Source organism: Salminus brasiliensis, chromosome 6 (assembly GCF_030463535.1).
Source record: "Salminus brasiliensis chromosome 6, fSalBra1.hap2, whole genome shotgun sequence".
In the NCBI taxonomy this organism is placed as follows: Eukaryota; Metazoa; Chordata; class Actinopteri; order Characiformes; family Bryconidae; genus Salminus; species Salminus brasiliensis.
Window position 1 is genome coordinate 38,166,094 of NC_132883.1, and position 58,719 is coordinate 38,224,812.

Sequence of the window (58,719 nt, forward strand, 5' to 3'; positions counted from 1 at the left end):
CCAGAATATATAGTCAGCTAATTTCCGGTTTAAGACAAAGAATAACAAAGTGCTGTTATTCTTATTATTAATACACTTTCTCTTTTTTTTTTTTGCGTTTCTGTGCTGCTTTGGGAACTTGTAAGGCTGTTGGTGGCTGAGGATGTGTGGTCCCCTGGTGAGAGAGTCGTGTTTCCCGCTCGTGTGAGCCCAAACGGCGGCTAACGCCTCCTCCTATCCCCCCTGTCTCCCCCAACCCAACCCATCCCAGCACGCAGGAAAAAACTATTTACCCTAACCTGCATAATCAGCTCATACGGACACCTTCCACGGCTTTTGTTTCACTTGACCCTCTTTGTACAGACTCGACCAAAGAGCTGTTAAATCCTGTGAGGTGAGTGTTATTGACGCCTCACTCCATAAGCGGACCGAGTCATTTCCTCAGCGCTAAAGAGTTGTGAGGGTCAGTTCCACTTGAAGGAAAATGATCGTGGGAATCAAGAAATTCTAGTCTGCTGTGGATATTTCTCGTTTGGAGCAGGAATTTGACTTTGGATTTAGGTAAGTGAGCGCGAATAGCTGTTTGTGTGGCCGTTTGTTTTATTACCCTGAAGGAGCTTGTTACTGTACCCGTGTGATTAATGCATGCATGACTTTAGTGTTTTTATTTTTATTTTCTCAGAATCGTAAAAGAGCTTCATTTTACTAAGATTAGAGAGTGAAGTAATCTGCGCGTACAGGCTAAATAAAAAAAACATAAATAATAATAATTAATAAATAAATAAATAATAATAATAATAACTAAATAAGTAAATAGACATTATATATATATAAATGATGTAGCTACTGTCTAATTGTCAGTTTACCAGTATCATATTCATCATAGTATAATCATATTACCTGTATTTTTAGTGTTTAAAGTTAAATGCAGTTGGCTGTTGCGTGTTAAGTGTGTGTTATTGTTAAGCAGGCTCCACTGTCAGCGACTTGAACGCTGAAATAATTTGCGTTATAGATTTTGTGTGTGTGTGTGTGTGTGTGTGTGTGTGTTTGTTGGTTGGGAAGTCGATAGATAAGTGTGTCTGAGAAGGTGATCAGAGTGGTCAGAGTTCAGCTTTGATTGTTTGCTCTCGGTGAGTACAGTAACGTGGAAGAAAAATAGCCTTTCTGAGCCAAAAGGACAGATATAATAACACATACTACAGTCATACATTACAACATATAAAATATTATTATTATTGGTTTTTATAATTTTGTTGTTGTTGTTTTGCTTATGCACATATATTAATAATAATAATAATAATAATAATAATAATAATAAGGCAGAAATAATCATAATCAGTATATATTCAGTAATAATAAAATAATAATAATAACAATAGCCAAGGTGAAATTATACAGCCACATATCTGCATTTTAACATTTCTAAAAATAGTCTTAGTAATCATTCTGCTTCCAGTCTCCTGAAATGTTGGAAATGTTGTCTCCTTAAGGATTTTAAGCACTTTTGAGCCTCGCGCGTCCCTAAAGCTTTATCCTCCCAGGAGCTGAGTGTGTGTGTGTGTGTGTGTGTCTGTGCAAGTGTGTGTGTGTGTCTGTGCAAGTGTGTGTGTGTGCAAGTGTGTATTGTATGTAACTCGTCGTCAAGGCTGCTTTGGCTAACTTGGGCGCAGGGCAGCGTTAAGCTGTGGACGTTGGCAGTATCGCGTATTTATGGCACTCTGCGGACCACGGTAGTGTAGCTCGCGCTCCCAGTGCAGCTCCTGCAGGGCTTTTGCGATGAAAGGTAACTGATCTGCGCGCGGCGCGGTGTCTGAGCTGCTCCTCTGTTTGGACTGTTCGTTTTCGCATCTTTATTCATCATATGATCAAAGACTGACTGTGGCTCCCTGTGTGCGGAGAGGGATAATTCAATTCTCCGGGCTGGTCCCACTGGTCTGCGTGTAATTGCTGAGGAACAAGCACTTGCGTCTCAGGGCGATGGCCATCATGGGAATAAGGTTCTTTCTCATTTAGCCGAGCCCTTAGACACCTTCCTCAGGAAGACCTTTCAGGATCAGCTCCTGCTCACTTTAGCAGCTCAGGTGCGCGGCGTGTGTCCATTCACTACAGCCTGCGCCTGGGTGTCTGCCTGGGTGTCCGCCGGGCAGGTCAGATAGGTCCAGTTCGACCTTCTGATAGTAGTTTTATAAAACTGTGTGAATGTGGAGAGCTGGGAGCCAGATCTGTTATCTTCTCATATTTTCACGCATTACAGTGAAATGGAACATTTATACAGGTGCACCGGGTTTTCACCGAAGCAGAAATAGAAAAAGTGCATTACTGTAATGTGTGTGTGTGTGTGTCTGTGTGTGTTTGTGTGTGTGTGCGCGCGCGCGTGTGTCGCACTTTCCCTTTCTGAGCTTCGCTGGCGTTTGCCGTTGTCGAGACAACAGGACGCGCGCGCTGAGCCTCACTTAGCGCGCCTTCTGACGCAATGACGTCACCCGCAATAGCAGCGCGGACGTTCAGGGACTTTAATAATATCCCTTAAAAATATGCAAATGATTTAGAAGCGATTATAACTGTTCAAATAAAAAAAGAAAGAAATTAAATAAAATGAAAAAGGGGAGGCTTATAGAGGAATGCGTCTTCTTTGCTATGTTGGGCCATTTTTTGCATTTCAAAATCATTTACTTTAGATTTTGATTATTTTATTTTGTATATATACTTACTTATTTTAGTATTTTTTTTTTTTCTTAGCTATATAACAGTTCCTGTTAGGTCTGGGCGAAATGTTATAATGTCATAAAAAGTTATAGCACAATATGCTTTTCTGAGATATCGTCAGCACTTAAAGAACACTGACCAACTACATGTGCTATTACTGAGAGTGTAGAATCTGTAAAAATTCTACAAGTTGATTTTGCTAGCATTTGCTTGTAACATATGCCATCACCGGTCCTTTATTCCCATTAAAGATTGCAAAATTAATGTTACAAATGTGGCAAAGATGGTGATTGCTCACCCCTCATTATTGGCATTGGACTGATGTTTAGATTTGACTGATATTCTGAGGTGATTTTTAATTATATATTTATTGCACTTTAAGAGCGATCATTATACTAAAATTGAATAAATGTTACTGTAATACTTATCCAGGTACACTTAAGACCAGTTTCTACAATTTACAAATGTTTGTGTATCAACATTGGCAAACAATGTATATGAAAATACATGAAAGTATGTGAAAAAAGCTGGATCTCGACACTGGCATAGAATGCCCATATTGGTGCATTGTAAACATTAAAAAATAAATTCTTATAAAACATCTATGCAAATCCATTAGACTTATTACATATCTTATCATGTCACATTTCTCATTTACATTTGATGGATAACTTTACAGGGATCGGAAATAAATATCCAAATGGAGATTAATGTAAAAAGATTTTGTCACATTTCTATTGGTCCATTCATTGTTAAATATTGACACAATAAAAATGATTGGCTGATTCAAATTATGTAAAAAATTGGAAAATGGAAATACAATGGAGATTTAAGGTTTTTGCATGACAAAACAAATACAGTAAAGGTATATGTGGAGACTACAGATGTAGGTAGTCTACATTCCAGTGAATTTCGGTTGGCTTCTTTAGGGTTTGTGGAAGTTGCTGATCTCTGTCCATTTTTTTTTTTGTTGTTCTCATTATATTTCATTTCTAAAAACATGGCAACCGGCAGACCATATTCCACCACTTGGAAGGCACTTTCTGTTAGACACCTCTTTGTGCACTTGTCTTCATCTCTTTTGGGTAGAGGATGATGCCTTGCCATTGTTTACTGGGGTGGGGAAAAGGAAGTCAAGCCTGTACCACGTGGTGTGCAAGCCCATCGGGACGGTGCCAGGCAGGTTCAGGCCTGCCAAACCCAGCACCTTGATTCTGAATCTGCACACCCAGCCCAAAAGCCTGCTGGGATTTAGACTGGAGAAGCAGCATTGGGAGACAGGGTGGAAATGATTTTCAAATAAAATCTTTGGTGTGCTTAGGGCTCTCTGGCCTGTTCAATTCAAACACTGGCTCCTATTCATGGGGTGTAATTGACCAGCTTTGAGAAAGGGACAGTTCTGAGCTCATGTTAGCATCGTTTGAGGTGTGGAAAACCATGGTGTAATAAGCATCACCTCATAGTTACCTCTTGATTGTTGCTGTGTTTTTATTCGGTCAACACTCTGACAGTATCTGCTGGTTATTAAGAGACTGATAACACTTGTCTTCTGTGCACTTTTCAGAGTAATTTACCCCTCGGTGGAGCACCCCATGTCCAAGATGTCCCAGTCCTCCACCAATGACGAGGGTACAACCTTTGAGCACCTTTGGAGCAGCCTGTAAGTTCCCTGCAAAGTCTCACGTACATTGATGGTTATAGTTACATTTAGAAAAATCCTGAACCATTACTATAGGATTCATTGGTTTGCTATTAAGGGCATTAAAGGCAAGATTCTATATGAAACCATGACGATTCAAAAAAGTATTTGAATACTTAAATTTACATGTATGGCATTCGGCTGGCACACTTACATTTTAACCATGTTACACAGGTAGGTGAATATAGCTTTAGGAGTCTTGCTTAAAGGACCCATATTGGTATAATGCGGTGTGATTGCCCAGCCAGGCAACTGAACCCTAGTCTGCCATGGGGACGGCAGTGCTGGTACACACTCTGCTAAGCCAACAGCTAACCTTTTAACTTCTTTTTTGTTTGATTAGATGGTTCTTCATATTCAAGGAAAACCTACTGTAGATTTGCTTTAACCCATTGAGCCCTTAGATTATTATATAGCTCTTAATCCTAATGCAGAAACCGCTGTAAATTATTATAATGAAATAATACAAATAATCTTTGTTGATGTATCTCTATTTATTTTTACACATTTATTTTTTTCTAAATAATACATGCATCCACTTCCCATTCCATTTATAATGAATGAGCCAATAAAAATGCTCCAAACTGACTTAAAATAAAAGTTACCATTTTGGAGATTTTGTTCAGGCAGCAACAATATGTACTAAATGAAAATAATGAGACTAAAAACAAAGCACATACATGGGGCAATTTATGGCCATTATATCTATATTTTAATGGAAGTAATTCAGCACCACAACCTAATTGTGTGTCATCTAATGAAAAAATGGCCTCAACAAAACAAAATAAGCTCCTTCCAGTCATTCACCGAGTGTCTGCTGTTGCCTTTCAGGGAGCCGGACAGCACGTACTTCGAGCTCCCTCAGACCAGTCATCCAGGGGACAGGGGACCGTCCAGCAGCCTTCCCAACAACCGGGCCGAAGTGTGCATGGACGTCTACCAAATGAGGGACCTGAATGACAATGTCATGGTGAGAAAACATCTGCAGGATCATCGGTTAGGGAGCTTCCTGAGCAAACTGTGACCAAGAAGCTGATGAGGAACGTGTGTTCAGTTTAGACGAATGTGGTTTCTTGGTAGTTACAGGTTACAGGAGTTGTGTTAGGAGTGTGCTAGAAGTGGAAATCCGTGGCCTAATGGCAATTCACTCCTCTTAGTGATGCAGTGGCTTAAGAATCAGATATAGATTTGCGTTACTTGTTATTGATGGACAATATTAATAAGCTTGTTTGTGTGGAAGTGGGCTTTAAAAAGGCAGGAGTAAAAAAGTAAAGATGCTACAAAGCCTTCTATGAGATTTGCTGTAGAAGAACCGTTTTGGTTTCATGAAATACCATTTTCATAAAAGAGATTGTGTGTGTGTGTGAAGAACCTTTAAATAGGCAATAGTCAGCTTTCCCATCATTCTTTATAGAACCAAAATGGTTCTTCTATGGCATCATTCATCATCATTTTTAAAAGCCTACATTTAAAGGGAGATTACGGGAGATACATTTGATCTGTAGACAAAAAAAAAAAAACTACCAGATAAGACTTTTTAACTTTTTTTACAAGCTCACTTTTACCAGGCCTTTTTCATAGACCATGAAGAGCCTTGTCTCAAAGGCAGCATATAGCACCTTTGTTTCTACGGCTGTCCCAAGCCAGGGCTGCTTTTCCCTCCGTATGGGTGAAGATTCCCTCCTCGCTGGCTGGTTTCCCTCTCCTCCACTCTGTTTTCCCTCTCCTCGGGCTCCACAGCAGGCCAGGCTACGGCCTGGGATTTAAAGAGGGAGGTTATAATGGCTTAATTAGAGGGAAAAGCCAAGCCAGGAATATGACACCTGCTGCTCCCTTCCATCTGGGGCACACGTGCTGAGAGAGAAGGATGGGGGGGGTGGGGGGTGGCGGTGACTGGGGGGTGGTATTAATATGTAGATGGACGGATGGATGCCTTAGAGGGCCCAACTGTTTTGTATTTTGTGCGCTATGACTTATTGTATACACTGTTAAAAACAAAGGTGCTACAAAGGGTTTAGTTGAGCGATGGCATAGATGAACCATGTTTGATCCCAGAAAGAAAAAGATGCACGTGTGAAGAACCTTTTAAAGAATTAACGGCGTGTATGTAATGGATCTTTACCAATTTAAAGGTTCTTCACACTCGCATCTCTTCTGTAACAATAGTTCTAAGGCCATATGTGTAGACCTTATTTCTTGTTAACATGTTTTACCATCCAAACTAGGCTTTTTTGGAGTGCCACATGGTTCAGTTATGGGTCCAGTTACCTTTTTTAAATTGTCAAAATTTACCCACATTTTACCCACAAGAGTCTCTTTTAGAAGTTGTCGTGTGTGCTATTAGCAGTGCTGATTATGTATGGGTATACGTAGCAGTGCAGGTATTAGGGTTTAGTTTAGATTAGAGTGCTTAACTGCAGCACGGAGAAACAGTAGCCGATCCAGAGGTCTGTGGATGTATATATCAAGTATATCAAAACTATATACTGTACACTTTTCTCCATCTGTTGCGCAAGGTGTCATTGGTTTGATGATTGTACACTCTTAAAGGTGAGGGTGTACAAAGGGTTCTTTGAGCCATGTTTGTTTTAGAGATCTGTGAGCGTGAGCGAGAACATTTAGAAGGTCTAATGAACCTTCATCTGACTTAAAAGATCTTCACCAATTTACAGGTTCACACTTTATTGGCTGTTTATAAAACCATAAGTGGTTCTCTTACGGTATCGCTCAAAGACGCCTTTATTTTTAACCCTTCATGCTCTGTGACTTTTATTACACCCTAAGGATTACGACTCGGTCACTACTTGCAAAGCAGTGGTGAGAGAAGCCAGGAACCATCGTAGGTTCCGAAGAGTTTAGAAGGTTAAGCGTGTGGAGCAGATGTTTTTCTGGGGTTTTTCGGCTTAGGCCTGCAGTATTCTGCAAGAAGAAATTGCTTTCATGCTTTTGCGAGGGCTTGTCATTTTCATAATACGACATGGCATCATGTTTTTTTTTGAGGCTGGCGAAAATGAATGTTTGATGTTCTTTTACGTGAGCCACGCTTCAGTTCAGCTCTTGTCAAGAACACTCAATTTGCTTTCAGATAAGTGCTATTATACCTGCCCCCTTGCAGCTAAATTGGTATCGTCCAATCCATAGCGCAGGCAAGTCCAGGCCTGCCCTTTTTGTTAATAAATAGTCATGAGGCCAAAAAGTGGGAGGTCCAAGATTTGTTGTTAGCTGCTGCTGGAAGTTGACAGGGCCGGCACAGGAACATCAGAAAAAAACAAATCCTCCCACTGTCCTATAACAGTCAACCCTGCTCAGAGCAAGAGGGCTAAAGGCAGACTGGTCCAGGATTTAGTTGGTTATTATTTTTTTTGTTATTTTTTATTTGGTCTTGCCACGCTCACCTGTGCTCCCTGCAAGGTCACATGACCAGCCAGGTGGGAGAGTGCCTACTGTCAGCTGCCCGCCCTGCGGGATCGCTACAATGCTGTGCATCGGTGACCCGACTCATCGTTACGGCACGGTAGGTGAGCTTCTTCCACGAATGGCGTGTTTATTCAGTACAGGAGGGAGAAAGTAATGGGAAGGTAGCCAAAGCTGAATATTGAATTAATAGTAGAGAAATGCAGCACATGTGATCATCTGCTGTCATTTATCCTGTCAAAAAAAGTATCCTTTAAGCCAGGATATTTGTCTTCATTATCAGTGAACAACATGCCATTTCTTTGCTGTTAATTAAAAAAAGTTAATTAAACCATGCAGAGCTAACTTTATCCTGATGGTCTTTCAAGGCACAAGGTTTATGCAGCACTAGCTGATTTGTGCTGTAAGTGGTGCAGGTGTTCACTGTCAAATTTCCTGAAGTTACAGTTGGCATTGGGGGACTAAACTGAGAGGCATGTGTCGCCTTCAAGCAGAGTAAATGTTTTCTAAACTAACAAACTAACCAAAGGTGCCTTTTGATGACCATCATGTAGCGTGTCACTCTGACCGATACCTGTTGATGCAGACAGGGTTGTCTGTTAATGTGCCTTCTAAATGAGCGGTTGTGCTCTGGTTGTGTTCTGTAAAAGACAGGGAGTCGTTAGGGAGTCACTTAGGGCCCACTTATTGCTCAGGGGTCCTAAGCGACTGCTTATACTGCCTATGAGCAGCTTTATTATTAGGGGTCCGAGCACTGAGTGTTACTTTGTTTTTGTTGTTGTTGTTCTTCTTCTTCTTATTATTATTATTAGTTGTATTATTATTATTATTATTATTATTATTACTACTACTACTATTAGTACAAATCACATAACACAATATGTATTTAATAAGGTTCAATATTTCTTTATTAATTTAATTTAATTTTTTTTATTATTTAGTTTTTCAACCTTTTACATTTAAATGTTCAGGTCTAGTCTGTCATTGCCCACTACTAAACCTTAAGAATAACCATAATAATAAGGAAACACAATTTTCCTATTATATAATATTATATATTGATATATAATATAAATAAATATATAATAATATGGTAAAATATAATAATATATATGTAACATTACTTTAGCATTTGTTAACATTTTCCCTGATTCAAGTTTTACTTTTTATTTTTTTTCATTCACACACGCAATAACAAATTGGATGACGTTTGAGATTTGGGCCCCTAATTTTGGAAATGGCATATCATTTTAGAATTATTATTAAGTAAGTTTGTAGCAAATATTTATTTGAATTGCACTCAGATCTATTTAGAATGTAAAAGTAGTTTAATTATGTGGTTTAGTTTAAGTTTTATAGGTTTTAGTTTTTGTTGTGCTGTGCTTTATGAAACATGCAGTGAACGTTTGGAGGTGCGAAGTTTCAGGCCTGCTCAATTTTAACACAAAGATTGGATCATTTTGCATGGTTTGTTTACCATAGCTTACTGCACATGCCCAGACACACACAGCTGATTCACATACAAAGACCACTGTAGTAAACACATCAGACCTATAACAACATGAGAACTACAGCCTTGCACCGCACCACCTGTGCAGTAGAGGGCGGTGTTTTTGCACTTAATAGACACTGTTGAGTTCAGCTGTCATTCCTGTGCACTGTAGTTCACCCAGCAGAATGTGTCTGAGCACGCTTTTAAGATTTACAGCATTATGTCATGCCATCCCTCCACAAGCTGCCTTTTCATCATCTTTGTCTGAGATATCATCAGTGTGATAGGATGTTGTACCCGCTGTAGATGTGTATATATGGCTGGGAGCCCAACACCTTCTTTACTTCTCAGCTGGCAGTGACTGGTCGTCCATCTGTGAGTGTGAAGAACCTTCACCTGATGCAAAAGATTCTTCATAGAACCAAAAGTGGTTCATCTATGGTATCCTTCAAAGAACCCTGTGTAGAACCTCTATTTTTAAGAGCGTAGTGCGATATTACACAGCTTAATATATTCAGCCTAGTCTGCAGCGTACAGTCCCTTACAAGATGATAGATATGATGTCTTTCCCTGGAAGGTTAGAAGGCAAAGGGCAGGGGCTGAAATAAGTCCATACACCATATGGACAAAAGTATTGGGACACCTGCTCATTCTTTATTTCTTCCAAAATCAAGGGTATATCTGTCTCTACTGTCCTGGGAAGGCTTTGTACTAGATTTTGGAGGAGCATTGCTGTAAGGATTTGATTGGACTGAGCAACGAGAGCGTTTAGTGAGGTCAGGATGTTGGATGATCACCACCCCGCCTCATCATTCCCAACTCCCCAACTCATCCCAGAAGTACTGGGTGGAGCATTAACCATCATTCCAGACAAAACACAGTTCCACTGCTCCACAGCTTAATGTTAGGGGGCTTTGTACCCCTCCCACCCACACCTGGCATTAGGCATAGTGCCAATAGGTTCCTGTTAATCTGCTCCAGAAATTTCTATTATATTGCCAGTACTTCTCTACAGGGACTAGGCAAGCTGTGTGTGTGTGTTTGCATTTGCACATTTGTGTGAGCAATGGGTGCAATGTAAAGTTGCTAAACGCATTCATTAGGGGTTCTGATAAGGTTCTGATAAGGTTCTGATATTATGGACTGTTTTCTAGTTTCTATTGTAAAAATGCTCCACACTGCAGACTTTACACTCTATTATTTACCTTCTGAGAACATCTGCACTGTTGTCGACTGAGAATAATGTCCGTTAAGGGCGCCTTCAGGCAAGCAAATGGCGCTCTGAACACATGACAGATCCACAACTGGATTGGGGTTAAAATAGCTGATTCTAGGGCTGGGCGATGTGGTAAAAAGCAATCTTATATCACAATTTTTAAAGATATTCATGATACACAATATTTATCACGATACATGTAATCACAGATAATATACATCAGTAGCGACAGATTCTTAAAAACTACTATTCAGGGACTCTTCTGTACTGAATACAGTGGTTTGTCTGCAGCTGATCAGTGTTCTTTAAACACTAATAATATCCTCAATATGCTTAGAAAAGCTGTTGTGTATCTCGATAACAAAATTCATCACGATATGTCAAAATATTGTTATTGCCCAGGTCTAGCTGATACCCAATCCATTAAAATATCATAAATAAATAAAAATATGCATGGATAGGACCAAGACATCAATAAATTGGTTGAAATGTTTAATGAAAGTAAAATAGACTGTTTTTAAATTCTGTTTTTTAGTCACTCCACTCATTCTAAAGATTCATGAACTGGCTGTAGACCTATATTTTTCCACTTTTTTTACAGCTGTTTACAGCTGCCATGTTGGTCATGTAATTTTATTGCATTTTATATGTGATGTTGATTAATGTTAATAAAATATTGGAAAAATAAGTTTTCCTTGGTGCCTAGTTTTCCCATACAACATCTTGCATGTATCTCTACACCTTGATCATGTTTCAAAAAATGTTTTATCCAAAACCTAATATTAGAACTGTTGTAAAACATAGTCTCAGACTTCAGCCTTTGTGTTCGTACCATTTTACGTGTTAACTTTATGTATAGGAATTCTTAAACTCTGCACACATCTGGTTTATTCACTACCACTGCGCAAAATTCTGACTGATGAATTGTTCCAGAACAGATCATTTTCACACTAAACCCATCTAGTTGACTTTTCTTTTTTACATTGTAGCCATATAATCATACACAAATTTTGAGCAATTGGTGGAATTCCCTTTTAACCTCATGAAGGCCAGACTGACCACAGCTGTCAGTCATAACAGCAAAAGAGGTTGTCGAACAGGGGGAAGTGTTCATACGCTCTTAGGCCAGAAAGTGAAAGTTAGCATTAACGTTGCGGGGCTTTCTTTGAGTCTATGACACACTGCTTTCACTGCTGATGACAAGCAGATTGTACGAGACTTAGTCTACGGACTGACACAGTAAGCTGTGACTGACAGTCAGTGGGAGACTGAGGTGGATTAAGCTGCTGTTTGGGTGTGCATGTGCTACTCCTCTGCTTAATCTGTTCGGCCTGAAAGAATGCTTAGATGGTGTATGTTCACACACGAAGCCGCGGCTTTGATTCGGTCCTGTTTCGACTTGCCGTGCTACATGTTTCAGCATTGTAATGAGGTACAACTGAGTGCCTGTGTGTGTGTGAGCAAGTGAGCAAGTGTGTTCCTCATATTGAACATTATTTTAGTTGACAGTGAGGGTTTGGTTTTCCCCACCTGTGTGGAAAGCCCCCTATCAAACTTTTCAAAGCTCTAGTTTGGGAAGGTAAACCATGTAAGCTGAACAAAATGCTGACAGAGACGTAGGAGCGCTTCAAGTTTTATAGATAATGAAAACAATTACCTTTTTTTCCGGCAACAATTATGTGTGTCCTCAGAGTGCCCTCAATCTTTACAGTGTTGAGAGACAACACTGGCTTATCTCTGTAGTCTTGTCAACAGGGAAGAACTCTTTAAAATAGTGACTTTATCTCTAAGCTCTATAGCAAGCCGTTTTAGCAAGCCTAGAAATGCCACTAACAATACAAGCCCTAACTCCTTTCTTACTTAGTAAATACCTAAATTTGAGGTCTGAGTAATGCAGTTTTCCCATAGAGACACTCTAATGTCAGATATCAACTATGTTGATACCTTATTAAAAAATTCACTGTTTTAATATACTTTCGTGCTAATATCAAATATGAAACGACTAAAGATGTGCAAAGTAGCAGCAATAAAATATAACAAAACAAAACCAGTTAAGGCAGTAATTTTAGCTTTCAGTCTGAAAGTATTTTGTGTCCTTGCTTCATTTGTATTAGTGACTTTTATTTTAACATGGTCTGTTTGTTATTTTGTATTAGAGACTTTTATTTTAACACAGTCTGTACATTCTCTTTTATTAGTGACTTTTATTTTGATGTGGTCTTTTTGTGCGTTTGTATTAGTGACTTTCATTTTGAAGCAGTCTGTTTGTGACTTTTATTTTGACATGGTCGGTTAGCAGCTGAGTGGAGCGTTTGCCTCTCTTGTTTTTTTGTTACACAGGCTGCGTCCCAATTGCCTGTTGCACACTTATACTCTGAGATTAGACTATATACTAATCTTAAGAGTGAGGGCTTCACATGTTAGTAACATATTATCCCATTTTGTACTAACAGGAAGTTTTATCGTCACTGCTGCTGCACTTGCATCGCTCCTCCCTTTATGTCTCAGATTGCATGCTGGGATAATAGTGTCCATCATAACCATAAACATACTGCATACTCAAAAACGAGTTAGTATTACTAATTAGTACGCAACTGGGACACACTCAAAAAGGTACTTCTCCTTACACTCTACTTAGACTCCCACACCTCACACTAATATAACTCTGCTCTCCTCGCACACACCAGAGTGATGGAGCTGCAGATGTCATTAGTATTGGGACACCTGCTCATTCTTTGTTTCTTCCAAATTTAAGGGTATAAAAGGTGGAATTCTTCATGCAACTCTTCACCCTTTTCTTGTGTAGCTTGTGTAGATGTTCCCCTGAAAACTTTGGACACTTATAGCCTTCTGCTTCCTGCTTTGTGGGCGTCCGTTATTACAATGTTCAGAGTGCTAGGTAGCTGCTAAGAGGACCACCCGGCTGCTGATTGTTGGAACAAGGTTTGAGGAGTCATTTGCATGACTGTGAAACAGGCCATAGCCCAAACAAGCTAACCCTCTGCTTTCCCTTAACCATCTATGCCTTTCATTCTTATTCTCCACCCCACCCTCACCCCCTGTCTTTTTGTACTGGGAGCATGTCTGACAGGTAGACATTGACACGGTCTGGACCTGTGGAAGGTGTTTTCCTGCAAGTGCGTACTTGTGCCAGTGTTGTCGTCTAGGTAAGGGCATGCCATAATTAGGACAATGTGCACTTCGCTGTCCTCCGTCCCCTGCCTGCACTGTTCAGTCTGCTGCTGCTATCCACAAGGGTCACAGTTCAGAAGACAGGCTCAGAAGCAGGGCTATCTCAGAAGAACGAGTGAGAGAGGCGCGAGAAAGGACGGGGCGTGCTGGGACGAGACGTTAGGGCTGTAAGGACAGACATCGCCGTGCATGTGATACTCAAGCGCTCTGCATTTATGTACTGTGGGGCTTTGCTGGATGTAGTTAGAGCTTACTGAGGAGTCACAGTTCAGGCCATTGGGACGATGTACTATGTGAAAAAGAAGGTAAAGGCGTCTGTGAACACGTTCTATGCAAAACTTCTGATTGCTGATTCTGATTTCTCTGAATGTCAGTGAGTGAATGCCTCTGTGAGGAACTGTCTTAGTGATATCATCATGACTTCTGATGGCTGCTAACATGCTTTGCAAAAAATGGATTCATTTAGTGTTAACTGCTGCTCCCTGGAAAAGGGGTTCTGCAGGGGCAGCAGCTCTATACGTAGATTTGTGATGCCTCCTTGTGAGCACCCTTTAAATGTTGAAGGGCCTTTTCACGCCTGTAGTTCGTTTGCTCTGGTCTGATTTAGATAACAATTTTGAAAACTCTGCGCTACCATTTTCTACCATTTCACTGTCTCTACTATCCTCGGAAGGCTTTCTACGAGATTTTGGAGCATTGCTGTGAGAGGAGCATTAGTGAGGTTAGGATGTTGGATGATCGCCACCCCACCTCATCATCCTCAACTCCCCAACTCATCCCAACATGACTGGACAGAGCACAGTTCCACTGCTTCACAGCTCAATGCTGGGGGGCTTTGTACCCCTCTACCCCATGCCTGGCATTAGTCATGGTGCCAGTAGGTTTACGTCTATCTGCTCCAGAGAGTCCTATTCTATTTGCAATACTTTTCTACAGGGACTGGACAAGCTGTGTGTGTGTGTGTGTGCAATGGGTGCAACTTAAAGTAGCTGAATGCATTCTTTAGAAAGGTGTCCACAAACATTTGGACATATATGGAACATTACCCCACCTAATCAGCTATGTATCTGCAGATCAGTGAGTCAATTGTAGCCTATGTGTGAGTATCTCCTGCAGTGTAGTGAATATTCCAGAGGGTTGATGTTTGTTGCAAAGCCTGAGGACTTTGAGCTCGGATCTGCTGCCATTTGTCTGAAAGCTTGAGGAATGTTCCCACTTCAGGAGTGATCTGTAACCTGTTACGGGCTCATTACGAGCAGCCTTTCAGGTTAGTTACAGCTAACTTTTCCTAAAAGTCGCCTGCTAAGAGGCTCAGCCAAGAACAAAGATCCTCTGGAGTTGGTAATTTATTAGGGGTTGGTCTGCGGGGTGTGTCAGCATGTGTGTGTGTGAGTGAGTGTCTCCTCATCGATGATGGAGGGGTATGGCAGGCAATTAGACGTCTGACAGATTACGCTTGTGTTTTACAACCCCCGCGCCTGGGGGGGGGCATAGCTGCTGCGGCTTAAAACCCCAGTGTAACTGGAGCCCAGTGGATGTCTTCCAAACTCCTCAACCCCCCCCCCTCCCGCTCCCTCTCCCTGACACCTCTTACCTGTTGCCGTTTCACCTCCCTCCTTCGTTTACCTGTGGCTCCACTTCTTTTCCCTCCTTCCTGGCCGTTTACCTGTCTCTCCCTCTTTTTTTTCACTCCCTCTCCCTCTCTCTCTTTCTCTCTCTCTCTCTCTGTCTCTCTCTCTCTTTCTACTCAGTCTCAGTATAGCTTGCTGAGCAGCAGTATGGAGCAGGGATTGGGGAACCGTGCAGCGTCCACCAGCCCCTACAGCTCCGAGACTGCTTCCAACGTCCCTACGCCGTCGCCCTACTCGCAGCCCAACTCCACCTTCGAGGCCATGTCTCCGGCCCCGGCCATCCCCTCCAACACGGACTACCCCGGGCCGCACAGCTTCGAGGTGACCTTCCAGCAGTCCAGCACGGCCAAGTCCGCCACATGGACGGTGAGTGCAGCAGCTCGCTTGGAAAGTTTTATTTTTTTGGGTGGGGAGGAGGGAAGGGGGGTTGCTGTGGTATCACGTGAGGGGCAGAGTGTGTTGTTTTGAGCTTGCACTGCCATGCTGTTGCTTGCCCACAAATGTAAAACTCACTTATTCGTCTTCTGTTTGGAGGTTTGGGGTTTGGAGCCGTTCACTCTTGAGTCTTCTGAGAGCTCACTCACACAAGCTCTGACTTTCTCAGGTCTACATTTAGGTTAATTCATCTCGTATAAGAATAGAGTGATATATGGGCCTCTTCATATTTAATCAGGCATCTTAATCTGTCCGGTGTCGCTGTCAATGCTAGTGTATCATCTGTTAAACGTGAGGGCGGGTGTGTTGCCCAAGGCGAGCTACCATATTGATAAATATATGCAGATTTCCAGAACAATAATATTTTGAACAACTGTGCTTCTAAGATCTTGAAGACTTTGGGTCTGTCATACATAAAACTCAACTATTTTGAGTGAATATTGTTGAGATTGTTGGATTTAACCATTTCTCTTAAGTCCTGTAACTGAGACAGCAGTGCTGGGTCAAAATGTACAGGGGGTTTAAGTAAAACTCACCTCTTCTCTATTGACTCCAGGCACCACTGGGCAATCTTGAAGAGCCTTCAGCTTAAATTAATTAAATTTATTTAAGTGTTTACGTTAGGTAAGCTCAACCAGTTTGACAGTGGTATAAGAACCTATATCTTTATACACTTCTGATGGTGTGAAAACCTCAGTCAGAAAAGCTAACATTTCTCATTCTGAGATTGTCTTCATAGAAATATTATACACATGTAGCATTATCCGTCTCTTTTACAGATGTTTGTGACTAGTTTTAAGTCATTTTGTGTATAGAATCTGTCCACTGGCATGTTATTTGAGGGTGTTCAGGGTGTTTAATGCAGATGGAATGAGTTCACTTCACAAAGTGATGTAAAATAAATAAAAATGTCTTGAAAAACATTGAATATGTTTAAGATAACAACAATTAATCAACTATTTCATAATGAGAAATATGGCATATGTAAATTTCAGGTGATAATATTTTTGCAGTGTCATAGCAGCCTGCAGTTTTCCATGTTCTCCATTTCAGATAAAACCTGCTACACTTTCCTTATTGTTCCACACATACAAACTCTTAAAAACAGAATGCTATACACTTGTAAAAAAGGGGTACTTTGTGGGTTCTTTAGTAAAGACAGTGGTTCTACAGTACATACAGTACACCATGAAGACTCAAAGAACCATTTGCATGTTTAAGTGGTTCTTCAAATACAAGGAAAACCTCTTGTAGATGGTTCTTTATAGCACCTTTAAAAAAAAAAAGAGTTCTCCCAAATGAGTTCCTCTCTTGTTAAGAGTACTCCAACATGTAACCCGGGATGTGTTGGGCTTCTGCTCAAAGTCAGGATTCCGCTTAGAAGGACCTTAAACTGAGAAGCTTGAAAGCGGAGTCTTCTCTGTTTTGCCCAGCGTCACTGCAAAAAAGGATGTCACCTCCGTCTGTCATGAAGTTGACCCCCGAACAACAGAAGCCCGGGGGTCGCCTCTTTCGGCTTGGCTTTTAAGCTGTTTGTCGGATCAACTCAAGCGTGAGCCTCGCTCATTCTCTGCATGCGTGGAGTTGTAAGGTGATAGCAGCATCGCCGAGGTGATCACCCCGACCATCGCTCATCCTGTTGCCACTCCAGAGCATTGCCTCTGGCGCCTTGCGTTTCACCTCACTCTCAGAGGTTGCATATGTGGGAAATCACACTATTCTAAATCATCTGGTGGTTGTGGGTTAGTAATCTCACACCCATGGACAGCCACACATGAAGACGTAGGACTGAATGTGGGTCGAATAACCTGAGGACCTGAGCTCTTGGAACACAAAAAAAGATATACATCTTGGTTAAAAGGTTGTGATTCTTGACGGAAAGGAAGAGGAACCTCAAAGAAACAGCTGGATTTCAACAGCTGGCCTTCTCAATCATTCTTAAAGGGCCAATATCATGCAAAATATCATTTTCCTTGCATTAGTGCTGGATGACACAGTACCAAAAGCAGCCTGTTGAATTGTATGGGATACAAGGAGGTCAGAAAAAGGATATGGGGCCTTTCTTTCTTATTTATTTTTTTTTTATTATATTAGGATTGAAGTTAAATTGTGTTTGTATGTTGTTTGCAGAGAATGGTTGCCCTAAGAAAGACACCTCTCTTAAATGGAAGATGTTTCCCCATTGTCTAAACCCAGCATGTGTTCTTGGGTGTGGGCGAACAATCCCAAATCTTTTCAGCGGTTGTAGGTTAGTAACCTCAGTTGGAGGTAATAGAGCAGTGGATGTGAGATGTGATACTGTATGTTAACCTGAGTAAACAAGTTCCAGGAACACAGAAGCTGTGGTCCAAAGTCCAAACTTGAGGTACCTTAGCACCTTACCTCATTTTTCACCCCCAGACTGTTTCTATTGTCTTGAGAAAAAAGTAGGCATGTTTAACCCCTTAACACTCCAAGGAATATTACACATGAAGGTGTATTACTCAGTAACTACAGGGACTTCTGTACAAACGGATGGGGCTCTCTGGTAATAGCCAGAGTTTGTATTAACACTTTTGGCCCACTGGTAACATGGTAAGCTGGTAGTCTGAAAATGATAAACTCCTGTTTAGATCATCTTCACTTTATCTTGTCCTAAAGAATCATTGGTAGATCAAAAGCATTCCCTAAGCCAGTACCAATAATTCTAGTAATGTACTATAGCTGAGTAAGGGTGTGACAAGGCATATTGTCGCGGTGGGACAAAAAAAAATATTACAAAAATTTATATTACTGTAATTTTTGACTTTTTAAATATGATTTTAATGTGGCTGCTGTTCTTCACTTTGGCTGTCTGAAATGCTGCCTACTCAGGCAGGAAGGTACTGGGTCAAGCCTGTAAAAAATGATTCCTGCTAAAGTCATCTTTATCTTTCATCTTGCCTAATGTTTGCAAAGGCAGCGTAGATGTATCCTTTCAGAAAGTTGATGAATGGACCAATAGAAATGCTCCCAAATCGACTGAAATAAAATCATTTAAAAACCTTGATTAAGCCCTTATATACATTTGACACCTTTTTGATTCTAGAGTTTGATATTTTATGCATTGAAGATGTCAATGATTCTGCAGAGTTTTAATGATGCACTCAGGTTCTCAAATAAAACCTTCATCACTCGCCATGCCAGGTCTCCAAATGAAAAAAGCCCCCAAAATCACAACCGTTAGAACTTAGAGGCTCTTCAGAAAAAAACAGACCAGTTTTTTGAGCGTTGGTGTGTGTGCAGAGCATAAACTCCACCCCCCTCTTGCTCAACTTTACTTCTTTAAACTCTGAGCTAAAGGCGTTCTGTATAGTACTGAGAGGGGATAGTAAGGGGACAGTGGAACTCACTTTTTAGTGCTATTTTGAACCAATTTTTGAAAGGCCTACACTTTTTAACCAGTCCAAGAACCTTTTAATCACACAGATGGCTGTTTGAGTTCATTCTAATTCTGTGTAGAACTATTACTTTTCCTTAAGAACCCCTAAAAAATCCCCTCAATTTAAAACTGTAGGATGCACCCAGATGCCTAGTTCGGTTTCCTTCTACCGAAGACCATAAACAAGAGATCTTCTGAAGAATCCAAGGGGTCTAATAGTATTACACCTATAAAATGTGATATGCTGTTTTGTTTTGATGCTGTGTTGAAAACATTACACCCCAGAGCTTCTCAGTGTCTCTTCATTACTTTGAAAGAAGGCAGCTGTGTTTTCTACATCATAGGAAGCATCAAACTGAAGATTCAGGCATTTGCCTGGCTTCTCAAAAGCGTCATAGTATTTCTATTGGTTACATTCGGTATTCTAAAAACTGCCATTCTCTCCATTAGCGAGCTTAGTGAGCGTGGTCTTCTTGATAGTGAGACAACCCCAACAGAGTGATGAAGAGGAGTCTGTTGACGGTGAAACATGACGACGGCATCTTATTCTCAGATGTGGTTTATAAGATATCTCTCATTTTGAAGGGAACACGTTTGATGCATACAAATTAAGTGTCTGCTTATCTCATCTATCCTAGACAGGCATGACTGAGCAGTTTGCTACACACACACACACACAGACACACACACAGTAGAGTGGGGAATATACCTTTCATGTTTAAAATGAGCCTGCATACCTGTTCTAACTGAAGGGGGGGAAAAGTGTGCCTAAAGCTGCCGTGTTTGGCTTTGTTAGCTGCAGGCAGTACTTAAGGAGGGAACAATGTAAAGTGTGTGCTGTGGAAAGATGAACTAGTATTACTTTGTTGTTTTACATGGCTTAGAGGAAAGATGAGCCACGTTCTAATTTTGGAAAGTTTTTTTTTTTTTTATGTAGCACAGATAGTGAAAAGTTACTCATTCCTGAAGCATTCAAGCCTTTAAAATGATTTAATTACTGTCAAGTGCACTGGCAATATTTTTTTATAATAATATAATATAATATAATATAATAAAAACCTAAAAAATAAAATGGTTTGTGATCTAGCATAGTAGTCCATTTCTACCATTTCAAACTTCTAAGTTTCAGATAATCAAATAAAATAAAACTTTAGATGTTCCTAAATTGACTTTATAATTAATATGGCTTATGAATTATATTGTGAGTTTATAAGATAAAATGAGTTTAGATTGTGTAATTTATCAAAACTGAAAACCTAACGAAAAATAACTGTAAACAAAGAACCACAGTTTATTACTAGTTTAGAATGCCTGTTTGGCCCCAAAATATTTGACATCTAAAATATAATATTTTGTTGTTATTATATATAATATTGAAATCTTCACTGTACGTGTTCTTATGGTATACAGTATGTATGTGTAGATAAAATAGGGACTTTACAGGAGAAGAAAGAAACCTTCTTACCTTTCTTCTTACCTAGTCAGTGTAAAAATATTTTAGTCCAAAGCATTCTGGAGCATTTCTATTGGTCCATTCATCATGAAATTCTGACCTGATAAAAAGAACAACTGCCAGATTTACATTATTTATAAGGGAAAAACTGCATGACAGTGACAATATATATTATGTATATATGTTGGAACTGTAGCGTAGTTGATTCTCATATTCCAGTTAGTTAATTAAGGAAGATTTTTCTAAAGACGATTCTCAAATATTTTGCATCACTGTTCAGTTATTTTCATTAGGATTTCATAAGCTAGCAAGAATCTAACCATGCAGGTTTTGGCAAGTCTGCACCATAAATTGTTGCTTCATTCATTCTGCATTTGAACATCCCGGATGTATTTATTCTGGTTATGTATTCTGGATTTGTTGTGGCTCATTTATATGTTGAATCCAGGCTGCTGGGATGCTGCTGGAGCAGTGATTTTCTTGGCTCCCAGCTTTACCAGTAGCTTCCCAATGACAGATTCACTACAGGGAAAACAATGTTGGTTTCCACTGACAGAAGCTGAAACTGTGTTTTGTATCAGATAGAGCCTAAACACCGCTGATGTGTCAGCAAAGTTGTTATTGAATCTGATACTGATCTCTTGCAGAAACGGTGGGTCCAATCGTCACAAAGTAATTACCTAATGTAAATGCATTTTTCAGAGTAATGTCATACAGAAATGTAACAAAAGAAAATGGAGACAGAGTTTTATTAAGACAATGAAAAGACAAAGATTGTAATGCATAAGAAAGATTCTCCCCTTTAGCTACAAGAAGGACCCTGCACAACCAATAATACAAAAAAGGGGGATTCAAAAAATATATATATACAATTCTGGATGTGTGTTACTTGAAAAGTTCTTGTGGGGAAAAAAGTTACTGCTTTGGTTTACAAAAGCAATGTGAGACCGCCTGGAGGTGTCATGAACTTGCTAGACCCATCACAGTTGTTTCTGCTATTAGCCTAGACACAAGCAAGCTGACCAACCGACTTTGTTACACAAACATTTTTTAACATTTCACCATCAAAAGGATTCTCTTGTCTTAGGCATGCGTGGTTCTGCATCTCCAAAGGCTTGAGACAATGATCACTGAAGCTCTCTGCGAAAGTGCTTTGTTGAATGAGAAAAATATCTATGCTCCTTAAAATGCTTAAAATGAGCAAAAATGCAAAAATGTATTAGCATTTGAAGTCAATTTGCCTCATCTAACAGACGTTCTTAAGAAGAAAGTTCAGTTTTTACAAAGATTCTGACATCCGCAAGTGTTTTTTTATTTGGGGATTCATCATTAGTGCAGAGCTGTGAACGTTTCTGACGCTTAAAACACACCGTGATTCTGACATAGACTTTTTTAAGACTTTCTCAACAAGTTCTTAGAGATATTTCGGTCAATGTGGCCTATGGTTGAAATTTCCCCTGCCCAAAAATGTTGTGCATAGATATAATAATAATAAATAAAAAAAAGTGGTTTATTTGCGGCCTTTAAACTCAACCAAATTGATTGGATCCTCAAGCTGCCTGCCAGCGAGCAGCGGACCTAGAGGACACAACCCACAACCCTGTGATCAATACCCCAAGTGCTCAAACCACTGAGCCACAAACCAGTAGCTCATTGGTGAGCTATTGGCAGAGCTGACTAGCATTTGGATCTATATGGTGACAAGATAAGACAAAAATCAAGGCAAGCAGAGACAGGACCGGGATTTGTTCAACTATTAGGACACAGCCCTCCTTTGGCTTTTTTCAGATGGGAAGTAGTCTACCTGTGTTACCATTTTATGAGAAGCAAAGGATATCTTTTTACACTTGAAGACATTCTTTATATTGAGGACAATATTTTATGCTGTTGCCCGACACTATCCATAATGGCTCTACCACTATATACATGTGCCTTAATGATAGAGTGGCCTATATCCAAACCCACAGGCTGTAAATTCTGTGTATTCTCCGTTACTTTTTTTTGCCTTGCCCTAAAGCCCACGCAGTATTTGCTCGATGATATGTACATGTATAGGTCTGGTCCTTTTAGTATCCATTGAAAATCCAGCAGGGCAATGGAGAGCTGCCCTAACATCTCTGAGGACTACACAAACCTTCACTTTAGCTCCTGAAAGAAAGGAGATCAAAACTATGAAGGATTACTGCCAAGCCGTGTGGAATGCAAAGTGTCGAATCTCTAATTCAGGGAAGTCCCAGGTTTGAGACAGAGGTTTTGCAGGCTGTTGTTATGTGGGATTACTATAGGAGAAGTGAGTGACTCACTGGGAGACAAGCTGAGGGGCTACAGAAAGCAGCACGGTTCGGGTTTGTGTAGCCGCGGGCTGCAGGAGGAGATGTATAGGGGCACATTGACTGTAATCTGCCTGATCTGCTATGTGCCATGCTCTGCTACTTGAGACGCCAGTCATCCCTTTCATATTGAGGGCATTAAAAGGCCTGTTATACATTATATATTTATGTTTAAATAAATTATATTTATTTTTATTTTCATTTAATTAATTTTCATTTAATCTCAGAATTAGAACAGGGATTGGCTAGGGATGTCCCCTACTGATCCAGGCATATTTGAATGGATTGGGTATTAGCTATTTTAATTCAAACCCAGTTCCTAGTCTTTGTTTTAATCACAGTGTTCAGAGCGCCATCTGATGTCCTTAAGGCACTATTACCAGACATTATTCCCTGTCGGCAGCAGTAAACAGACCATAATATCTGAAACTTTATAAAACTATCACTAAGAGGCTCTGTTTTACCAGCACTAAAGAGCGTCATCCTTACTGTTTCTATTACTATATTTACTACTATTCATGAAACATTTGTAGACTATTTTAGTCGTATATTTATTATGAATTATTAAAACATGGCTCTGATGCTCTGATTTGAGCTGTTTACTATTGTCCCTGTTTAAAAACAGTCCAGCCATTTCAGTCCTAGAATCCTCCTTAGAATCATAATTATGGGCAGGGCTAAACATACTGCTGTAGACTGAATAGGAAGCTCTATGCAATATATGTGGTGTTTGTGACAAAAACAGTCCATTTTCGAGGTTTAGTTTCCATGTGTGGATGTTTGATTTGGCATGAACCATGAACCTGAACCATGATTGAAAAAATGGTTTTACAGATTCAATCAGGAGTTCTCAAGACAGTTCTCAGATGGTCTGCAGTTTGGCTCGCATTTATTAAGTTATTAAATTAGGTTGAAGCAAAAATCTACCTTCTGGAAATTTTTGAGGACCAACTTGGAAACTTCTGCTCTAAAGAGACCATGCATTAAAAGTTGTGATTTTTCCTAGTTAGGGCTGCCTAAAATGTGGCCTGCAGATCAAAGCTGACCTGTTAAGATGTTTGATTTGGCCTGCAAGAAGGTTACCATGAACCATTTCTGTAAAAGGCAGAAAGACTAAGAAAGATGTGGGAGTTTAAATAAGCTTTCAAAGGTTTAAAGAAGCTCGACAATGTGTAAATGTTCTATTCCACTTTAAGGATTCTTCTCAGACCCTTTAGATCAGTGGTTTTTAAACCAGTCCTTAAATAGTCCACATCTTTGGTCTTGTTTGGTTGGAGCAAGAATCTGGACCATCTTAAGGAAATCTAGACCTTCTGAGGATTTTTGAAGACCAGTTTGAGAACCACTGCATTACATTGTGTGAAGGTTTAAACCCACATCTCATTTGCAAACACAATTCCCTAAAGCGACCATGCATTATAGATTTCCGAGCGTGGTCAGGGATACCTAAAAAGTGACCAGCAGGTGAAAGCCCATAAGGATGTTTGATTTGGTCTGCCAGAGGGTTACCTTAAAAAGGCAAAAACATGGGAGTGTGAAGAACTTTTCAAAAGTTTAAAGACGCTTGACATGTAAAGGTTCTACACCTATTTACCGATTCTTCTCAGGAGCCTTACATCAGTGTAACTGTCTGATGGTCCTTGAAGAAATCTAGACCAGCAGATTTTTTGAGAACCAGCTTGAGAACTACTGCTTCACAAATAGTAGTCTGCACACCTAGTTTGCAAACGTAGTTCTCTAAAGGACCTCCTGTTGACTGCATGCACTCAGGAGTGAACAGTGCATCTGACGTCCAACAATTTTATGAGCCCTTTTTGAGCCCTTTAATATTCAATATTCCTCTGCCATCTTCTTGTTTTAACAGTTCTTGATGCCTTGCTTCTGTACGCACAGTGTGCATATACATACATATTGACATACTGAAAAAGCTGTCCTTGCCTGTGCCGAGGTCTTGTCAGGCCTTTCATATGATTAAGCCATAAACTTTTATTGCCGCATCACGTCTGTCGCTCCCATAACCCCCTCATAAAGACCTCTAATGACGAGGTTGCCCTGAAATGAACGATATTTAGCCTTTTCCTCATCTTTGAACTCATGTTGTTCCCCTCGAACTGTGCCCAACTTTTAATCCGTCCTTGGAATCAGATCGGATTCTATTCATCGGCTCCAGCATGCCGTGATATCGCCGGTCGAATCATAAACACAAATTATGTATCAGGGTAAGTGATGAGGATGAGGAGGCTCAAATAAGAGCTTTGCTTCGAGCAGACATTCCAGAAGCTCAAAAGGAACGAGGTGTCATAAGGGATGAAAATGAGTTCTAACACCCTAGCTTTTCCAGTAAAGACCCCAACACTTTTTTCTGATTATTATTGTTGGCGTGTACACGGGGCAAGTCCAAGCATGCCTCGGATTTCGGCGTGTTCCTAGCCGCCATTCCCAGCTATTACCCTCCTAGTCAGACAGCGGGTCTCAACACGCCCCACACCCGGCGCATCCTTCCGCCCAACAGCACACACACACACATCACATCATAAGGGCTTCACATATGGAGAATATAGAAGTGAATATGCACACACGCCACTATGGTTAAGTGCGGTTGTTGTAGTTGTAGTCTGTTTGTTCTACATGCCTAAAGCTAGATGTTCTATTAAAATTGAGGAATAGAACCAATAATAGTTCTATAGTTGCACTGACCATTTTTGGTCTCCTAAAGACACCATGTTTAAGATGTGGGAACCTTAAAAGTTTAAAGAACCTGATGTAAAGGTCACAGATTTCAAGTCCTTAGGCGGCCCACATTTCACATTTTGCAGTCACAGTTTTGCCTTGCCTTTGTGTTGCAAGTTGGGTTGGAGTAACAGTCAAAAACATTGGAGAACCACTGTTTTACAGTATGTGGAGCTTCTTTAAACTTGGCTCATCTCATTTGCAAACATAGTTTCTCCATAGAAACGGCCATTAAAAGTTAAGAGGAAAAAAAGAAGTTTTAGATTCTTCCTAGAACCTTTACATTACCGGTTCTCAAACCAATCCTCAGATGGTCCACATTTTGCATGTCTTGCATTTGTGCTGCAAGTTGGGTTGGAGCAAAAAGTCAGACCATCTGGGGGTCTTTGAAGACAAGATGAGAACCACTCCTGAGTTCTTTAAACTCAGCACATCTTGTCTGCAACAAGTTCTCTAAAGAACCGTCCTTTTTTTGTTAACCTCTAGTGGTTCTTTGTCCAAAGGTGGACGTGAGGGCGTTTTATTTGTCCTGCCAGAAGGTAATCCTGAAGCATGCTTGAAAAAGATGATTGTGAAGAACTTTTTAAAAGTTTAAAGAACTTTGACATAATGTAAACGTTCTACGCTGATTAAAGGATTCTTCCTAGAACCTGTACATCCGTGGTTCTCAAACCAATCCTCAGATAGGCCACATTTTTGCTTTTACATTTATGTCTTGCATTTGTTTTGCAAGTTGGGTTGGAGTAAAAATCTGGACCATCTGGAAATCTTTTAGAGGACCCGTTTGAGAACCACTGCTACATTATATTGAGGTTCTTAAAACTCAGCACGTCTCGTTCGCAAACGTAGTTGTCTAAAAAAAAACATTGAAAGATTTTAGAGAACCATCACTGGTTCTTCTAAGGCAGGGTTGCCTAATGTGTGGCTCGTGAGCCAAAACTGGCGCCTTAAATTCTGATGTAAGGATTCTTATTAGAACCTTTCCATAGTGCTTCTGAAACCTTGGACCTTGGATACGGTTTGTCTTTGCCTATATGTTGCAAGTTGGGTTGAAGTCTGGACCATATGGAGCTCCTTGAGGACCATGTAAAGAAACTATTGCTTTACATTACGTGGAGGTTCTTCACATCTCACATATCTTAAGGAACCATCCGAGTGTGGTTCAGGGCCCAAAGTTGGTCTGATAGGAATCACATTTATTATCTACTATTTATTATCTACTACAAACTAGTCAGTAACTAATGTAAAACTAATATAGACTTATATTGCCATGTAGACACGCTCAATCCTTCAGAGTTTAAATAGTTGTATCAGATCAAGTGACCAGCAGTGAAATATCGGTGTGCTAGAAACTCTTAACATACACTTTTAGGACAAAAGTATTGAGACTGCCTAATTCATTGTTTCTTCTGAAATCAAGGCAATTCAAAAAAGAGTTTATCCTGCTTTTGTTGGAGTAACTTTCTTTACTGTCCAGGGATGGCTTTCTAATAGATATTGGGGCATTGCTGTGAGGATTTGATTGCATTTAGCGACAGGTGCATCAGTTAGGTCAGGATGTTGGATTATCACCACCTCACCTCATCCCTAACTCCCCCAGCTCATCCCAAAAATATTGTATGGGGCACTAACCATCAGTCCTGACAACACAGTACCACCGCTCCACAGGTCATTGCTGGGGGGCTTTAGACCCCTCTAGCCCACACCTGACAGCAAGCATGGTGCCCATAGGTTCTTGTTTATCTGCTTCAGACAGTCCTATTCTATTGTCAGTGCTTTTCTACAATTTGTGCATCTGTGTCAACAATGGGCCGAGTTTAGGTGCACGTATTTGTCACTGTACAGTGTACAGCGAAATGTGTCCTCCGCATTTAACCCATCTGGTAGTAACACACACGTGTTAGGGGCAGTGAGTACACACACACCCAGAGCGGTGGGCAGCCAACTCCAGCGCCCGGGGAGCAGAGAGGGTAAAGGGCCTTGCTCAAGGGCCCAACAGTGGCAGCTTGCCGAGCCCGGGAATCGAACCCACAACCCTGTTATCGACAGCCCGGAGCTCTAACCGCTGAGCCACCACTGCCACACCACTGTTAAGGGGTGTCCACAAATATTTGGACATATAGTGTACTTTTAAGATGCACAGAACAGAACACATGCAGCATGTTTAAATTGTGACACAATGAATAAATGAATCTGGCAGTTGTTCTTTACATTGTGTCAAAACTTCATGATGAATGGACCAATAGAAACACTCCAAAATTACACAGACTATAATCTTTTTACATTGACTTCCTTTGAAAGCTGCTATATTGGAGATTTTTCTTTTTTTTCCACGAGAGGGATGATATGAAGATTCTTCATCCTTGTGTCAGTTTTGAGAAGCCCTTGTTGCATGAGCCACTTGGTCATAAGTTCAATATTCAAACTTTTCAGTGGAAAACAACTGTTACTTGCCCCAACGCATGTTTCAGCATGCCTCCTATCCATGGGATCCAAAACAATCAGCATCCTGAAAAATATGGAAATCTGCTCCACAGCCCTGAGCCTTCTAGCCTTGCCAGTCAGCAAAGGAGCATCAGATGGGTTTGGACTTGTAGATTCTCTCATCTTTGTACGAGCGAATCTGAAGGATGACTGAGAGTCCGTGCAGCTTTACACCATGCAAAATAATGCGAAAAAGCTCATATGACAGATTCTCAGTCAGATTTGAGCTTCACTATTGGCCAGACTTTAGACGGCGTACCCAGCTGTGTATTCGTCTGGATATGAACAGCTTGTAAGTGCATGCTAAAATTGGCTATGCAGTGTAGGATTCGTATATGATACTACATGCCTGGCTGTAGGCAGGGTTTAAACGGCCTGTACTTTTCTTTTTCATCCACGCTCTCTTGAACACTATGTCTTTCCCTTTGGGAAAACGAAATGATCCGTCAATCCAGTTGTCTGTGCTGTTGGGAGGCACCCTGAATTTTCCCACGGTGTTCCTGAGGTGAGAAAGCAATGGTGAAATGCCAGAGATGCATAGCTGTACTAGGAGTGTTACAGCACATGAGTTTTAAAGACTTTGTGATTCTATAGATCTAGTGTTGTTTAAGCTTACTCAGTAGCTACTGACGCCTCATTTCTGTATGCCTGTATCAGAGAATGTTCTGGGAAAGAGGAAAAACATAATTCTTGGTCAGAACTATACTCTTACAAATAAAGGTGGTTCTGTGTTTGTAATAGAGATTTGTTAGTGTGAAGAACCTTTAAAAGGTCTAAAGAATTGCATCGCTCAAAGAACCATTCGAAACTGATGTGACTAATACTGATATAACAATGGAAATGTATGTAGTCTTTGTTGGGTCAAGCTATATTTGGGGGTAAACAGAACCTTGTGTAGTCAAAGAACCATTTCTGGATGTCTAAACTGAACTTAATAGAAAGATGTTTCCATCCAGCAACAAAAGAGGTTCACTAATATGATGAGAAGGACCCATATTTCAGTACCATAAAGAACCCTTTTAGCTACACCTGTAACAGTTGCTTCACAGTCTTCAGTATGAACAGTGTGTGTATATGTGTGTGTGTGTGTGTGTGTGTGTGTGTGTGTGTGTGTGTGTGTGTGAAGCTCCGGGCAGCTCCGGCAAGCTCTCTGGGATTGCAAGTGACGTGCTACAACACGCCCGGCGGCCTGGCACACACACCATTATCGCCCAGGCCCAAGAGCCTGCCTCAACCTGCACTGGTCCAACGCTCGCTTTCTCCTTCTTCATACTCCATCATTTTCTGAAATGCACATCCATTTTTTTCTTCCATCGTCTTTATTTGCTTACTTTTTTTTATCCAATCTGTTCTGTAATTTACTATAGATAGTTTCTTCAGCTTCTTATCCTGGATTTACTTGGTAAAGGTTTTAAGCATCCCTTAGGCTGTGTTCACACTGCAGGGCAACTCAGATTCCTTGAATCTGATTTGTAGACTGAGCGTTCAGATATAGCAGCCAAACCTGATTTGTATGCTCTGGCTTAAGGGAACAGCACTCATGAATATGCTGACTAAGAAAGGGCATGCTAAACTTAGCAGACAGGCTGCATCATTGTGGCCGCCTGGATGCTGATGTGTACGGTTACTTAGTGTCTTTATCTAGCTAATGGATTGATCAGGCTATAAAAGTAGACCACTTTACTTCACTCAACTAACTACAGCAGCAGAACATGATATATGTTTAACATAGAACATTAGCTAACATGCTAACAGGCTTTTTATTGAAATAACACTGAATAACTGCTTAACTACATTTTTCTTGAGGCAAATTCTGATGCCAAGAAGCACTAAATGACAAAAAAAAATCAAATCTAACTAGAAATCTACATCTCATGTCCAGAAATCCACACGTTTGGAATTTTATGTAGCTTTTTGTCGTTCAGACTACAGAAAAACAGGCTGGAAAAACGGATTTGTGCTGCTAGACAAAGCCACATCCAATAAACCAGTAGAGCCTCAAAAACATTAGTAAATTGAGCTGCAGCTGAAATTGCTTATATAAGATGTTTAGTCTGTGACCGTCCCCCTCAATTTGTTTACTGTTTATTCCCTTCTGCAGGTTAGAACTCCCCCATTACATGACGTCCACAGACTGGGTGATTTTTAGCAGTTAGACTGTAAGGCCACTCGAAGCTCTGAAATTACACTCCATAAAAACATAATTCTGAGTAAATTACCTTTCCATTCTTTCTTGGACACAGATATGTACATGATTTTACAGCTCTGGAGTGGTGCAACTGTCTAACTGCCTGCTTGTCAAGAGACAGGAGATCATTAGTTCAAATCCCATCAAAACCACGGTTCTCAATGGTGAGGAGCCTTGAGATTAGGAAGACATCCCCCAACATGGGAAGACTGAACTTTTTAGTGTAGTTGAGACTACACTAAACTAATGCAACGCTCTGAAATGAATTACTTTAGCATTTTAAGTAGGCCTGACTTTTTTTTTTGTTTTACAGCAATTTGATTGATTGTTGCCCTTTTACCTTTTTTACCAAAAGCTCCATCAGCACTGTACATTCTCAAAGACAGACAGATTAATACTTACTAAGACAATTGCAAATGGTGGGAATAAAGGAGGGTGTGTCACAGTTGGGCGTGCTCAGACTCCTCTCACTGCACACAGCTGCACAGAATGATTTATGCTTGTCTATGTGTGTGTGTATTCTGAATGTCCATAATTAACCCTCAAGCAGCTTCGGTGTACAGCAGTTGTGTGTTGTGCTACTGAATTTGGAATGGGCTATATTATGGTGTGCTTGGGGGTGCAGCAGCCCATGTCAGTCTCTCCCAAAATGGAAGGTACACACACAATCCATCTGCTAACCAACCATATCACTTTCACTTCTGTACCATGACACGTTTACAAGAGAAACGCCAAATCAGGGAGGATAGGTGGGGTGGCGGGGCGTATTATTATTGGTTTGGGCCGTCTGACAACACTGAGGGTGATCTATATTAAATGTAAGTCATTCACACCCTGTCCAGTAGATGGCAAGGGTGCATATCAAGAAGGAATTGTCTGGTCTTGTCTTTGATCCTTTGTGCATAACCTCACTGTCTAATAATATTGCTAGGTGACATTGCGGTCCAATGCACTGCAACTATGGCCTAGGACTCATGAGTTGGAATCCTGAACCATGCCACTTTGCCATCAGCAGCAGGAGTCAGAGAGAGAGCCCAACTGGCCATGGGTAGATGCTGCTCTTTCCCCTCATCACTTTTGTGCAATGTTGGCCAGCACAGGCGTCTGTTAGCTGGTGTGGTGGAGCTGGAGACCCAGCACTCTCCTCCAAGCCTGTCAGCTGCCTGGCTATGCCGCATCAGCGGCGGTTTGAAAAGAGGCGGTGGCTGCCTTCACGGGTGTTATGTCCTTACCCTCCTAGTGTTGTAGTGTTGGGAGCATTGCTAGTCCTAGGGGAAGCTACGAAAGGGTGGCTCAATTTGCAGTACCATATTGGAAGAAAAAGGGAAAAAATAGATAAACAAATGACCACTGTTCTGATTGGCTGCATGCAAAGCAAGTAATTGATTAAAACTATATATAAATATATATATTCTTCAATGGTTCTTCAGTGAAGGCTATGGTTCTATACAGAACTGAACCATTTGTATAAAAGAGGTGTGTGTGTGGGAAGAACCTTTAAATTCTTTACCTTTTTTTTTAAAAGTGTATACAGTACAACATACAGTAGGAAAGCCTATTGTAGATGGATGCTTCTTTATAGTACACTTAGAAATGGTTCTTTATTTGTATAATGTTAATAAGCTGAATCTGTGGATATATACAAATGTTGCTCTCTTTTGTTGGACATCGCAACAATCAAAGCTAATCTTCAATTATTCAAATTAAATTAAAACACTGTCAAAGCACCGGCCTCCTGGACATTGCTTAAGCCTACACGCTTAAGGCGTAATTACAATGCCGATGACGAATCAGAATAGGAAGTTGCTTTACTCTAGGCTTAGCCTTAATCTGGGTCTGGAGAACTGGCTCCAAGTGTTTTTTGGACTGAGAAAACTCATGTGTAAACAAAGACTTGCCATACTGAAACAGTATGGACCTTTCAATGCATTGGGCAAATTCAGTTCGTTTTCTATTAGAGCAGATTACTTATACAATACTGATTCTCCCTACCTGATGGCACTTGGTGATATGGCCACAACTCAGAAAATAACACTCTTCCCCCGGCCTGAATACAGATCAATATATATATATATATATATATATATATATATATATATATATATATATATATATAAATAGAGTTATGGAGTCATAATAGCCCCGGTCGGGTATCATAAGAGTTGTTTCAGAGGAAGTAGGTATGTAAATGAGTGCTAAATGAGCAAGCTGAAGAAACTGAAGCTGTAATCTACCTGCAGGCCATGAGAATTGTAAAAACTAAACTACTGAGTCAATTAAGGGCTGTAAAGGTACGGGATATGTATAAGAGGCATGTATGCTTGTGCAAAAGCATTGAACTGAACTCAAACAAGATTCAAAAGCTTAAACTTGACGCAAATGCAAAAGGCTGAAGGACAGATCTGCTCTTGTGTCTGCCAAAGGGAAAGTCAGGTGAAGTATTGTGTATAAAGGGCAAAGACAAAGAGCATTAGTTCACTTTTTTGGAAGCGCAGTTGGCCCGACACCAGAGTTGGAGTCACCCGTCATGTTTTTTCAGGTTTAGTGTGCTGACGCACATAGCATTACAGAATCTGAATCATATTAATTCAAGTCCACACAAAGTCAGTTTGTTCCCGGAAGGTTAGATTTTGGTTTCCTCCGGTGAATATTTGGGATGTCTTTATAGCGTTAGACAAGTTCTAACATGCTGTACGTATGTGTGTGTGTTTGTGTGTGTGTGTGTGTGTGTGTGTGTGTGTGTGTGTGTGTGTGTGTGTGTGTGTCATCACCAAAGATCACAATTTAATTCTGATATACACTATATTACTATATTACATATACTTTTGGGGAAAGTTGGGGGGTTTGGGACAAGGTGGGTGGGTGATCATTCATCCTGACCTCACTAACGCTCTTGTTGCTGAAAGCATTCAAATCCTCACAGCAGTGTCCCTCCAAAATCTAGTAGAAAGTCTTCCCTGGTCATGAAGTAGCTGTTGCCTCCAGCCTCGAAAGGCTTTTGCTAATGGGCTAAGTTCTTGGTGGTTGGTGTGGCGCAACAGATAACACCACTACCTACCACTGAGCTACCACACCATGTGGGAGACTGGGGTTCGACTCCCGGTCTGGGTGACTTTGCTGCACTACATTAATAAGAGTCCTTGGGCAAGACTCCTAACACTACATTGGCCCACCTCTGTAATACAAGTAACCTGGATAAGAGCGTCTGCTAAATGTGATAAATGTTCTTGTACATTTTGTGGGCACACATATTATCAAGAGTCAAGACTGTCACATAATAGATTTAAGGTTCTGGACTTGGCCGTTTTACTTATGTGCTTTAAAAAGAGGACACAACAGTGTTGAAGGTTCACAATATGCCAATATGAAAGCTACCATTAATAGTTTATGTTATGCAATATTTTTGCCATATTGATCACTGCTGCCATGTTGCCATTTTTCTGCATATATCAATGATTCCTGTTAAATTCAAACCCTGCGCTTGCCTTGCAGTACTCTCCATTGCTGAAGAAGCTGTACTGTCAGATCGCTAAGACCTGCCCCATTCAGGTCAAGCTGGCCTCTGCTCCTCCACATGGCAGCGTGGTACGAGCCATGCCCATCTACAAGAAGGCCGAACACGTGACTGAAGTTGTCAAGCGCTGCCCCAACCACGAGCTTGGGCGTGAATTCAACGAGAGTAATTATAGAAGTTTTTACCTTATATCTGATCTTTAGCTAGTCAATACTGAACGTTTTTCTATTTGCTCTAAAATTACTACAGATTTGCTAATAGGGAAGTAGAGTAAACACTAAACCTCTCTCGCTCTGTCCAGGTCAGTCGGCTCCAGCCAGCCATTTGATCAGAGTGGAGGGGAACAACTTGTGTCAGTATGTGGACGATCCAGTAACGGGCAGACAGAGTGTGCTTGTACCTTATGAATCCCCACAGGTTTGTTTACATGAAAAACACACACACACACACACACACACACACACACACACACTCATAAATACACATATATCAGTTAATGGATTAAACAGTCCCTCACAGCACAGAACTATAGATATCCACTACATATATATACATAACCAGGTTCCTCATTAAATTGAAGTGTTAAATACCAAGAAGGCACTTTATTCTAATGAGATGTTTATGCAAATGTCAAAGAGTGATACTTTTACATGGGTTTGCAGACGTGCTTTGACTGGCCTTAAACAAGCCCAGTAATTACAGTTTCAGTAACAGCACCAGTTGCAGTTCAAACCAGTCATAAGAGCCTCTTTTCACCTGGTGAGGCCTTCATGGCTTTGTGCATGCAGGTCCACTAATGTGCTGCCACCTAGAGGTGAGAATAAGAAAATATTTCTTATAGCCTCCATGGAGTCCAGATCGATTTATGGAATGCGATTTCTCAACCAGGCCTCTATCAGTATGTGTTAGGAGCTGAAATAGAGCTCAAATGTGAGACCTGACCTGAGAACCAGACCAGGTTGAGAACCACAGGCTTAAACTACCTGCTAAAAAGTCCAAAATAAAGATTAAGCAAAATAGCACTGGTTAATCTCTCGCTGTCTGTGTGTGTGTGTCTCTCTCTCTCCTGATAGGTGGGAACAGAGTTCACAACAATTTTGTATAATTTCATGTGCAACAGTAGTTGTGTTGGTGGAATGAACCGCAGACCCATCCTCATCATCATTACCCTGGAGACAAGAGAGTTAGTATTCTTCTTTTTGTCCTTACTGTGGTGTTTATGACTGTCTAGCCTCCAAATGAGCATCATTCTGAACTTCTCCGGTTCTTCTTACAAGCTTGTTATGATCTCCAGTCAATAGAAGTTACTGTACTTATCTAGCACTTGAGGGACTACAACAATATGGTGCATAACCCTGTTTGGTAGCTCCTCAACTGAAGAAGAAATCGGGCTACAGAAAGAAACTTTGATTACGTAAAGGTGCTACAACGGGGTCACTAAGCGACAACGTAAAAGAACCATTTTTGGGTCCATAAAGAACCATGTTTGTAATAGAGATGTGTGTGAAGAACCTTTAAATTGGTTAAAAAAGGAGCTGGGAATGTGAAAAAAACATATACATTGGTAAAGAACCTTTACATTGATTTCTTTAAACCTTTAAATCGTGCCTGACACATACTTCACTTGTACAGAAATGGTTCTTTACAGCACCAAAAATGTATCTTCTAAGGCATCGCTCAAAAGAACCTTTTGTAACACCTTTATTTTTAAGAATGTAGCATAGAAATGAAAGGGGTCTCATTTCCAGCTAAATCCACTGGCCTTCGCTGAAAAGGAGAACACACCCATGATAGACACTCTAGCTTCGTACCAGTAATCCCCTGTACTTTTATGCACCTCACGCTTTTCATCCAGAATGCAGTTCTCTGTGCTCTAAACTCACTGAATAGAAGTCATTAGGAAGCTTTGAAATGATCAACGTTGTTGTCCACGGTAATTCTCTGGACACAACAGATACAGAAAGTCTGAACATCACATGGTTTTCCACGTCTTTTCCAGCGGTCAGGTGTTGGGTCGTCGTTCTTTCGAAGGCCGGATATGTGCATGCCCAGGCCGAGACCGCAAAGCAGACGAAGATCACTTCAGAGAGCAGCAGGCACTTAACGAGAGTGTGGCCAAGAATGGCAATGCCAACAAACGCAGTGAGTCAAGCACCATCTTTAACTTGGTATTTCAGCCTTGTTTACCCCCTTGTTTAAATTCTGACATTATTATTCAGATATTAATCATAAGATTTACAATTCAATAACTACTACTAATTATTTGGCAACTAATATGAATACCTTATGAACACTTGCCTACACATGTTCAGACATGTAATGATGAGAGTAAGGAATTGAAGAGTTAACATCAGGTCCATTATTCTCAAATAAATACCTGCATTACAAAACTTAATTTTGTTTATTATAAGAGAGGGTTGCTTTAAAATATAAGTATAATATATATATATATATATATATATATATATATATATATATATATATATATATATATATATATATAGCATAATTTTATTTTACACAGAATTTTAAATAAGACAATTGTTTTTTTTGTTCATTATTCTGAATTGAAAACTATTCTTAACACCATAGGACACTACTTCTAGGACTTTTTTGACATTGCTTTTTCAGTTACAACCAGTCTGTTTCTCAACCTCTTTCTCAACATTTTTCAGGCCTTTAAAAGCCCTTATCTTAAAGCAGAATTATATGAGAATTGGTATTTTTTTTATTCTATTACGATGTTTGTGTAGGTTATGTCTCACAAACAGTCATTACTCATTTTTACATGACCATTTTCCAAACTCTCTCCATAAATTACATTAACCCAGAATGTTTCTGTTACTATGCCTTTAAGACTGGTGCATGGAAACAAGCTCTGCCCTGTGCCCTGTGCCTGGGCCTCATTCAAAAAGCAGTACAGGCTGAAATTCTCGTTAAAAAAAATTTAATGAATAACATGACTGAGCTTCTGAATTCTTTCTATTACACAGATTTCAGACAGACCCCACCCAACATTCCAGGCCCTCCCATCAACATCAAGAAGAGGAGACATGGAGAAGAGGAGATGTACTACATCCCGGTGAGTGCAGAGGGCCACTCGTTACAAAGCTCATATATTCATAGTTTGGATAAAACTTGTCGGCCCATTGTATTAGTATCAGTTCCACTCTGCATTGCGCTGGTATGAGTGGATCAGAATAGAACAGAAGTGCTGCTGGAGTTTTTAAACTGTCCACTCCATTAGACACTCCTGCCTATTGGATCCACCGTCTAGATGTAAAGTCAGGGACTGAATACCTGCATGATACCTGCTCTTTGGTGGTCCTGTCTTTGCCATATTCATATAATGGTTTGGGGGTGTTTTGCAGGTGCGAGGGCGGGAGAACTTTGACCTCCTCATGAAGATCAAGGACAGTTTAGAATTAGTGGAACTGGTGCCACAGCAGTTGGTAGACTCCTACAGGCAACAGCAACAGCAGCTACTGCACAGACAGTGAGTATACACATGCACACACACAAGCACAAACCTATCTAAAGGTCATTATGTAGGGCAGATGCATGTTACTTAATGAGTTAACTCAAATGATTATTTATTCAATTAAGTTACTGTAATGGAAAGTATCTAAGCTAGCAAACTACACACAGGCCCGAATCTGCATGTATCCATTTGTTCCCCTGACACATTCATTTTCTTCCCATTGTGTGATTCACAGGGGCCACGTGACTTCTCCGTCTTCCTATGGGACACCGCTGAGCAACATGAACAAAGTCCATGGAAACATCAGCAAGCTTCCCTCAGTCAACCAAATAGTGGCTCACCAGACACAGCAGGGCGCAGGGCCCTCCAGCATGGCACACATGGGTAAGGGGCTTCCTCAATACTCCCAATCCTCTCAATTAATATATAGCCTTTCGCTATATACTCCTGTATGATTCTGAGGAAGCATTAACTGTAAAATAAAGCAGCGCTGGTCCCAAGATTTTGACACTGGCTTGTATTCACTCTTAAACATCTCCTATTCATTTACTGTTACAATCCCAGGTAAAAGGGGGCTTGTGCGTGTCTTTCATGTGTACATGTTGTGTATATGCTATATCTACATCTATGTTCCCTGTAGGTGCAAACATGCTGGGAAGCCACCACATGCAGTCAAATGGTGACGTGAATGGAGCGCACTCCCAATCGATGGTTTCTGCATCTCACTGCACCCCTCCTCCTCCCTACAACCCAGACCCCAGCCTCGTCAGGTACTTCACCCTGCAGTAGCACGGCCACAAAAACACACATACAACTGACTTATATTCAAGCGAACCAATCAGAGCAAATGATTCATTTTATTCATGCTGTAAAGGCTCTAACTGTTACTCTGCAGATGCAGAAAGCTTAAGCTGTAATCAGTTATTCAGTCTACTGGGCCAAAACATGCCTGTTTCCATTCATGGTTACAAAGCACTGTCTTGTCCTTTTTTTATTTGTTTACGGATATTTGTGAATTGTCATTTTTGATAGCGAGACTTGGGTATTTTAGAGAGCTGCGCTACAGATGACCTGAAAGAAGGAAAGATTGACTGTCTTTAACATCCATCCTTTCTGTTTACCTTTTTTTTGTACATAATAAGATTTGATATTTTTTCTGCTGGTCAGAAAAAAATGTGTTTTTCAGTGAGAAAAAATATTCTCACGCTCTGAGAGGTTTCTACTAAAATTTTAAATGGAAACAAATGGACTGTTCCAAAGCTGTAGAAATGCCTCCCAGTACAGCAAGTCAATAGAGTATGATCATTATTTAGTGACACGTTATACTTATTTACATGCATGACATAAAATGCTGTTGTGTGATATACTTCTACAGTCTTGTGCAAAATTGTGGGCACCCCTGGTTAAATTACATGTAGGGTTGGGCGGTATGCACTTTTTTCACACCATCTCAAACTATTACGGCGGTATATGATATTACTGGGGCCAGGGAGTAGCCTAAGCTGTGCAGGTAGTGCAGATGGTCCTTGTTGGAGTTTATGTGGCTTCTGTACAATATTTAAAAACCGAAAAATGAATAAATCAGACCAGAGATTGGGTGAACACTGTGCATACTTTTATATCAGTCATTCAATAAATGTTAGACTGCCAGTCTGATAGTTATACATATACTGATAGTTATACATTTCTACATTTTCTGTGAATCAGGAGAGAGAAGCCGATTAGCATTAGTTTAGTTAGTAATACAATAACGACTCAAATTGAGCGACTGTTGTTGGAAGGCAGAAGCTAAAAGACTGACGTTTTTTACTCTGATGTTGGTTCTGTTGCTTACTCGCTATGCCAGCCTTTACTTAGCAGCATGACTACAGATCTGCTGAGTATTAGACAGCTCTGCACAGCTGCTGTTGACCAACCAAATGGAAATGAGAGCGGACAAGCGAAATTTGCGAACGATGCCCGATATTGGGGACGGCCGTTGTTAGGGGACTAACTGAATAGTAAACACGCAAAACACCACAGCACAGAAAGTGTTCCAGCTAATTGAGGCTGAAATCACACCTGTTTAGAGGATAAAGCCTCATATCTGAGGGCAACAAGTTGAATGAATGGTCTAAGGAGTGCTTTGAGGCACATCTTTCAGACCTTCATTCTGGTTTGCTTGCTCTGCCTTTTATTCAAACTCAGCACGTCGCTAAACTCGCAACTAAGGTGAGCTTGGATTTTTCCCACACCTGTTTTCAGAATGTGACATCACCAATCAGTGAGCTCCCACAGCGCTCCCATCCTGTGGCTCTCTTAAATGCACATGCATGAATGAGCTTATTTGGCCATGTACTAGATAAACACAGAATTATATAAATGATAATATGCACAAAATTAAATAAATAGGAATACAGCTTTTTTTTATTTAGGAAACCAACAAAATGTGTCATTTAAACAGGGATGCCTAAACCTAAAGACTGCAAGTCTTATGCAAAGTGAATGCACTGCAAAAAAATATCTTAGCTAGTAAAATGAACCAAAATCCAGTCTAAATGTCTAATATATTTCATTTCTGGAACTGTTTGTACTTGTTTTACATCATTTTATCTAGTGAAATTTGTATATCAGAATCTATATGCATTTATCTAGTCTTTTTTATTAACTAAAAAAAAAACTGATAATAATTTAATTAACAAAGAAATAATCTAGATAATGTTGCTTTTTAAAGAAGCTTGCTAATGCCAAAAAAAATTCACCAGATAAGATTACTTAAAAGAAATTAAATAATCTTTCTACCATTATAATATTTTGTAATATTTATAATATTATATTAAACAAAATACAACAATCTCAAAATGAGAAATATTAGATCATGATTATGGTTAAATTTAAGATTTATTTGCCAAGATATGCTTTTTTTGCAGTGTCCACTTGTTTATGTAAGTCACGCCTTATATATACACCCCATAATATAAACAAAAACATTTTTTAGGAAATATATTGTATTCTCATGTCTACTTGTTTTGCAATTAATTTGTTACTCCGGCAAGATTATTTTCCATTCTTTTGCCATTACACTTTGTATACCTGTACAGTCGACAAATTAAAGGTAAAGTCCGCAAACATGGCAAAGCATCCACTTTTAATAGTCTTGTTGACAGTAGATGAATCATGTCAATTACGGCACTTGCTCAAGTTGTGATGGACTGTTATATAAAATTCTGTACAGTTACAAAACAAGAAAAAAGTCTAGAACTAATTATTACATTTAAAGCATTTATTCATTAAAAGAGATGCACAAAGCAGATGTAGCGTCACAGGTGCGGAGTCTACCTTTAAATTCCTCATGTTACATTTTTCATGTCCCATACCTGTTCCTGCAATACCAAAACATTTCAGTGTTTTTTGAATGTATGTAGCATTTCCATGCTTTTGTATTTATAATAAAAGTGTCAATGCTTTAAAAAAGTTGTTATGAATCGTTAATGGAACAGCACGCATGTGATTAGATGTGTTTAATAAATGCACATTCACAGTTTTACACTTAGAAACAAGACATTGTGCATGATATATAGGTTTTTTTTTTTTTTTGCTGTTCTTAACTGTTTGTGTGTTAGTATTAAAGGAATAGTTTAATGAACAGTTGAATTCACATCAACATGTATTACTTACCACAGCTGCATTTAATCAGCCAAGATATTGAAAGTGACCTATGTGATTCTTTAGTTTAGAACAGAGGGTGCCAGGCTAATGTTGCTAATAAACATTGGACTATCAACAGGTCAATACATGCCACAGTCTAAATTTGTTTGCTTCTAAAAATTATTCAAAATAGTTATGATGATTTATTAAAACAGCATGGATGAACCTTATTTATGCATTAAGCTAAATGTTTCTCAAAATGGCTGTCCCACCATTCAAGTTTCTTTTTGTGTTTATAGACTAAAATACGTCATACGTCATTATGTATGGAGATGAAATTGGTGACAGCCAAAGTCCAGCGCTTCTTATAAATGTTAGCCTAGCATTTCCTGTTCTAAACGAAATAAGCAAACTTCAGACGTTTTGGCTGGATGCATCTGGGGTCAGAGATAAATCATGTTCATATGATTTTTCATCAAACTATTGCTTTAAGATTAGGACTACACATACTGCCACTTTATTTAATGAATATTATTATTATATGCAACATGTTGTTTCAGTAATTCATCATCTCTGTGTTATACTGTAGGATATAATACTGCCTTTGTCTGGTACAATGTTCTCCATGGTCAAAATCTGTAATTCCCAGGATGCAGCCCCTTGGTCTTAGTGGGATTCCTTTTTTCTCTGAACAGCTTCTTAACCAGCCTGGGCTGCCAAAACTGCATCGACTACTTCACCTCTCAGGGCCTCCAGAGCATCTACCACCTGCAGACCCTCTCAATGGAGGTAAATAAAGGGAATCTGAGTTTTTACCACCTAGGGTGGTTCATCATTAGATCTTGCTTCCATTGGCAAGCCCAGCATTGCTAAACATCCACACCTAAATCTCAGTGTTTTGGAAGCTAACTCATTTACCTCCCTCCCTTCCTTCCCCCTTCCCCAGGATCTTGGGGCTCTTAAGATCCCAGAGCAGTTCCGCTTGGCCATCTGGAGAGGCCTGCAGGACATGAAGCAAAGTCATGACTACGGGCAGCAGCTCATTCGCTCCAGCAGCAACATGGCAACCATGGCCATCGGCCCCAGCGGGGAACTGCAACGGCAGCGGGTCATGGAGGCCGTGCACTTCCGCGTGCGCCACACCATCACAATCCCCAACCGCGGCGGCCCCACGGGGGGTGAGGAGTGGGCGGACTTTGGTTTCGACATGCCAGACTGTAAGACACGCAAGCACTCCATCAAGGAGGAGTTTGCTGAGGGAGATGTTCACTGAGAGGGAGACATCGCTCACTCGTTTTATGCTTTCTTTGTCATAATCTGTTGATTTTTTTTCCCTGCCAAGACTGAAATGGACAGTTTCAACAGTTTTAATGTCAATATAGTTTTTTTTTTCATGATCTCACTTTTACAGGGTACTGAAACATGCACAATGCAACAGAAACACCTCCCAGATCTCAGATCCCAGAGTACTATCAGAGAAAGTTGAGATAAGCTTTGCTAACACTTTACTGAAGGGCAGCATTTTGACCCCTTAAACTCTGTATCTATGTAAGCCCAAAACCCATGTATGCAAAACCCACTAAACAAATTAATTACTAAATAATTCTTTGTTTATTAATAATTGTCTTTGCATTAGGAATAATAACTGAATAGTAAGCCAGCGTTTCAAGGGATTGGGGCTACATGACACCTACATAAGCTTTTCATGATGAGATAATCTCGTCAGATTCATTCGTCAGTGTCAGTGGTCATAAAGGCTGCTTTTGTCAATTTTGATGTCATTTGACCTCAGCAAGTGTTATGACAACTGGTGCTAGCTGGAATAAGGCTTTATAAATGCCTGAATATGTTACTATGTCAGTTGTCCTGAACATTTTATGTAGGTGTTGTGTAACATTGTGAATACTGCCCTTCAGTCAAGAGTTACAGAGCATAAGAAATTTGGAAGAACCTATCCATGAGTTACCAGTTTATTACACTGAATGGTGCTCTGAATGTACATGGTTCAAAAAAGCCTCCCAGAAAAAAACTGGTCACATGCCGCATTTCTTCTCTAGTACTTGGTGATACATCCTCTTGCCTTAATGCCGATACCAATCTTGTCAGGAAAGGACTACACTAAGGTCTCCTGAGATTCTGACTGGCCAGCAAAATCAGACAAAACACAGACAGACAGATGAAACAGGCACACTGTGTGCACTCAGGTTGGGGATCAGTGGACTAAAATGCACTGGATCTCTCTCAACGGACCAGGGTAACCTATACCTGACAGGATTTATGTGGTCACTGAGACAAGATGATGCATTTCCAAGTCATAAGAAATAATAATAATAATTATCTAGTGGGCTTTTTAATCACATACAACATGAATGAAGCTTGTTATAGCAACACAATCTCCGCCAAAACTAAACCAATCAAACAGAAATGTAGCAAGTGTGTGTTGATGTAACGAATTGGTAACACTTTAGTAAAACAAGTCCCAACATCTAGCAACTCAAGCCTTATCTAATAGCTTGTTAATATCTGTTAATTACGAATTTCAGTTATTTACTGTTTATTTAGTGACATATTTTAAATGAATATTTTTAAATGATCAAAACTTTCATAATAGTTTGACTTAGTTATTTAATACTCATAATGCATCGCTCATTACTGAGTAGTTAATAATTAGGAAATGCTGGTATGAAACTGTTTAAACACTTAAACTTGACTTAATAATTCTAAACATAATATTATTGATAATTTCTGTGTTCAAAGTAAATATACATTTAAGTAGGTCACTAAAAAAGGGTAAACAATTGAAATAGAAGCCTTTTATTAATGCATATCATCACTGTCATGCAAAAACCTAATATCTGCATATTTGTCCTTTTTCCATTTTGACATAATGTAAATCTAGCAGTGGTTCTTTACATGCTGTCAAAAAGTTCATGATTGGACCAATAGAAATGGAAAAGTGACCAGGATTAAAATCTTATTACACTGACTTCCACTGAAAGTTAAGTTAAAAAGTTTTTTTGGAGATACAAGGTGTTTGCATGACAGCGATGATATGTAATTATAAACAGTCACTTATAGTTTTTTTAGTGTTTCTTTTTTTATTGGGATCTGTTATTATAAAGTGTTCCCACCATCTTGACACGCTTGGCACATTTGAATCAGTGTAGGTATATTTACCTTGCATGCACGCTCACTCAGTTACGCCTACCAAATGGTTGCATTTAGCAGGTTTACAATTAGTGACTATAGCAAATATGCACAATTTGTAAGCCTGTTTTACTAAAACCACTCTAGGAGCAGCACAGAATCACCACCAGAGCAAAGCTGCCAAGGGCCCAACTAGTAGCATCCAGTCAGCCTTGGGAATTGAACCAACAACCTTCCAGTTGCGGGCTCACCGCTCTAACCAATGGGCCACAAATAATCGCATAGCTGCGAATTGTACCTGTTTGGCAGGCAGACCTAATAAAGTGACCGAAGAGTGTAGATTCAGAGTAAATGTACTCCATAAACTGTCAATTCAGCATAAAAACACGTTCAAAATATGACACGGCATATATAATCACTCAGATTAAGGCATATGGAAAATAAGGAGTGGCCAGTGTATAATAACAGAGGGTTGCTTCATATGTGTAACTCAGAAATACATTATTTTGACCAATGGGAGAGTTGTTCATAGTCCATTTCATTTTACACATGGAGACATGTCCAACAATCAAATGATTCCTATCAGATTGTGTCTGGATCAGTTTAACAGGCCTCATCACGGATACCAAAACTCTGGTGTGGGAAGACGTTCTGAGCTGAGCTCTGAGGGATCTTAGAGTACAGTGTCTTTAGGTACAATCCTGTGACGATGTCATACAGAGGTTTATTCATATAAGTATTTGTAGAAATACATGGTGATGATCACAAATGCGCAGCGGTACGGCACCACAGGAAGGAAACCAACGGTACAAGAATTGAGTTTGCACCTCGTATTGGAACCCGCCACCCTTGTATGAGTCCTAGTATTAAGTGTCATGTTGTTTACTTAGCGCTAAATGTATAATGTAAGATATTGGGTTTAGAAAAAGGTTTTAAAAGGCATTTGGAAACAGTACGACTCGAAAAAAAAAACACCCCCCAGCTCTGTTGTATTAGCCTTGCAGGACAAGGTTTTATTTAACATGCCAAACAGTTGTATACAGTTGTTTTCTGTTCCAATTTGTGTAGATTGTCATTGTTTTTAATAGGCTGTATAATACTGGTACAATACTGATAATGTAGACGGAGTCCCACAAATATTGACCACAGCCCAGGTATTAATGTCTTTGGGGGAATAGTGCTACAGACCTGACTTCCCATGTTTTACACTGGACTAAATATAAAACTTTGGTACATTGTTCTTCAGTGGACCTAAATCTCAGTAGAGAAAAGTCATGTAGGCACGTTTGGTCACACAAGCAAGCATTTCAGCTGCCGAGTTACCCTGCCGAGGGATGCCATAGAAGAACCACTTCTGTTCAACACAGAACCATGTTTGATTTTTCTCTTTTTGTCTCCTCAATTAGGAACTGCCATTTAACCCATCCGTTTAACCCAGCCTAGCACTAGCAATGCTCTGCTCCGGGGGGGTGGATTTACACGTTTCTCCCCCAGACATTGCAGGGCAGCCGACGTGCTCGGAAGAAAGCCTCACCGGTTAACAGACGCCTGTGCCGGCCAACATCACTTAAAAGTGATGAGGGACCAGAGCGCCATCTCCCGACCTGGAGATAGCACAGCCAATTGTGCTCTCTTGGACTCTGACCTCTGATGGCAAGGCGGCATGGCTCAGGGTTCAAACGTGCAACCCCCCTCGGGCAATAGTGGCAGTGCATAGCAGACCTCTGTGGCCCTCGGAGCCCCAGTACCATGTTTGTGATAGAGTAGAGATGTGTGTGAGTTAGTGTGAAGAACCTTTACACTGGTAAAGTAGCTTTACATCCAGGTTCATCACAGTCTAATCTCTATTACAGACATGTGATCTTCTGTATGGAACCAAAAGTGGTTCTTCTGTGGCACTGCCCCAAGAACCATTTGAAGTACCTTTATTTTAAAAGGGTACTAAAAAAACGAGGCATTTTCAAATCCCATACATCGATCAGCCACAACATTAACACCACCTGCTTGTTTCTACGCTCACTCTCCATGTTATCAATTTTATCAAACTTCCAATCTAGGAGCAGTTTGTAGCTCTATAATTCCAGAGAATTATAATTAGCCTCCTTTCACCCTATTTTTCAGTGGTCAGGACCCCACAGGACCACCACAGAGCAGGTGTGTTTTGAGTGGTGGGTCATTATTAGCACTGCAGTGACTCCACTGACATGGTGCTGGCGTGCACAGCAGTGCTGCTGGAGTGTTTAAACACCTCAGTTTCACTGCTGGACTCAGAATAGTTAGTCCTGTCCTGTGGCCACAGATGGATGACCATCACAACAGATGAGCTTCTGTATCTGTTAGTGTCTAATAGGGTGGACAGTGAGTGGACACTGTGTTTAAAAGCTCGTCTTGTCTACTCCAACTATAAGCGCAACACACCAATTTCAGTGTCACTGCAGTGCTGAGAAAGACCCACCACCCAAATACTATCTGGCTCTGTGGTGGTCCTGTAGGGTCCTGACCACTGAAGAACAGAAAGGTAAAAGTAAAGTATGCAGAGAAACAGATTGCAGGACTACAGTCTGGAATTATAGAACTACACAGTGCTCTTATATGGTTAGTGGAGCTGATATCATGGAGAGTATTGTTAATGTTATGGCTGATCAGTGTTATTTCTGAAATCGTCTGATTTAGGTTGTGATAACAGACAGATCTTTGTCCCTTGATGACCAGATATTCCTTGGCTAGCCTGTTTGGCTAATGGGTGTAATAAGTGCAGCAGTTCACAGTGGTCAGTGGGTTTTGGAATTGGCAATGGCTAAAATCCATATACCAAAGCACTTTATTGCTTTTGTATATTGTAAACAATGTAATATTGATTGTGATCAGTATTATGTCATGTCGGTCATAACAGATTTTATAAATGTTTTAAACTTGATATGTGTTTTCTTAAACAGTGATGTCATTTTTTTGCTGGTTTTGTTGTTTATATCCACATTTATGGAACATAATGTTTCTGTTTGATTTCTGTAAGGTGTTTTTTTTTATAAAAATTAAAGTGTGTACTACAGCCGTTGTAGCTGTTTTCTGTCAGATACCTGTGATCACCAGTATCACAAGGCAAAGCATAAATGATGCCACTCCAGCGTAAATGGGGTGAGGGTGGTAAGCTAGTAGGGGTGTAACAGTACACAAAAGTCACAGTTCGGTTTGGCCCTAAAGGTACGGTTTAGACATCACGCTTCGGTAGAGGAACGGTAGAAGTTAGCTGGCTACGTTAATTCAGCAGAAAAGTATAAACGTTAGCTAGCTAGCTGGCACGTTCAGTGCTTCCACATACACCCAACACAGCGTCAGTGTCCAGTCCACCGTGAGAAATAAAGAATAAAGAGAGAGGAGTCTCTCTCTCAACATGCCAGGCATGCCAGAGAAAAGGAGGTGGAGGGGCGGACTACAAACAAAACTGCAGTTACCATATCAATACTCCTAAAGCACTACACTTCCCACAATTCTGTGCAAATTCAACTGCTTACAGCTTGAGGTTTGCGGGTGGCACCTGAACACGTAAAATGATCGTATTTACCCCAATTGTAATTACCATGTATTCTCCATGAAACTACATCTACCGAACCGGGATGGTTTGGTATGAATGCACACTCCATCACATTCATAGTAATTAGGTTTTTAGAGTGCTGGGTTGTTGATCGCAGGGTTGTGAGTTTAATACCCTGGTCTGCTAAGCTGCCACTGTTGGGCCCTTGAGCAACTCAATAGTATGGCTGACCCTGGCTTTCTAAGCTGGGATGTGCAAAGAGATACATTTGAAGGGCATCAGTAACTCAGTGATTATGTTAATGATCATACGACACGCAAAGTCATTGTACAGCTGAACGCTAACAGCAAGTCTGTTACTTCAGCTAACAGACGTCCACACTGAATAGCCTCAAAATTGTGCCGTCAGTGACTCCCAGCCACGGATGGCTGTGGCATCACTGGGAATCAAACTGGTGCTTTCCCATAGGGCCAACACTGCAGACTTTAAGTAAGATATTTATAAGTTTGGTCATAAATCATCATAAATCTTATGAATCATAAATCTTGAAACAGTACCAATACAGCTACTTTAAAAAAACATTAATTTAAATTGTGTTGGGAAATCAAAGTGGAACTAATTACTCCAGTGAAAGCATTATCATGCTTAATGTTTCATTTCCCATTGATGCATAATCTGCGCACCATTATTTTATGGTATTATTTGGGATCTAAGCTAAAGAAAGGTCAGTGGTATCGGCCATGCCTGCTGTGAATTAGTCCAAAGGTCTCTGCACTCCATTGCTTTAGTCTTTACCCCAGTGCCGCTCGCCCCCCACGGAAGCACTGACGTGTTCGCAGTAGAGCAGCCGGAGAGGCGGACAGGCAGCCGAGAGTGACACAGCGGCAGCACCGGGTAAGAAAAGGTATTCCTATCATTGCGCTTCTCTTCTGTTACAGCTGTGAATCTTCTCAAGCTCCTCGCGTTTTAACGTGGCGCGGCGATGCGGATATTCCCAACCTGAACAGAGAGATTTGGAAGCTTCTGGTTATTCACAAACGTTTTTCTTAGCAATTTCAACCGGAAGTGAGTTGTCCAGTTTCGTTGGCTCTCTGGTCTTTGTAGTTCTCACGTAGCATCGCCTACCACTTACGGTCGCTTTATAAACTACAGCCAGAGTGTTTCGGTCTGAGCGAATCGATCGGTTGTGGTCTGTGGTGTACAGTGGGATATGTAGTTCAATTGAGACCGTTTCGCAGCCTTAGAAAATGAAGACGTTTGACCAGCGAACTACATTTCCCAACCTGGACTGATTTTACCTCAGCAAGCAGAAAGGCACTGGCTAATGCGATGTAGAATAGCTGGAGTATTTCACATAGCTCTCCTTTTACTTCTTTAGACCATACACGTAAAATGAAAACGGGAAGATGCCACAAGGAGTGTTGCTCTCTTTAGCAGATAAATAACCTGGTCAGTTCAGAGTCAAACATCGTTAAAACGGCGAAGTAGCCAACCAGCAACGTAGCCAGCGTAGCCTAGCCATTGCTAACACCCTCAATCTAATGCTAGTTAGCCACCGGTATACACTGCAATGTCCTCGGCTTGCGTTCCTACATAAGCACAGTATCCTCGTCAGAAATAAGTAACAGACTTGACTGCTGGTCTCTATCTGTTTTGACGAGAAACTGGAGAACATTTTCCACAAACCCAGCCCGTGCTAGCTGAACTAGTTACAGATTAGACATGGCTAACGTTAGTCAACGTAGCTAACTAAATTGGCTATGTGGCGAAATCGATAAACCACATCACTGACTGAATGGAGGAGCCGACCAAGATGAATCCTGATATTTTCTTTTTTGTTTCGAGATATGGATCAGGAGGTTGACCCCTTAAACCCTTCAACTCTGTAGTTAGATCAGAACAGACTTCATTACTGTCTTGATTTACATCAAGTTTCATAGGCCCTAAGATAAAACCCTGTGGGACTCCACAAAATATGTTTACAAAAATGACTATAAAACAGTTTTAGCTTTAGGATTAATAACTGAATCATTCACATAGATTTAAGGGGCTGATCATTTAGGGCTATCTCTGTGTTTTAAATTTCAACAACCCATTCATTTGCTTTTATTGTAGCTAGGTTGACAGGGCTGATACACCAGCATGGAATTTGTGTGTATTACTGGTAACAGACAACAACAGTTGGCTCCTTGTTGTTATTATAGGATCGCAGAAGAAAGTTGCAGCCTAAATAGAACAACACTGTGCCATTTGGGACGTTGGCTCATTTTAGGCTTCCTAGACATTCTTATGGAAGGACTTCTCATAGTAATCTTGCATCGAATGTCTTCAACCTGTATATTAACTGTGATTATTGTAGTTGAAGTGGACCTGGATACTGAATGGCCTGGCAGAGGAAGTGTTTTAGGACCTTGGCATGCAGCGTTGTGTTTAGGTGTTTCTAAGAGACTGAATGTTTTCCTGAGCGTTTCACTCATTCTCTACCATTCTTAACTGTTTGGTGTATTAATGTGTGTGTTTGTGTGTGTGTCTGATTTGCTTATGTTCAGGCAGTATGTCAGAAGGAGACAGTTCTGGTGAATCCATCCATGGGAAGCCATCGGTCATTGGAGGTTTCTTTACACGTCTTGGGCAGGTGAGACATACCATGATACTGTACTGAAACTAAATGGTTCACTTGATTGCTTGAATGGTCTGGATAGTATTGTCGATCATACATGGATGCATGGATGGAGTTCTGTCCTGATACAGGAGTATACTAAGTCACAGTTCTTCAGTCCTCCCGCATCCCATTTGTGAACCGAAGGTCTTTTGTATTTGTTGTAGATCTATCAGTCATGGTTGGACAAGTCTACTCCATTTTCAGCAGTCCGATGGGCAGTCACTCTTCTCCTTACAGCCATATACATGATCAGAGTGTATATACTACAGGTAAAAAGGAAATGACAATGTATTTCTTCTTGGATTTTGTCAGTTCTATTTTGTTGTCTTGCCATAGATTCACTTTGCATGCTTTTGAGGTGCTCATCTCCTGTCTGTTTTCTGTTTTCTTCATATGTTTTGTATGCTTTGTTTTGGGGAAGGTATGGTATCGGTCCTGTGTGCATAGATAGAACATAAACTGTAGTTTAGTGCCTGCTTAACACTTTCAAGCAATTATGTATCATACCAAGATAGTTCTCTATGCTGATCTGTATTTGAGAGCAACAGAACATGATGTTTTTTTGTTGTTGTTTTTTTTTTAAACAAACGTGTTAAATAAATAATGCTGACAATTTGGTCCTTTCCCTCTTGGTTTAGGGATGGTACATAGTCACATATGCTCTTGGAATCTACCATCTCAATTTGTTCATCGCTTTTCTCTCGCCAAAAGTGGACCCTTCACTGCTTGATGATCCAGGTTAGTTCAACATGTGCTCTGTCTGACTGGGTTTGTTAGTAACCTGACGTGTTTAAACAGCAGAAAGTGGTAAAAGGACAGTTTGTCAAGGTTCTTAAGTGGTGCAGTTGGAATAAGCTTTGACCCTCTCATTGGAAGATACCAAGTTTGATCCCCGCAATGCCACAGCGGTCTGCAACAGCATAATTGACCATGCCTACTCTGGAGGGGTAGGACTCCACACGATACCAGTCAACATGAGCATCTGTTAGCTGATGTAATACAATTTGCAGTTAAGGTTCTCCTCCAAGCATATTGAATACTGCATTAGCAGCAGTTTAAAAAAATGGGGTGGCTGGCTCCATATATTGCTTAGAAAGCACATGATTGACCTCACCCTTCCAGTGTTGGCCTTGTGTGGTGGGTGGAGACCTAACTAATGGGTGGGATTTGGAAGTGACTAGATTGGATTTAAAAATAGAGGGGGGAAACTACAGTTGTTTAATGAATGCTTCAGTGTCAGCTATGTGGTGTGGTCAGCTATTATGTTGTGAATTTCGTGACTAAATTAAATGCAAGTTCGAGCTGACTGTGAGTCATGTTGTGCATGAGCCATCTACTAAACAGGATGATCGTAGTAGTGGGACCAATGTATTTGTACAGATCACAGATGTTTCAGATTGTTCAGGATCAACTTTATCATTTATATTTTTAAATCAAAGTTTTATTCTTGTCTCACAAATGTGGAGAAACAAAATGTAAGTATATCACCTTGTACGCCCTTGTGTGTGTTGGTTGTTGATGGATGGCAAGGAATGGCAGATTTTTTTTATATAGCGCCTGTTTTACGCTGCTGTCAGTCAAAGTGCTTTAAAAATAAGAAACTACAGAGAACTCAAAAAATGAAAAACAAAAACTAAATAAAAAACATGTAACGAGGATAGAAAAAATATATATAGAAAACCGAGGATATAAAAGAGAAGCATGTAAACAATAATTTAAGTTAAAAAAAATACAATAAAGGGCTTAGTCTTAAACTTAGGCAAGACTAAATGACTAGTCTCGAATGATCTGGGAGTGCTGCTCGGATCATATATCAGATCACACCATCAAGTGATTTTATAGACAGTTTTATACTTACAGTACCATAAAGTCTATTGTGTAACATGGAGCCAGTAAAAATGGAGGTGATATTTTCTCATCTTCTGATCCTAGTATGAACTGCTCCTGGTGAGAGTTGCATTTTGAGGATTGTAACAAATCCTTCTTTGCTCTAAAATGTGTTTATAATATTCTTATGGTGGTAAAATCCTGCTTTCATTACTGCTTCATCATGACTGCTAAAACTGAGATCAGAGTACATTAGTTATCCATGGTTTTGTGGTAGTTCTTTGGATTGAAGGGCTCTGGAATCCAAAAAGGCAGCTACCCTGAGCCTCTCATTGCAATTTCCCAACAAACTAATCTGTCCCATCTAGTAAGGGATGTGCTCAGGGCATTTGCAAAGGGATTTAAAGGTACTGTTGTTGTTTGGAATATCATCTGTTTAGCTGTGATAAGAGAACCTATAGTATTGTAGGATCTTGCCAACAGAAAGCATGTATGAAATAATTGAAGAAGCTTACAACATGATCAGGCTTTTGATTGGGGCTGAGATAGAAAAGAATAAAAAAAAAGTGGGGAAAAAACAGCGTTTAACAATCCTAATATGATGAGGGCTAAATAAAACATTGGTTTATCACCACCGGGGACACTAATGCATCAAACTATTGTGTGTGGTATGCAGTAGAAGCGAATGAGGCTATGATTATCATTTATTGGCTCCATTACTGGTCTGTCAGAACCGCAGTGGAATGCGGTTTAGTCCACAAAACTATAGATATGGATATCCTGCTTTAGTAATGCAAAAACTAAAGGTTTTAAAATAACAATATGTGGCCACAATCAATTACAGCATACAAAGTTACTTGGCTTTGTGGAGAACGTGTCCTGAATGGGCCTTTAAATTAACTCCAGATTGCACTAGGGGTGTGAGAAATTTTGATATATTGAAATATTATGTTTTGCAGTGTTTGTTTTCTCAAACACAGTATTGATTTATTCAAATGTTTTTTCTTAAAATTTGATTAAAAAAATATATCTCGTTTTGCCTACAGTATCACAATATATTGAGTCGTAACCCCTGTATCATGATGCATATTGTATCGTCAGGTTCTTGCCGATCCACAGCCCTAGATTGCAAAGTGTAATGGACATCCTTCACAGACAAAGCTCCCTAAAATGCCATTTGCTGACTGAAGCTGATATTTGTTAGCAGTGGTTGGAAGCACCCAGGCTGGCTATGTGAGCTGCACTATTTCTGGACAATTATTGCCTCCCACAAAACAAGGAGCAGTATTGTAAAATTCTGGGCAGTGCTAAACCTACTGGTTGAATGGTTATGCCCGTTAGAAGCATGCATGGTATTCAAACAATGTGTTTTCCACTGAAATACTAATAAATTCATTTTATTATTAGCTGTGGTGTTAAACACTTTTTATGGCATGTCACTTTTTGGCATGTAAACCAATGAGCAGTGAGGGTTGCAAACCCTTAAGGCCAGTGAATGCAGTTAAGATATTAAATAAACTCTGCCTTAAGATTCATTACTGGTAACCCCTACAACACCAATCACTGATTACAGATCCACTGATTGTGAAAAAGTTTATGTCTCCTCTCTTGCTGTGCGTCGAGAGGCCTAAAAACACTGACCAACTGCACACTTAATTGTGGAGAGTATAATTAAATGAAGTGCAGCCGATTTTGAATATACTGTACTCACTGTATTTGAATAGCATTTTTTTAATCTATTGCGGCTGATGTATTCTATCTCTGTCAAAATACTGCGATAAATATCATGAAACTCTCTACGTTTTGTGAGATTATATTTTTACCATATTTCCCACCCCAGTGCCTGCTGGCCATATTCCACTGTACAGTACAACATTGCTTAATGACAAACGCAACTTACCAGACTCGTTCCAGTAATTACAGATGCTTGAGTTTTTCTGAACTAGGAAAATCTGCCTTTAGCTATAGTGCAACACTGAGCTGGAATTAAATACTGGAAAATCAAGCTTCGCTTACTGGTGTCACTCAAACATTTGAACCATCTCCATTTAGTCTGAGATGATTAATTGATTAGAGTTAACATTTACTAGGAGTTTTTTTTATTATTGTTGTTTTATTTATTTATTACTATTTTGTTTTACATTTCGACATTTAAAAAAAAAATATTTTATGAAATATACCTCTGACTTTATTTTTGATATTTGCAATTTTTTAAAACTAGTATATGGTTTATGATTTGTTTTTGTTTTTTTGCGTCTGTTTTTTTTTTATTTATTTTTTAGATTATATGAATGCTTTTTTTCAAATTCTTGATATGCTCAGCTTCATTATAAATAAGGGTCACCTGCAATGTACAATAAGTCTAAATTAAAGGTAGCAAAAAACAAAAATGTACTCTTTACAACTATGAGGGTGCTTTTTCTCCCTGTTCTTAATTCTGATCTTGAAAGAAGTGATCTTCTCAGAGTAGGGATGTTCTGCCCTCAGTGTATGCATGCTTGTTTATTTGTATGAAGCGTTATGCAGTATCATCAGAGTTAAAATAACTGTACTTGCTCCAGTCTGTTGAATATAATACTTGATAGCAGTGTGTACAGAATTGAGTGTCTTCTTGAATGATACATGACTGTGTTTCACTTCTAGCGCACTGGTATGTTATTACCAGCATGCAGACAGCTGGTGGTGGATCTAATTCTCTCATTTTCTTTCATTTTTTTTACAAAAGATGAGGGTCCATCACTACCTACAAAACAGAACGAGGAGTTCCGGCCATTCATTAGAAGGTTGCCAGAGTTTAAGTTCTGGTAGGTTTTTCAGCCATTTGGTTCTTGATCTATTAGAAAACAATTGCTAATGCTAAATGCTTTCTCTCATTTGTCTAAACACTACCATAAAGGATATGAAATATGACTTTACTCCTGGGTTTTAATGAAAAATATTGCATTAAATATTTAAATTAATTAAGTGTTGAATTTGCATTTGGTAGTCATTCATGGGAACTCTCAGTATGCAACCCAAAGAGGTGTTGATGCAAATAAAGGAGGCCATTATTAGGCTATAATTGTTAAATAGACCTATCTTAGAGAGAACGAACACACTACGACTGAGGACTTTTTTAAAGGAAAGAAGCCCCCTTAAATCTGCAACAAGATTTTTTGGACCGAGTGAAACCAAGAGTAGCTTAAATATGAAGGAGAGAACAAAATACTTCATTATGTGAAGCATACCACATCTGTCAAACATGGTGGAGGCACTGTTAGGGCATGGATATGTATGACTGCCAGTGGAACTGGGTCAGTAGTGTTTGTGGAATCGTACAGATCTCTACTTTCTATTCACATTCAGTCAAAGGCTGCAAAACAAAGAGGATGGCTCTTCGCAGTACAGATAGATAATGACCGATCTTAAACACCTTACCTCAACTGAGCATGACTTTCACTTACTTCTAATTGTTCGTCTAATTTTGAGTGGTAATGGAGGCACGGTGTATAAGAGTGGCTGTATTTCAGTTAATCGGTTAATGCAATATTATTGTTAAGATGAAAGTCTACACTTCAATCACATCTTGATTCTTTCATTTTCGCTTAAAGTCGAGTTATGTGTAGCTGGATGTGGTTGTAAACGAGCACCAGGTTTTCCTTGAAGTGTTTCCCTGTATTGGTTTACATGTGGGTTGAAGGTGAATGTAAAACAGTCAGTGTAATCTCATTTGCAGAGTGAACAATGCACAGTTCACTGCACAGGCACAGAGAACAGTAGCTCATTTTCCTCTCAGTGTTCAACAGACAACTCTCAAATCCCAGTTTTAGACCTTAGGAAACATGGATATTTTGTTCAGGCTTTTAAAATATCACACTTCTTAACTAACATTCAGATGTTCCATGAAATATCACTCAGCTTTTAAAATGACATTTTTTCCATTCTTCTGATATTAGCAGCAAGATTTGACATTGAAGAATTGTGGTTTGTGGTAGTATCTTGTTGCTTCCACCAGATGGCCCTATTTAAACATTTTTCATTTGATAGCAGATTTCTCAACACATTCACTCTCCTTAACCCGGTTGGTGTACCAGTAATTGAACCTAAATTAATCTGCTATTAACTATTTAGCCTATGTAGTGAGAGAATCCACTGGGATTTATGTAAACCTACTAGATTCCAGTAGGTCCTGAGTTGCATTTAAAATCACATCACACATCTCATTACACAGTTGTAAAGGTGAAAAAAAAAGTAGTGTTCAGTAAGTCAATTATGTTTAAGAACTGCATTTAACTTTTAAGTGAAAAATATAAATATAAGAAAGAGACCAACAATATTGGTTAAACAAATGACATCAGCTCTGGAGAGGTTGTTCTAGCTTCTCCATTGTGTACTGAGTATTGGACCAAACACACATGCACAAGTAATTACCTGAACACAACACGTTTATTTGCACAGGACATAAAATAATGTCATTTTATATTCTTTATTTTTTGATTTTATGACTTCCTATTGCATATGTGTGCTCGAAGTGTTTGAATAAAAAATATTATTAGATTATTAATCCTAATGCAGGAAAGTTTGTGGTATTTTGGTAACTGTTTGGTTTAGCATACAGGTTCTATTTTAGGACCTATAAAACGATGTTAATTTTGGCAGTAATGTAGCAGTAAAAGTTATGAAGTGTGATCTTAAATGCAAGGTCTGAAAGCTTATACAGTTTCCAAATTTCCAATTTAGGAAGCCCAGTATTTAACTGTATTTACTGGTGGGTGTATCAGTAAGAAGGCTTGAGACCAAACCTTGCTTGGAAGGTATCAGTTTTAGCCTTTAATGCCTTTAGTCACAAGGCTTTTTTGTTTTTATTTTTTTTTCTTTGTATTTATTTTTAATTGCCTTCAGTGTAGGTGTTTTTACTAGTTATGACACGTGTGATGTTCTTAAGATTGTACTGTTCACCAAACTCCTTGTAATTGCGACTGATGTAGAATTAATAGATTACTACATTTATTAATTAACATTTCCCTGTAGGTTCTTTGTGTACTGTTGAGCATTTAGCCCTTAGCTTTTGCTCTCTCTGTTTGTCTGAAGTGTTTATGCTGTTCTTGGTTACCGTTTCAGGCATTCTGCAACGAAAGGCATAGTCATCGCTATGATTTGCACTTTCTTTGAAGCCTTCAACGTGCCAGTTTTCTGGCCCATCCTTGTAATGTACTTCATCATGCTCTTCTGCATCACCATGAAGCGTCAGATTAAGGTTTGTCACTTTGTCCCTTGTTTTTAAGTAACAAGGTACAATATTTCCTCCCTGTTGGAAGAAAACCTTGTATCTCCATTTTTTTTTCTGTTTATGTAATGATACGGGAGCACTATACCCTGAGATACTGGACATACTGTATATCTGCTTCCATAGACCAAGTGCAATTATACCACAGTTCTAGTTTTATTATTTATAACATTAAAGTTCAAGACACAACAAACGATTCATGAAAAGTTTACTTGCATATGGGTGGAAAAGAAAAACGCTAAAAAACAGCTTCAGGGGAAGGGTTAGAAAGATCTGTATTCTCTGGACTCTTAAGCAGTGCAGTTCTGTATAATATCTAAAATGGTACAGGCTATAAGGAACCTTCTACAAGAGACTTATCTTGTATGTGAAAAACAGTTAAACCAGGTAAAGAACCATTATAAAACCAGGATAGAACCATTGCCTGTACCAAGGAACTAATTTAGTGGCAGAGAATGGCTATTGTTGGACAGACCACTTAACAATATGCTACATGGTTTGTGTCCGTGTAAACGTATGTAGGTTGGAGCTTTCTCACTTCAAGCTCTCAATAAGCTCTCTCACTCTTCAAGCTCTAAAGAATCTCTCATTGCTTATTGTTGGGGCATGATGTTATTGTCTTACATTAACATAAAGGTAAGAATGTGTCTCTGACGACTTCTGTAAAGTTGGAAAAATATACTTTATATATTATGGCCAAAAGTATTGGGACACCTGCTAATTCTGAAATCAAGATTGTTTAAAAAAAACAACTGTTATCCTATTTTTGTTGGATTGTTATTCAGCACAGGACTGGACAGTGGGTCTATTGAAACCCATTATTCTGTTAGTACTTTCCCCACTGTGTGTTCATGTACTGTTCCCTTAAAAACATAATACCGTGTGTGTAGTCACGTGATTCTGCCCCAGCCCAGTCACATGGGAACAACATGATGGAAACACCAAGCCAATGTGGTTTGAGGTCATATCGCCCCCAGCACTAATTCAGCATCAAACACGTTAGTGAGATCAGGATGTTTGTTGATTGCAACACTACTTCATCCCCTATACCCAACTCATCCCAAAAGTAATTGATTGAGCATCACCATCATTCCAGGGAACACAGTTCCACTGCTCCACAGCTCAGTGCTTAGGGGCTTTTACCCTTTTTGCATGTTTATCTGGGCATAGATAAGCATTCACACATCTGTGTCACACATGTCCACAAACATTTGGACTTTAAGTGTATTTGTATTTATTTATTTTCTTTGGAGATGCAAGGTTTTGTTTTGCTGTGACTTACAAGGCTTCAGTTCTGTTGGCTATTTATAT

At 39.8% G+C, this 58,719-nt stretch overlaps 2 protein-coding genes across 9 annotated transcripts in view; both read left to right on the forward strand.

Annotated features, from left to right (window-relative positions):
• The first annotated feature begins 423 nt into the window (after positions 1–423).
• Positions 424–43,563, forward strand: tp73 (tumor protein p73). Of its 3 annotated transcripts, none has more exons than XM_072682306.1 (14): positions 424–540; positions 4,253–4,348; positions 5,219–5,357; positions 15,453–15,698; positions 33,845–34,031; positions 34,168–34,283; positions 34,940–35,049; positions 35,866–36,008; positions 36,860–36,948; positions 37,238–37,362; positions 37,583–37,731; positions 37,988–38,117; positions 41,670–41,763; positions 41,921–43,563. In XM_072682306.1, the coding sequence occupies exons 2-14, from the start codon at positions 4,281–4,283 to the stop codon at positions 42,245–42,247; spliced, it is 1,923 nt and encodes a 640-aa protein (XP_072538407.1). In that variant the 5' UTR covers positions 424–540; positions 4,253–4,280; the 3' UTR covers positions 42,248–43,563. The 3 variants fall into 3 exon arrangements, with proteins under 3 accessions (XP_072538407.1, XP_072538408.1, XP_072538409.1); XM_072682307.1 differs by having other exon boundaries at positions 41,624–41,763; positions 41,921–42,000; XM_072682308.1 differs by lacking the exon at positions 424–540 and having other exon boundaries at positions 4,283–4,348.
• Positions 43,564–48,457: 4,894 nt separating this feature from the next.
• The window catches only part of rer1 (retention in endoplasmic reticulum sorting receptor 1), an 11,934-nt gene continuing 1,672 nt past the window's right edge, over positions 48,458–58,719 (forward strand). For 2 of the 6 annotated variants that reach the window (XM_072682313.1, XM_072682314.1), the window contains exons 1-5: positions 50,207–50,288; positions 50,480–50,584; positions 50,954–51,053; positions 54,868–54,946; positions 57,243–57,378. In XM_072682313.1, coding sequence (XP_072538414.1) covers positions 50,208–50,288; positions 50,480–50,584; positions 50,954–51,053; positions 54,868–54,946; positions 57,243–57,378 — 501 coding nt within the window. In that variant the 5' untranslated portion in view covers position 50,207. Of the gene's footprint in view, positions 48,558–48,958; positions 49,103–50,202; positions 50,289–50,479; positions 50,585–50,953; positions 51,054–54,867; positions 54,947–57,242; positions 57,379–58,719 lie in introns of those variants that run through there. The other 4 variants (XM_072682315.1, XM_072682316.1, XM_072682317.1 and 1 more) reach the window with 4 other exon arrangements.

Coding starts and splice junctions, on each gene's coding strand:
- tp73 (XM_072682306.1), top strand. CDS start 4,281: ATGTCCAAGATGTCCCAGTCCTCCACCAATGACGAGGGTACAACCTTT. Junction 35,050..35,865: donor ATTACCCTGGAGACAAGAGA/GTTAGTATTCTT, acceptor CGTCTTTTCCAG/CGGTCAGGTGTTGGGTCGTC. Junction 38,118..41,669: donor CCAGACCCCAGCCTCGTCAG/GTACTTCACCCT, acceptor TTCTCTGAACAG/CTTCTTAACCAGCCTGGGCT.